This window comes from Mytilus californianus, unplaced genomic scaffold (genome assembly GCF_021869535.1).
Source record: "Mytilus californianus isolate M0D057914Y unplaced genomic scaffold, xbMytCali1.0.p SCAF_9, whole genome shotgun sequence".
NCBI lineage: Eukaryota > Metazoa > Mollusca > Bivalvia > Mytilida > Mytilidae > Mytilus > Mytilus californianus.
The window spans coordinates 97,315,482-97,387,570 of record NW_026262745.1 but is presented as its reverse complement, the minus strand read 5'-3'; the positions used below and the strand labels follow the sequence as shown (position 1 = coordinate 97,387,570).

At 31.7% G+C, this 72,089-nt stretch overlaps 2 long non-coding RNA genes across 3 annotated transcripts; both read left to right on the top strand.

Moving 5' to 3' along the window:
• Nucleotides 1-53,894: 53,894 nt before the first annotated feature.
• Nucleotides 53,895-55,307, top strand: LOC127714562 (uncharacterized). Its single transcript, XR_007987787.1, has 3 exons — nt 53,895-54,201; nt 54,659-54,843; nt 55,159-55,307. It is a non-coding gene; the product is annotated as an uncharacterized LOC127714562 (long non-coding RNA).
• A 2,101-nt stretch (nt 55,308-57,408) lies between these two features.
• Nucleotides 57,409-66,612, top strand: LOC127714560 (uncharacterized). 2 transcript variants are annotated; one of them, XR_007987785.1, is made up of 5 exons: nt 57,409-57,591; nt 58,391-58,514; nt 64,718-64,871; nt 65,251-65,358; nt 65,660-66,612. It is a non-coding gene; the product is annotated as an uncharacterized LOC127714560 (long non-coding RNA). The 2 variants fall into 2 exon arrangements; XR_007987786.1 differs by lacking the exon at nt 65,251-65,358.
• Nucleotides 66,613-72,089: the final 5,477 nt, after the last annotated feature.

Genomic DNA, 72,089 nt, shown 5'->3' with positions numbered 1-72,089 from the left:
TTTGTCATACTGCGAAATGACTTGGTTAACATCTAGTTTTAAAGGTTTATAAAACATGAATTACTTACCTGAATAAACTGAAATCAGACAAAGCATTATAGATAAAAATATGCTAAGCACACTTTTAAAACAGTTAGAAAACGCCTCTTAATTAAAAGAACTAACTTATAGTGATTCGTGTGTTGTCATAGAGTACTTTATATGTCCCACAGATAGGATATTACTCGCATCGTGCTAACAATAAATAACTCTATTATTGTGATTCGAAATTTCAACAATTGCAAAGACTATAACATAGGAAAATGATAACGCGCAAATGTAACATTGGGAATACCCCTCTGCAAAATACACGACGGCATGTTCTCATTTAAATAATATACAAAGACGACTTATGTAAATGGTTGAAACCAGAAGCGGACATATGATATCATTTTGTCATAGAAACAAAGACAAGAATAACGTTTCACGGAATTTCCTTCTAACTACAAAGAGCATTTTTACATTATTTTTCACTAGAATTTATGTTAATTGAGGTATTTTTACAAGCCTTTGGTGAGTTCATTATTATTATTGAATTTTTTTTCTTCTAAACATTGCAAAAACTAGAATTCATGACAAACGTAATGATTTTGTCTTCCCAACTGACATTCTCCATTTCTACAGCAGAAACACACTCTCTGCCCTATCGTATTGTGTTTACATATCAGTTAACACTATCGCTAATGCATATTGACACTTTACGGACTTCAATGACACGGGTGTGATACCATAAACAAAAATTGCTTGCAACAGAGTTCAACTTCAATATACACTACATAGGATTTACGATGACTATCATAAACAAGTTGATCACTACGATTTTTCGATGTCTGAACTAAATAGCGTCAATTTTTCGCCGACTTTAGTTGATTGCTCTGGGTACATGTCTCTCCTCGAGATATTATGATAGATACTTGTAATATTCACTCGAATCTTGTGTATGTTATGATAAACTCACTGTTATATAAAGTTGATTTTATGTAACATTAAAAGAACAAAACTTGACAAAACAGGCACGTGCCATAAACTAATATATATCGAAAATTATCATTGTCCATAATTATGAAAGAAGACTTGATTTAGACAATATGTGCTGATAAAAAAAGCAGAACTTATTTTTGTGTTTTATTTGAATATAGTTGCATGTAAGTTTCGAACATGTCATGCATAAATAGTCCTATTGTGTAATGCTGATAGTACAAAATGTATCAATATACTCTAAATAATTCATTAAACTCACCCAAAAGGTTCCTTACTACAAAACAGAGTCATATATTAAAATTATGTTGTAGAGACAGTTACAACTAAACAAACATATAGATTACACACCATGTAAGTATTGATGTACATGTAAGTAATTTTAGAGTAATTTCTCGCAATTTTAATTGGCTGATATTGTCCTAATAAATTTCAGTACAATTTTTTATTACGTCAATTGGAATTATCTCCCTTACACCATTGACCTAAAAAAAATATCTTTTTTTTAGTTGCTTTATAGCCCTAATATTTTTCATTTTTCACAGTTTTAGATCAAATATCTAAATATATTTGGTTGATATTGTTCTAATAATTGAACTTGAATATAAATGTGTAATATGAATAAATCTGGATAAATTCGTTACACAGTGTGCAATTGTCCTAATACGGAATTTATCGGGTCAATAACATTCATATCGAGTTTGGCTTCGCTTCACCCATTATGAATTTTATTGAACCGATAAATTCTCGTATTAGGACAATTACACACTGTGTAACTAATAATATTCATGCCACGATAAAAACTACACTACATTTATGACATGAATTCCTGTCGTTAGCAAGTTTTAACTATAATTTTGGTTAAAAATTAAGATTTTTATAATTGTCTATATGAACAAACATATGGCATTTAAAGGCGAGAGGCATTTTTCAAAAGGCGCTAAGTTAACGACTTTATTAAACTCCCTTAGCATACTGCTATATTATACATCATTCGACAGCTTTGTATCTGTTCTTTCTGTTTTACCCGATCGTCAATAATTTGTACGGTGCAATTTTATTTTTTCAAGGTTAAACGTCAATAATGAATAGTCGTAATTTTCGTAATAATTGAACTTTGCTGGTTGTTGTGTGATATATTTTCCCTCAAAAACATATCAACATAATGGAACATAATACCAGAATTCTGAATCAGTGCACTTTCTGATGTTCATTGCGCAATAGTTAAAAACAATTACAATTTAAAAAAAAATCTTCAAAAATGATAAAATTGAACTTATATCTAAATATTTGTTTATGTATCATTATTTATATGTCAAAAATATAATAAATGTATCGTTTACATGTATTTGTAAAAATACAATGCTTTGTAAACAGTTAATTTATAATATGACCATATCGGTGAAAATTAATGTCAACGCAGAAATGCCGACTACTTAGCTTGTGATACACTCGGGTCGGAAACCCCCACCAGCAATGTCATCGACCTAGTGATTGTAAATAAACTCATATATATCAGGCTTAAATTGTGTACGCAAGAAGTGCGTTTTGTCTTCAAAGGACACATTGGTGGCGATCGAATCAAAAAAGTTAAAATAGCCAAATAAAGTATGAAGTTGAAGAGCACTTCGGACCCGAAATTTCTTAACTGTATGTAACTGTAACATGTTATGTTTTACAAGAACATTGCGTAGTTTGATAAGGTGTCCTATTTATGACAGACAGAAAAAAAACATTTTCAGTGTATAGAATATAATAGTGTATACTTTTTTTTATTATTAATGCACGATGCAGTTCAAACAACCATAAAATCAATTTTTCTTTTGTGAATAAGAGAAATATTGGAAATTCAACTTTTCATTTATTTCCTTTCTAACTATGTAATTATCTATTTATCATGTTTATGTATTTAGTTGTTTTTTTTTTGTTTTTTTTTTTGTCTAGCTTAGTGTTTATATATAAAGTCCTATATTTCTTATAACGATAATCATGAAATATCCAACAAAAAAAGAAGAAATGACATAAAGAGTTTTTAATAGGCTGGTAACTCAACTATATTAAAATATTAGATTTTAACTTCCTAGATTCCCATTAAAGGTATGAAGCCCGCGTGTATTATTGCCTACACACATTTTACCTGCACACCTTTTTTTTTGCATTTTCTTATTTTGTTTCTTCATCCCCATATTGTCTAAATTTTTGTGTCATGCAAAACAGCTAAAAAGAAATCTTTTTGCAGATGGTTATATTTGGACACTAAATGATTATGTAATTTAGTTTTATGGTGATTAACAATTGAATCACAGACAATTATTTTGGTGTTCACTCATTTTTTTAATCATTTTCAATGAAAGTTTGGGGATATGCGCTATTAATTATAAACACGTCATTAATATGTTAAAGTGTGTTTGACAATTGACGAATAGTCTCTGTTCCTAAAGTTTTTAACATTTCTATACAGAATGTTATTATTTAAAAGACAGAATATGCAAAAGTGCTGATGTCTTATGAAATAAGAAATTGTCCGTCAATGACCTTTCATTGCGATTTGACAAAAACTACATCGTGCGACATTTTGACGACTGGGCAAAGAAGATAAAAATCATGTAACCTTTTGTATCGGTGTTTAAAATTGCTTAAACGAAAATTCTATCGTTTTTATTCTATTTTATTACGTATATCAAGTTTATTTTCATACGTATGTATAACTTTACTTACTCAGTAATATGTTCGTTCCTGTAAAGAAAGAACCAACTCTAAAGCCCAACAATACACATGTATAGCAATATTACTTCATGATACTTAAGAAATGTCCAATTTGCAAAATATATAACTAAGTAGTGTGTATACATAAGAAACAGTTTGCACTGTAAATTGTATATGTTATTCAGGTCTCAGGCAGGGTATATACTGTAACATTCCAGGCTTAGAGTTTATATTCCCTGAGCCTTCGAATGTCACAGTATATACCCTGTCTGAGACCTGAATTACACATATATTACGGATTACCCCTGTCTTAATGTTTTTTTCCAGTGCAGGTATTTGTTCAACATTCACATTGCAGCATGTTTGTTCATTACATGTTTATTGTTTTTTTAATATTTTGAGTAATCCATTTAAATGCACCTTTTTATCTTTACAATTGTTTTCCCGTTTAGAAAATGTTTTCAATAAGGTTTTTAGATTTCATGTTTTGTGTTAATATATGTGTGTAGCTTTGTTTTTTACAACACATATATTGAAAACCCCAACCTGATATGTTCCACATACGTTAAGGATTTTATAATTTGCTGTGAAAATAATTTTGTCGTGTATGTATTAATTTATTATTATAATATAACTCTTTACAACATTAAATTTAGATTTAAAGTGTAAATTGCGTGATTTTGTATTAACAATGTATAATTGACGAATGCACGTCATTATTTCCCTCTATCAGCCTCTGACATTCTTTAGTGTTCTGGATAGCTTTTGACTACGTCACATAGTAACAGATGTAATGACGAAGTTTTTGAGGTTCAAATTGGGAATAAAAACGTCGTATATACTCCGGCAGTTTTCTGAATATATGCTGACATCTCTGGATTGTTATCCAATCACATTTGTAATCCGTAATATAAAAGTATTGACGTATTGGAGGATCATAGTTGTACTTATCTTACCTCCTTTGTTATAGGAATATGATTGGTCAAAAGATTACAAGTGGTGATTATATATATTTGATATAGGGTGTCCTAAAAAATATGGGGTTAGTTACCATACAAGATTAGTTACTATATGGGGTTTGTAAGGAGTTTCTTTCCTTTTAAAACAAAAAAGATAGCACGTCCCTTTATAAAAACCACACGGTGTTCAGAAAAAATCTGAAAGGTTTCAACAGACGAAGACATTGATGATGAAAGATCGAAATAAATTCATAAAACACATTTAAAGCAAACAAGTTGTTATTGTTGGCAATAATGAGTTACTTCCCTTTCAAAACAAAAAAAAAGAAATCTAAAAGTTTCAACAGACGAAGAAAATGATGCATGTTACGATGAAGGTTTGAAATATTTTCATATAACAAATGTAAAGCTAACAAGTTGTTATCGTTGGCATTTGTTTTTTTTTATAGACCAATGGAAGTATGTTCTTAATACTGAGCATTGAAGACTTAATCACTTTGATAGGCCGCTAGTCTTCAGATGGGTGCGGTCCTAACCTGTACAAAAGTTAACTTTGAGCAGACTTGATGACTGATTTCCAAGTTAACTTGAGAAATTTTAAGCAGACAAGCAACTTCGTCGTTTGTAGACCAGACCTACGGTCTGCTTTTTTAGGACTGCTGCAGAACTATTAACAGGTCTGCTCCAGACCAGACCTGTGGACAAGTCTGCTTTTGACCAATCCTGAGGACAGGTCTGCCCCAGACCAGACCTGTGGACAGGTCTGCTCCTGACCAGATCTGTGGACAAGTCTGCTATTGACCAGACCCGAAGACAGGTCTGCTTATGACAGATTACCGTGTTTAAGACTTTTTATATCAGACCTGAGCTTTTAATATGTAAACAACAATCGAATTGTTCTTTTTTCCCAATATAGCAAATTTCTTTACTAGTTAGACTCTATAGATATTATACACATTAAAAAAAAATCTGTTTTTCATTTCATATTCTTATATACATTAAACAATGGCTATTAAATTACACACTTGTGATCACATACATCTATCATAAAAGAACGAACAGTTTTTATCTATTTTTTTAATTAGAAGGCGGAAAGAAAGGTTATCCAACGCATCGGCACAATATGTTTATATCATGGGATATCAACATCATTGTCGACGTTGCTTCGTTCCCCATTTTTACAATCTCTTCCTAAATTTAACTTTATGCATTACATGGATATTTCATCGTAATTCACCTTGTTTGCCTTGGATTTACGATTCTGTTTTCGACAAAATCTTCTTACGAAAATTGTACAGTGTCCGGATACATAACATGCATAAGGTGTTGTATAATTATGAACAATCTCGTCAAATTTCGTCAGATTTGTCTTTACCGATTATAAATGATGTATGGGGGTTAAACTTAAGACCTGAAAGTGGGACTTCAGAAGAATATACTCGTTGTGTACATGAATGAAATAGTTGTCACTGGGCGTTAATCTACAATCAAAATCAATCAACCAACATAATATACTAACAGTATACTTTTCCCAGAAGAGAACTTCTTCTTATTTTGATTATAAAGTACAAAATTAATGAAATCAGACATGTCAGTGATGGATGATGTGGTCAAATGGTTTTGTTATATACACAATCCTGAACTACTAACTTTAGTGACGGTTCAATATTATGAATACAGAGATGAAATGCTGACAATCTAAATTGAAGCGGAAAAGATTTTGCATTCATTGTTTTCCAATATTGCTTTCATTTGTATTATACAAGTCATCCTGACAAAAAAAAAACAACTTCTGATCTATAATGCAGCCATATAGATTTACATACTAAAGTGCAATTATGGTCAGTTTTTGTTGATACGGTCAAATAATTTTGCTATACCAGTCAACCTGAGGTATCAAAACTACTGTAATTTTGTTACGTATCAATATATCATGTATATTGAACAAATGGAGGACATGCTGGCACTCTAAATTTGTGCAGACAAAATTTTGTAGTCATTGTGTTCCAATATTGCTGTCATTTGTATTATACAATACATCCTTTCATAAAATTTTACTGAATTATTATGCGTCTATATAGATTTACATAATAAAGTGCAAATATGGTCAGTTTTGGTTGATACTGTCTAATAATTTTGCTATACAAGTCAGCCTGAGGTATCTAAACTACTGAAATTTTGTTACGTATCAATATTTTGAACAAAAGGAGGACATGGTGGCACTCTAAATTTATGCGGACAAAATTTTGTAGTTGTGTTCCAATATTGCTGTCATTTGTATTATACATTAAATCCTGAAATAAAAATATTGCTGATTTACTATGCGGCTATATAGATTTACAAAATAAAGTACAAATATGGTCAATTTTGGTTGATGCGGACAAATAATTCTGTTTTATAGGAGTCAGCCTGAGGTATCAAAACTACTGAAATTTTGTTGCGAGACAATATTTTGATTAAAAAGAGGAAATGCTGGCAATCTAAATTTATGCGGACAAAATTTTGTATTCACATTGTGTTCCAATATTGATGTCAATTGTTTTATACTATACATCCTGACATAAAATATTACTGAATTATTATGCGGCTATACAGATTTACATAATAAAGTGCAAATATGTCCAGTTTTGGTTGATATGGTCAAATAATTTTGCTATACGAATCAGCATGAGGAAACCAAAACTACTGAAATTTTGTTACGTATCAATATATTGAACAAAAGGTATAAAGTGCAAATATGGTTTATACGATTTAAAGAATTTGATATGTATTGGAATATAAATTCAATGCCCGTTAGCATTGAAACCAATATCGTTTTTAAATCTATAGAAAGGCAGATCACGGATACATTTTTATATAAACAACCAAAGTTTTATGCGTACTTTATTTACAAATACATGTATTTAATTGTGTTTATATCACGGAAGTATAAAACTGATTTTATTTTTCCATGTTTATACCAAGAAACAAAGAAATTAAAAACTATTTTTAAAAAATCGATGTAGAGAGGTCCTGGTTACAAGCTTACTTAGTATTGAAAAGACCAGCCAATAGTTAACTTGAGATCAGGTCTGGTTCGATTGGAGTTGTCAAAAACTTATGTTAATTTATAGCAGGACTGGTTTCGAAGTTAACTTATATCAGTAGCGGACTTGTTTCCAAGTTAACGTTTTCGGCAGACATAAGTCCGCTTTTCAAGTTAACTAGATTGTGGTCCTAGGACTGGTCAGAGCAGTCCTTAATCCTGTCACAGGTTAACTTTGACCAGTCCAAATGACTGGTTATCATGTAAACTTGCTGTACAGGTTAGGACTGCACCCATCTGTAAATACCACATGTGAAGATAGTCGGTAAGATAAATTCGTTACACGGTGTGCTAGTGACCTTATACGATATATATGGATTAGTAAATTCCTGATGGGGATTCGACCTTTGCTCTCACACCATATTGAATTTACTGACCCCATATATTTCGTATTAGGTTACTAACATACCATGTAACTTATATTATAACTGTAATTTGATCATGATATCTTTAATTTACTCATAACGAAATGTTAATACCGATCAATACTATAATCAAATACTGTATTACGATTTTAAATTAGTCAAATGACAAATAAGTGGACATAGGTCGTATCTAAACATAACGAGGTTTATAAAACAACACCACAGTAAAATTACGTTTATATCGTATGATAAGGTTTCCATCGTATCTCTATGTTATTTTCAAACTAAAGTATTCCTATTTATTACATACTCATTTGGGAAAAAAATATGGATTTGCAGCAATGTCAAATGTTAAAATATCTAATCGAATTGAAACGGTAATTCCCTTCCAAAGCCACATTTTTTTAAGCAAGCCAAAGATTGAAGTTTATTTCCTAGTTATGTAATTGTAATTTTCCAATAAAACAAATATTGAGAAATTGTACGTATACAAACATAATTAGTTACATTGCAGATAGAAAAAAAAAACACAGACAGTGACCGTTTACTTCCTTATAGTTTTAATTTTCAATAACCTTACTCTCCCCATACATGATTGCAAAATATAGGCTAACATAGAGAACAGACAAGTATGCACGTTACATGTTAATTTTTTCCAATTGTTGTACGCACAAACATCCCGAGCATATGAACCTGTATGTCTCTTTAACTTCTGATCTGTAACAGAGAAACATCAACACGTACTTATCGATAATTTAGTTTTAGATGCATGATTTTTTTATATAAATTGTTATTGGCTTTGAACTAGCTGTCAGTAACTGCGAGTAGTCTCAGATGTGAACTTAGTGTCTTTTTGTTGTTGGGATGTACAAGTACCCGTCCACGTCTATGTCACTCTATGTTTTTTTGTTATATGTATTCCTATTTGTATCCGTCTGATGAGTTAAGCCTTTTTCAAATTATCTTTATAGTTCGTTCTTATGTTGAACTGATACACAACTGTCCAAGGTTAGGAGGTTTGAGATCCCACTGACATTTTTAACCCCGCCGCATTCAGTATATATGTGCAAGTCAGGAGCATTTAATTCAGCGGTTCTCGCTTGTTGCTGTTTATTTTTCGGTACATTAATTAGTCCGTTATTTTTGTCGCTTGAACTATTTCACGTTTGTGATTTCGGGACTTTTATTAGCTGACTATGCGGTATGTGCTTTGCTTATTGTTGAAGACCGTACGTTGACGTATAGCTTTTAATTTATGTTTCATTTGGTCTCTTGTGGAGATTTGTCTCATTGGTAATCATAACACTTCTTTTTTATATTAGCTTCTTGTAAAAGTTGAAAAAGTTATTTAAGTCAATGAAAAGTATATGATTTTTTTATCTGAACAAAACAACAAAAACACGAATTTTCAGTATAATCAGTAACTCATATCAGATGCGTAGTTATTTAGGTGCTCAAATATGTGTACCAAGTTAGGAATATGACAGTTGTTTTCCGTTCGTTTGATATGTTTACCATCTTATAAAGAACTGTCCATGTTAAATTTCTCTTGGAACTCGGTATATTTTGATGTTTTACATTTTTCTTGTATATAAAGGACCAAATAAAGGCAACATTAGTATACCTTGTTCAATAATCATTAATGGATGAAGCGAAAACAAATCCGGGTCACAAACCAAAACCGAGGGAAACACATCAATTATAAGAGGACAACAATGGAACAACAGAAACACTGAACTGCTACAAAAATAAATGTCAAACATACATAGAAACGGACTAGTTGATAACAACTGCCATATTTCTGACTTGGTACAGGACAGTTTGTAAACCAAATTGTGGGTTGAACCTGGTTTCATGGCTAGCAAAACCTCCCGCTTATAGGGCACTGTTGAAACTACTTCGAACATAAAAACATTACGTGACAGTAATACAGTACAAATACACGCAAGAAAACTCAGGACAGATAAATACGTAAATACATAATACATTACAACATTTAAATCACATACTATCAACGGGATAAAAGAGATGTGGAGCATCGTCAATGAAAGATAACGTTGATCAACGGCAAACCAAAATACATATAAGTCAAAACAAAGCGGGCAACAATAGGTGGGGCCCGGTAGTCGAATGTTCAAAGAAGTTTTTCAACTGTATTTCTAGCCTGTTAAACCTCTGTTTGATTGCGATTCTAAATTAACTGCCAGTTTCTGCTGATTTTCGGTAACATTTACTGGGTCATCAACCTTCCTCCAACAATTGAAATCTCACCGCCAAGAAACAACTAATTAAGCTTGAATTTGCGTTTTTCACCAAAATTAATCAATCAATCATGCAATGGACATTGAGTAGATTTTGTATCAAGCTATACATTGCCCTTACTTTAAAGAAGTTGATCCTAAGATTGACAGATATTATCAAAGATGTGCCCATATATTGAAATGCAGCGGAAACAAAAAAAAATCTGTTTGAAAGTGAACTAATAATTTTATTAAATCTGGACCAGTAAATTAATAAAGCCTAAATAAAACGAACGTACTTTTAAATACGAGTCAAGACAATTTTATTATAAAAAAAAACAGTTAAAAAAATCTATTATAAAAAAAACTGTATAAAAAGAATGCTTACAATAATTAAAAAAAGCAATCTCAAAGTAATTTATCTGCTCACAATTTAAAACTTTACATTTATTTGTGTTAATTCTCTTTAATATTTTCTATAATACTACAAATGAGTTGTTGTATAATTGCCAAGGGGACGACTGTTAATCAGAGAACAACGGACGTGGATGTAAGCAACTATATATATATATATAATCGTTCAAGAATGTGAAATTGTTACCTGACACGTTTTGGGTTCTGATTCTTGAGTACCGCATATTCACCAGATCTGAAGCGAAGAAGAAGTACATATATATGATCAACTGGTTGATTAAACATAACAAATTTTACGCAAGTGTTCATATTAATCTTATGTCATGAATGTATACAATGCCTCCTTCCTTTGCAATTGTTTGCAATCATAGTTTCCGTTCCGATAAAATATGATACCCACTCTCTTATTCCAGTTCTTACCAAATATATCTTGAACTTTTAAGATCCCCACTAACTAACCATATATATATCTTTATTACATACTTAGTAGTGAATACAGATACATTGTATGTGTAATACAGTCATTGGCAAGCGTGCTGTATCAGCCACCCGTGATGATATCGATATCAGCACGGTTGCAAAGGCTTTATCAAACCCCTTATTTGTATGACGTCATGTCATTACGCCATAACGCTACTTTTTCAAAGATGAAAGATGTTGACGGTGGTGATGTAGCAAACTTTGAAATGTATACTGAAAAATGTGTACTGTCCATGAGTTGTTTAAAGTATATAATAAAGTGTATATGATATGGCTTTTTCAATATCACACACCGTATCAACCCTCAACCAATATAATCCTTCGAGCAGAGCTCTCATGATTATATTGGTGTCTCGGGTTGATACGGGTGTGATATTGAAAACGCCATATAATATTCTCTATTTATTTGTCGTGAAAGTTCAGTTCATGTTGCCCTATCTATATATGTAAGAGTTCATGATATGCATAAGAGACACACATACTTGTACCCTTGATTAAAGCAGTCTCGGCTACTTTTTTCCAGCTTTTCGCGGGATAAATGCAACAATTTGTTTTATAATGTAAGAGTCATGTATTTTTTCTTACAAATAAGCAAGGTTATTTATCAATTAGTATTTCTGATCTAGGGTTTTTACGATCCAAGGTGATGAATTTAAGGTTAAGAATATGAGACATAAGAAGACATATAATTATAGTTGCTAGATTAGAAGTGTCCAACAGTGTTTTAAAGTCATATGAAACGAGTGATTTGAAAAATAAAGTTAACCAAATTCTTGAACCAATGCATACATTTAATAAACTTAGTCATCTGTGCACGATTTTATCATTTTTTACGCATCCATTTCGTATAATCGTCGAAAAAATATTTCACTCGGTCAATAATATTGTGAAAATATGGCAGCTAATTAATGGTCGTATTTTGAAGCCGAAATTTACCGATTCACATTTCACCTTTGTAAACAATCAACAAATAAGCATGGATATTCAGGTAAGCACGTGCATAACATGTACAATAAGATATAGATTATTTCGATGACAGAGCGATGTTTTGTGTTTGTTGACTCTCTCTGCCAATTTTCCCCTTCGCACTTGCGTAATTGCGATCACCGAATTGTTAGGTGAAAGGTCACGCTGAGGTAACTGCATAAGAAAAACGTGTCGGCGAATTGTTGGCTGGAAGCACACAATTCAGAATTTCTTTTTAATTTGGACAAAAAAAATATATGTGCATAGTTTTATAATGAAAACTAGCGATCTAGATATAAAAAAACATATGGATCCTTATTTTTTTAATTTGGAGTTTCATATGACTTTGAGTTAGAACATTCAGTAATACATATAAAGTAGAACTGTACAAATCTCCTCTTATGTAGAACAGTTTGATATGACGTCGATAAGAACAGCTTTCTTGTCGTAATTTCCAACATAAGTTCTTGCGTTTAAGGAGATTATAGATATTGCGATATCGTCTTTGTTTTGTTTTCTTTTGCACAGTTTTGATATTGCAGTTGTAACTATTACATTTTCCCGTCCGTCTCGTCATAACCAATAGTTTCGATTTAAAAACACAAATAAATAAATAAAATGGTAACTTACCGATTTGAAAGCTTCTCAAATACGATTTCAATGTCTTTGCTGGATGGCCTTTTATGTCTGTATGACACAGACGTTTCAATGGGAACTTCCTTTATTACTATCCCATCAACATCTGTTTTCAATTGTTTATATTTTTGTAAAATTAGTACATCGCATTTGGTTTCAATATCCTGCATCTCCTCTCTCCATTTATTACACTTTTTTAAAACATCCTTGTATTTATCAGTAATGGAAGATGAATATTCTAATTCCTTGTCTTGTTTGCCCTTTACTCTCTTGATAAGAAGATTCATCTTTACATCAATCAATTCTTTCAAGTAATTTCCCTCTTCAATGATAGTTTTAATAACAGATTTTACTTCTTTCCCATATGCCTCAATTCCCGTTTTAATATTTCCTATGCTGATTTGGTAGTTCTTTACCTTTGAATCAATTTTTTTGTAGAAATCCATCTTAGATTTTTGGCAAAAATCGCTCAGATCTTTCATATGATGTTTGCTATGTTTTTGTACGGAACAAAATTTACATACCGGCGTGCTGCAATCTAGACAATAGAACAAGACAATGTCTTCGTGTTCTGTACAAAGGCTGTTTCCTTCTGAGCTAATGTTATGTCCGCTTACAAACATATGGTTTTTACTTATCTGTGCTCTTAAATGGGATATTTTACAGCCTCCGCAAAATAACTGATTGCACTGTTGTCAATTATATTCACCATGACCGCAAATACAGATTTCACAGGTTGATGCGACAGCTTGGGCCATTGTGTACGATGTTTATCACAAACAGTTATATTTTATCAGATGTGTTGACTCTGCCTATCGTAGTTCTAAAAATACAATTGGATCGCTGATAACAATTGTTGTGATAAAATTGACAAGAACAAAGGCACATATTACAGAAAATGTCAGATGGAATAAAACTAACATTTAGTTATTGTTTTCAAAATAAATTCAAATCACCTTTGACTATAATCATCAACTTTAAAATACTGTAAGGTAAGTGTTTTATCTATAACTAAACGAATAATTTAGGCGATGAAACATGAAATCTACGATGATTTGAAGCTTTTTTGAACTACAAGGTAAAGCCATTTTAAATGATCCGAATGAACAAATCATTTCAGAGTTAAATATCTAGATATCCAGCGTATGTCAAAAGTCCTACCGTGAAAAACGTAGTTTCGAGCTGTGTCTGGCACACATAAAAAAATGAATATTGGTTTATGTACGGGGGAGATCACATAAAATCAAGATACCACGAGAAAAATATAAACTTGAAGTAAGAAAATAACATTCCTTTAAAAAGAAAGGAAAACGGAAAAAAAATACTTTCATAGATGCATACAAAACACTGCAAAAACTATAGATGATGCTACAAGGTTATATGTATCTGCGATGATATATTATGTGTGAGCAATACAGTCTAATCCAGTTCAACGTTTCAAAATCATGTCTTGTATTGATATACACTCAAGTAATCAAACTTAAGTCTCGTCTCGTCACGGAGTAAGAACATTGACATTTACATGATTTATAATAAAATTGAGAATGGAAATGGGGAATGTGTCAAAGAGACAACAACCCGACCAAAGAGCAGACAACAGCCGAAGGCCACCAATGGGTCTTCAACGCAGCGAGAAAATCCCGCACCCGGAGGCGTGCTTCAGCTGGCCCTAAACAAAAATTTATACTAGTTCAGTGATAATGGACGTCATACTAAACTCCGAAATATATAAAAGAAACTAAAATTAAAAATCATACAAGACTAACAAAAGCCAGAGGCTCCGGACTTGGGACAGGCGCAAAATTGCGGCGGGGTTAAACATGTTTTTTGGAAATCTCAACCCTCCCCCTCTACCACTAGCCAATGTAGAAAAAAACAAACATAAAATAATACGCACAGTAAAACTCAGTTTAAAAGAAGTCCGAGTTCGATGTCAGAATAGACAACAAAAGAAACTAAACAAAATGACAATGATACATAAATTAACAAAGGACTACTAGCAGTTACTGACATGCCAGCTCCAGACCTCAATTAAACTGCTTGAAAGATTATGTCTTCATCATATGAATATCAAGCACAATCCCTCCTATTAGGGGTTTAGTGTTATACCATCATAAAATATATGAGAAACCTATTATTTTAGAACAATGAACGCTGTGAGCTGTTTGAAATTTGATCAACATATTAGTACTTTTCAAATTTTGAAAATGACAGAACTTCGCATATTTTACTGAGGATTTCGTATCTTACTTGATTTGACTGTCATGTGTAAAAAAAATCAGTGATTATGGAATCGCCAAAAAAAAAACTATCCTTAAAGCGATTTAATCTTATTCCATTTGCTTTCCTGATTTCTTATTCTATTGTAAGATAGTATTACATGTAATTATAATAAACTGACACACCTACCTGCAATTTCTGGATCAGGGCTATTTGGCTACGTTAATCCTGGATTTGTATTTCATATAATTGAATGCCGTAGTTCATTCTATTTAAAAATTATATGCATATATCGATGCCTTTTACATAGATATGTTGTCTAAATTGTTACGTTAAGAAAGTCATAGTTAAACACAACACGACATTAAGGTAACAAATAGGTTTCTTTGTGTAATCTACGTTTACAAGTATTGATTTCTAAATTTTTGTGTTGTCTCAATTAAAACGTTAAGAAAATCACAAAAAAAATTTAAACTAATTTTCCTATCATGAATTAATTGTTATATTTGATACATTTATCATAAACACGTGAGGGGCATCGGTGGCCGAGTGGTCTAATTAGTTACTACTGTAATCACTAGCCAGTCAACCCATGTTGTGAGTTCGAACCCCGCTCGTGCGGGTGCACTCGACTCCAATCCTAATTGACTAGGATTGTCAGTGTTCGTATCGAAGGTCGGTGGTTTTCTCCGGGCACTCCGGCTTCCTCCACCAATAAAAACTGGCGGTGCTTAAACATGGCGTTAAAACACCAAAAATCAAAATGAAATCAAATCATAAACACGTGACCTACCATACAATGTGAAACATCAATTATCAAATCAACCCTGATAAAGTTAAATACAGAAAAACACTGCTGACGCATGACAATAATAAGTTGTGTTTTCATTTTTTTATCATTTAAGCAATCAGTATGATGATATTTGCTGACGAAAAGTAAATGCGTATAAATCAGTATCATTTACAGTTCATATGATTGCAATGAGGCCAATGAATATAACTAAAAACACCTTATTTTCTATAATTAAGATTTCGGTAGATCATCGTGATATATAATAATTCAATTCAGTTAGTCTATTTAGGTTTGATTGTGTTTATTTTTTCTGTATTTTGTTTTTATTGTACCTTTTCGTTTTGCTATGTACTGTACTTTGTGTGTGTGTGTGTGTGTGTGTGTGTGTGTGTGTGTGTGTGTATGTGTGTGTGTGTGTGTGTGTGTGTGTGTGTGTGTGTGTGTGTGTGTGTGTGTGTGTGTGTGTGTGTGTGTGTGTGTGTGTGTGTGTGTGTGTGTGTGTGTGCGTATTTTTTATTTTGGTCACGGGTTTATAAAAACGCATGAATGATCGTTTCATGTTGTTGGTCGTTTGATGTCTTGGTTTGATCTTGGCAAATTATCAAGTTTTAAAGTACTTTTTTTATCATGAACTCTATATATAGTGTTTGAGTTTTAGTTCCCTAAGATCTATAAATAAGTATGGTTACGGATCTCGAACAGGACATAATGATTTTATGGAGAAAGTTGCATTGTGTCCTTTACTAGGTGCGTTAGGTGAACTGGATCCTTAATTTTGTGTTCATTACACACACACACACACACACACACACACACACACACACACACACACACACACATATATAAGTATTTATTAATAGACATTGAATTACTTTTGAAGTACCTACCTTTGAATTTAATGTTTAATTGTTATGCTTCTTTGATTAAAACCAGCATTGAGTATTAAACAAAATGAATATTTAAGAGGACACTAAATTCTTTCTAAAGTTTAAAAATCAAACATCGTGGTGAATAAAACACTTGCCATTCAAAATGTGTAACGAGTAATGAATACTTTTATGAAAAATATTCCAAAGAATAAAAAAAACACAATTATAGTTTCATGGAATAGGAGCCCTTTAGAAGGACAATCTTTGATAAGGGATGTTTTCACGGTCAGTATTTCACAGTTACATATTGTCTAGGACAGCATTACACAAAAACAAATATAGTAAATGATAGTATTCTACAGTAAAATATTGTCAAGGATAGTATTCTACCGTAAAATATTGTCAAGGTCAGTATTCCTCAGTAAAACATTGTCAAGGACAGTATTCTACAGTAAAATATTGTCAAGGTCAGTATTCTACAGTAAAATATTGTCAAGGTCAGTATTCTACAGTAAAATTTTGTTTTTCTTTATTTAAACAATTGTACTGACCACTTGTTGTGACAATGGGAACTACGAAAATTATTGGGTTTTTTCCCGCATGATGGAGGCCAAATATTTAAAAAGTAAATAAAACAAAAAAAACATGACTAAGAATCAATCAAAACTGAAAAGGAATACATTATTTGCTTCACAATGATTTTTATTCTTATCTACTGGATTTTTTATAAAATTAATAGCTGTAACTTAATAACAGTATCAAAGCATTTAGACTGGTAATACCATTGTGGAATATATATCTAATCAGAACAAATGCCTACAAGTACCAGTTATGAAATAAACATTTCCCTTAAAGAAGCACATGGCCAGTCCAGTTCATGCGATTCCATCAGTTTTGATGTGGATGTGTAATGCTACTTTCATGACACTCACCAATATGCAACATTTTCATTTGAGAAAAAATTAATTTAAATAGATAATTCAATTTTTTTAAAGGAAAAGCGGAAACTCAAGTGAATGTGAAGTCAGCCACACCTTGCCGAAGTCAGAACCTCATTTGGTACATGCTAATGATCATTGTGGACGGAATACTTAGACTCCTTGACCACCAAGGCCTGGCATTACAAATTATACTTTAAACTATTCCATTTTGAAATTACATAATTAGATACACGGTACAAAGTATCAATGCAAAGCTATGTATTATTTATCCATGCATGAATTTGAACGCATTAAAATAATTTTTTTGTGGGACTCGGATCGGATAATCTATTCAAACAGCGTGTGTGCATTAGCTAATCAATCTAATTCTGAAATAAATTCTACAGGGATAGTTCTTATATGCATACAAAATCTAATTATCAAGCCATAAAATTAAAACGTGGAGTAAATTTGCCATTTGATTAGGGACTTTCCGTTTTGAATTTTCCTCGGAGTTCAGTATTTTTGTGATTTTACTTTTTGTTCATGTTAAGCGTAACCCATAGCTGTTATTTAAAAAATGTCACGTCTTAATCAGCTATATATAAAAAAGAAGATGTGGTATGATTGTCAATGAGACAACTCTCCACAAGAAACCGAATGACACAGAAATTAACAACTGTATGTCACCGTACGGCCTTCAACAATGAGCAACTCCCATACCGCATAGTAAGCTATAAAAGGCCCCGAAATGACAAATGTAAAACAATTCAAACGAGAAAAACTAACGGCCTAATTTATATACAAAAAATGAACGAAAAACAAATATGTAAAACATCAACAAAGACAACCAACTGAATTACAGGCTCCTGATTTGGGACATGCACATACATACACAATGTGGCGGAGTTGAACATGTTAGCGGGATCCCAACCCTCCCCTATCCTGGGACAGTGGTATAACAGTTCAACATAAGAACAAACATAAAATTTAGTTGAAAAAGACTTAACTCATCAGATGGATACAATTAGAAATACATCTAACAAACACACAGAGTGGACGTGGCCGGTTACTTGTATATCACAACAATAAAAAGACACCAAGTACTGATCTGAGAATACTCGCAGTTACTGACAGCTAGTTCAAAGCCACTTACAACTAATAAAAAAAAATCATGCATCTAAGACTATGTTTGCTGTTTTACTTTTTACTAATAAATAAAATACAATTTCTGAATTATTCATATTAAAGATATTGACAACATTGATCATGTCGATATTAAAAAAAACGATTGTCATTATTGTTTTTCTTAACATTACTAAGGATATTTCAAATCGAATGTGGATCTTAAGAATGTTAAATGCTTTAACATTGCTGGGAATATTTTACTTTTCATTACAGATATAGGGAATGTAATATTTGCTTACATTAATAAGTACAGGTTACTTTTTATTGCAGATACAGAGAGTGTAAGATTATCTTATTACAACGGGTATATTACTTTTCATTGCCGATCCAGAGAGTGTAAGATTAGCAAACATTACAAAGGATATATTACTTTTCATTACAGATCCAGAGAGTGTAAGATTTGTAAAAGCACCGAATAAAGATATGGTATTGCAGCAATTTTTCTCGTTTGCAACCGGATTTGACGTACTTTAATTTGGTGGTATTTCACCTAAAGAAGACTTTTTAATTGAATAAACTGAATAGGATTTTTTTCCTTTGTAATACTGGTTATTTCAAGCATTACTGTCAAGTTTTGTCATAATAAGTTCAATTGTTTAAGTAAAATGTAAGACGACATCTACAGCGATTCGAGCAAAATGTCTTCGCAAAATATTAATATCAAGCCGCAACATAATAGAATAATGTGTGGACCAATAAATTATCAAAGATTTATCTCATCTGCCTACAAACAGTTGAGTATGATACAAACGATGACTCAAGGATGATAAATACTTCTAATGGACCTCTTTGTCTTCATTATAAGGTCTCATTTGGTCCATGTATAGCTCTCATTTCCTCAAAATTTCAACTTTTTATGCCAATAATTAAACATTTTGAGGTAACCTTCACTCATTTATGATAGAAATGTGATAGTAAATGAGTAATTGAAGTTTTCAAGCTGAATGAACTATCCATGTAAAGGTCTACCGATTCCAGTGAGGTTTCAACAAGTCCTTACGTAAAACTTAAATTTACGCCGCGTTCCAGAAAGGGACATAAAAAAGCTTCCCTTTTAGTGAATCTTTTGTTGCTACTGCTTCATACAAAATTTCATTTACTTATAACTATGCATTTATTAAAGTATTACTTAGGAAACAGTCTCCTAACATTCATGGTAGAGTCATATTTCAAAGCAATTTTCTCATAAATTGTTTTCATGAGACTTAATCCACTCAGTATATTTCATTTTTTGTAACATTTCACTTAAATAACATGAAGTTTTAACAAATGAGAGTACTCACAAGGTCAAAAGTGCATGTACAGCTTCCCCTATTAGGTGTAATACCACCATTGATTTTCCTCTATTAGTCTTTGTTTACATTGCACTTTTCCAAATTTTTTGCAGAATTTATTTTTGTTCCAAATAAGGAAATACTTGGCATGAGAAAATTTTTTCCTGTCCAGTACTTTAGACAATATTTCACATACGATTGCATGTAAGAAAATAACCATTACTGGACATTAACCAATCAAATTTTCACTTCCTTTTTATCTGTGTACAAGCTTTTGTAACCATGTAACCTCAAGTTTCTAAAATATTTTAAAGAAACACCAAATGAAAACAAAAAAGTAATGGTGCTTTGAACCACCCAAGATATATGTTGATGACACAGACATTTTTTTACTGCAATGAAATGTAGGATTAATTTCCTACATCTGTCAAATTCAAGTCAGAAAATCAATCTCGTTGAGATCACCATAGATTTATACGTAACAGTACTGTAAATATCCATTTGCAATTTCGAAAATATTTCCCCAAAACATTGTGGATTTATCACAATGCATTTGCGTGATTTAATCTCTAAAATATAATAGAGATATATATTCTAATTCCTTTTATTTGTGATAAATTAATACACTCTTTTATTCATTTATTAATAATTGAAATAATGGTACAAACAATTCATTGAATAAAAATTACACACGTTTTGACCCCGTATATATAATTGTAACACAAAATTAAAGTGACACTTTATTTACAGAAACAAACTCTTGGTGCAGTTCCTTACAAAAAAAAAAAAATACATGTATATAAATACTTTATAAATAAGTAATTACATTACATGTTTGTTTCATTATGATACGTTATTTTGATTGGTTAACAGCAATCTTGCGTCATTCTGAAATGAATCTGCATTTCAAAATGAAATGTAACATTCATGATTATACAAGCTTCCACAATAACATAATAACGTGCATAGGAAAATAAAAGAAAATTTGATAGAAATCGTGTTTTCATGATCGTAGCAAAAAAAAAATGTAATTATAAGTATTGAAATACTCTTTTAGTCATTTTATAGTGTTGTAAAAGCGTCGACAGTGCGCACATTTTAGAATGAAGAGCTTCCGCGCTTCATACAAACTGTACTTCAGTCAATAGTTGTGTATTTTCTATTTAACTTTGTTTCTATCACCACGAATTATACAATATTAATTACACAATTTCCATAACTATGTCTTATTCCATTAAAATACATTTTTGTACTATTATTGAAAAACAAATGTATAAACACAGTTCACCAGTCATGTGATATTCATTGACAATTCCTAGAATTATGCGTATATAATATATTACACAACACTATAGAAAAATAACATAAATCAGATTACTACCTGCTAACATTACACTATATTTGAAATAACTTGATTACTTTATACATGCGTGGTTTACCAGAAATTATAGCAGAACCAAAACATTGGAGAAAAAACAGCAATAACTTTTGGTAGAAATCATACGACGAGCACCAACACAGACATGATAGATTATAGGAATGTGGTTTTAAAATGGAGCTTACTACATTAGATCACAGTAAACACACATAACAATTTTGAAAAGGAATACAGCCTGAATTTTTTTTTCTAAATGCATTAACGACTTGGGAGAACATGTATACGTTCGATAGAAAACAGTCTTTGTACACACGTTTATGCTTTGATATGTCGGATGAAAAATCATTGAACTAGATTTGTACGACACAATATCTCTGTCTGCACATTTAGAATTAAAAAAAAAACCAATGCATTTACACCTTAACTAATGTTTAGGTCAAAACATTGTCACACTGTATTTATGTAGTAATAGGATCTTCATATATAAATTCTTTATGCAAATGTAACCTGGACACATTGTACCTATAGCAAAATACAACAACAAATCAAAACATTAACATGCATAACGCTGAAAAGCAAATGTATGTAAGCGTACTCTATAAAACCTTATAAAACCTTGCAACATATTTATAAATGTAAATTACTACACATCAGTACAATAGTGAAATCGGCAGTGTTTGTAATGAGTTGTACGAATTCAAACTTGCCAATTCTAAATTAATCTCCATTTTACTAGATATTACTCAACTGAAGTCTAATCACTAATTAACAACTAGTTTGTATTTGACCTTTACTTGACAACTTCTCAAACATTTCTGACAAAGGCCTAAACTAAACTACACTAAATTCTTAAGCATACTTGAATCAAAATATAAACCACTCCATATAAAGGTCCGATTCATATTCGACTCTAGTCTGAACTGTAGTACATAATATCTTTACAATCGAATAGATGTAAGTGAGTATTTTGTATATGAATGTGAAGTAATGTTTTGCTTCAGATTATGTTTTTTCAAATTTTATTTGATCCTGATTCGTAGTTAGCAATATGCAAATATCAAAATGATTAAAATTGAGAATGGAAATGGGAAATATGTCAAAGAGACAACCCGACCAGAGAGCAGATAACAGCCGTAGTTTATTTGACTTCTTTTTTTTAAGACACAATGTCATACCTTATTAACCGTTACTGGTATTGATTCTGTATACATCTTTGAAACCTTGAAAGTCAACCATTAATGCAAATAATTCGGTGTTGCGTCGTGAGTATACAGTGGTCATTTTAATACAAAATCCAAACAAAGCAACGAGGATATTGGACATAAAAATTATCTTGCAAAGGTTGTATATCTATGATGTGTGTATAAATAGTTTAATGGCAGCTGGATCCATATCATTGTCACATTAACCTGATTGAGCTGCACATCCAATTAACAAATCAGTATAGCAGGGGTCTGTTGTTCAACTTGTCGTTAGTGCTAACGAGTCGTTAAAATTTCTTAATCATTCGATTAAAATTAATCATATGATAAGTGTGTTGTTCAACTTCTCCTTTATTTTAACGAGTCGTTAAAAATGCTTAAACTGTTGTTAGAATTAACCCAGCTTATGCAGGTGCATTAAATTTTAAACATATGATTAAAACATCCAACATGGCTGCTGTACCAATGCAAAAAATTTACTTATGCTCGAAATATTAGACATTAAAGAGATATTTATAGCCGGGAAAAGGGATTTTAGCCGTGACCAGATATGCAAGAGATTAAGATTTGAAATAAACAATATATTTGCTAGGAGTTGAGTTAAAACATAAATTAGAAAGAGATTTGACAAGATAGGGCAAAGGATGGGACGCATTCATACAATGATCATCTGATAACAGACAGAAATTGCACATTTCCGCAGTTTTTCGTTTGTATTTTACCGCTCAGTGACAGTATTGATTGTAAAGACGGGCCACATCATTGTGCAGAATCATTCAATAAATTACGACGAACAGCTTTTGTAAATGATAATTGTTACCATAGCATTAATGTTCAGGCCATTAGTGATTTCCAAAGCAAGTCTTTGCTAATTTTCCCATTTATAAATATTTGCACATTCAGTAGCGCCCTTGACCTTACTGTTAACGCAGGTAAATTCGTCCCACAGATAGCTCGGACCTTACGATGTCTATCTTTACACGGAGATTTTAAACATCATATATATATTTTTCCCATTTAGTAACATATATGAGCTTGAAGAGAATCCAAATCAGGGGCGAATCCAGCTATTCTATGAGGTTCCAACCCAGAATAAAAGGGTTGTTCTAACCATATGTCCCCCCTTTCAAAAGCTTTGATTGTCAAATAAACCCCCCTCCTGGATCTGCCACTGCAAATATTTATCATGAAAATTTACTACCGTAAAAGTTTTATGTTATTAAGTATAAAGAGTCAATGAAATGTCTCATATTTCTCATCTGACACAATATACAAAAAAAAGGACATGTTATTAAAAAATTGGAATATCTCATTCACAAGTGTCAGACATATTTCAAATGAAGTATTATACCCTTGTTGGGAGAGGGGTAGGATTTCTATTACTAGTGCCGGTCTTAAAAAGAAAACACTTTCCAATAATTCAGATCACACAAAGTATGTTTGATTTTTTTACACTCAACTATGCTAGAATAAATTGCATTAATGTCATAAATAAAGAGCATGCAAATATCCCATAGAGCAAATTACACGGATGATTTATGTTGACCATTTGTTATATGGTCGTGTTCTTAATGACACGAACATGCAGGTCATCAATTATTTATTGAATGGAAACAAATCGTCATCTACCAATGGGTGCCGTAGGAGGTCCACCGGAGTTTTGAGCGAGGATTTCTTGGCATGTAACAAATAAAAAAATCAGGGTTAGAATCCATAGAACAGACAAGGTGCAGTAACAAATATGTCATGTATATGTTGAACACAGAGATGGTACCCCTGGCACCCTTTGTAAACACAAATCTTCTTTTTCTTCTATGTGCCTTCTGAATTTATGTTTTCAATTGTATTTTCACTTTCTATATTCGGTATTTATTCTAATGTAAGCCCAACGTGGTACAAATCACTCGATGCAGGAATTTATTATCTTTTTTTCTGAGACAAGTGCTTATGGTTTTCACAGGTAGCATTTTTATCTTATGAACTCTATATTTGAACGGTTTTTTTTTTTGTTTAATTCAATTAATCTTTATTGGTCGGTTGTAGCACAATCTCATCCAATGGTAAAAGAGATCATACAAAAGGGACCAAATAAATATCTGCTACTTGTATACAATCTTCTTGCATGTGCCTGTAATTCAGTGGTTGTCGGTTGTTGCTATATAACATTGTTTTATGTTCATTATTTTGAACATTATTAAGGCCTTTAGATTTCTCGTATGTATTGTTTTACTGTGACTTGTCATTTCTAGGCCTTTTATAGCTTATTCTTTGATGTGATGTTTGCTCTTTGTTGTAGGTCGTATGGTGACCTATATTAGTTAACTACTACATCATTTGGTCTCCGTTTGGGAGTTGTCTCATTGGCAATCATACTACACCTTCTTGTCTTTATATTTTACTATTATGCACCCCATCCCACGTGAATATCAAAGATATATTCTACTGTCGGATTGCTTTCTGTGATTTTCATTATTGTGTTTTTATTGGGGGAAAAACGGTTCGGACAGGGTATTGTCAATAAAAAAGGGGCGAAAGATACCAGAGGGACATTCAAACTCATAGATCGAAAATAAACTGACAATGCCATGGCTAAAAAGGAAAATACAAACAGACAAATAATAGTACACAAAACACAACATAGAAAACTAAAGACTAAACAACACGAACCCCACCAAAAACTTGGGATGATCTCAGGTGCTCACGAACAAGTCGTTATTTCAGTGTAAAAAAATCATTGAAAAGCTTCTTTAAATTAAACCACTGTGACGGACTGTGCATTATGCCATTTCACTTACAAAATTGAATATTTAAAATTGTCACATTGTATCTTCTTATGCCGCATGAACTACAATCGATCACAGTTCTGTAATATATCTACACCATCCGTAATAATTATCTTAAATGTTAACTTGGCATGCCATACTTGATGAAATGCGGACGTGAAAAAAGCACTCTTCACCTACAGGTCAACGGAGTTTTAATTCCAATAATTTCGTCATTTATAAAACAAAAGCGTATCTTTAGCATGTGCAGAAGGTTGTACTAAATTGACAACAGAAATTACAGGTTTTTGAAGAAATCATTATGATGTGGATATGAAAAAACAGACTTCAGATTAACATTGTCGCCGGACATCAAATTCCATGAAGAATATGGCCATGAAGGATGCATTTTTATTGAGGACCAAAGAAAATCACTGACATTGTTTCCGAGTTAGAACAGCCACATGTTGCATGATAAAACAATCTTGAACAATGATTGAAACTTTTTTTTTATAGAAACACAATTTCAAGGTACCCATTGAATGTGTGTTCATTTAACCACCTACATGACCTCATCATTTCAGATACCAAGATTTATGAACAAACAAATAAAAAACTCAGGCCCTAGTCATAATTTGAAACGAAACGCAAATGTTGATTATTACAAAATGTACCCTAAACCATTGTTATGGTAAAAAAAAAAAAACATTACTTTCTGCATTCACTGAAATTGTTTTCCATTTAGGCACATTTCATTTTGTACTGGAAACAAATCTAAAATATGAATATATTTCCATAAACAAATTGAACGTGTTATATGATATTTATTCAATCATTATTGGCACCCACAAACTGGTTAAAAGAAGAATGTTATAATTTAAAGCAGATTGGGAAGTGATATAGGCCCTGATTTACAATGCATTGTGGGAAACACTCGCTAATCCCTCAAAATTATTCATATAATTAAAAAGTAATACAGTGATTAATAGATACAATGATTAAAATAAGTTGAACAACAAAATTTAATCATTGTATTTACTAATCATGCGATTAACTTTTAACGACTCATTAAAATTAATCATATGATTAGTTTAATCACAAGTTGAACAACAGACCCAAGACCTATATGAAAATAGTCGTATGATATAAATCATGATAATGCAACTATGAGGTTAATTATATTAGTGGTTTTGATTTTGATAAAACATTTATAACACATTTAATCTCGGTGTGGCATATAAAAAGTTAGACATCTTTTCACGATCTATCAACTCTATAGTGCCGATTTAGCATATTAAAAAATCACACATAGCGTATTGTTATATGGGTTAATCGTTCAGCATTCCCTTTAAAACATTCATATACAGATATTTAAAATAAGCATAATAAATTGTGAAATATGGAAATGTATTGTTTACTATGAGAGGCTCCTGATTTTTAATTTTCGATTGCTTCGAGCTCCTTTATCCGTGGTGCCATATCTCTCTAACGTCGGTGGGACTTTTTATCTATTAAAATAATCATGATAATACAAGTACATATTATTTGATAAATGGCGTAACATACGTACGTTTAATTTAAAGAAATAGTCAAACAATGGAAGCAAAAAGCGCATGTTCAAATACATATATATATATATATATATATATATATATATATATGAAAAAGTTAAGTAGAATCCGTATGCTGGTAATATATATATATATATTACGGATTACAAATGTGTCGATGTTTGTGATTGGATAACAACACAGAGATGTCAGTATATATTAACGAAACTGCCGGGGTATATACGACGTTTTTATCCCTAATTCCACCCTCAAAAACGTCATTATAACACTGTTTACTATGAGCGGTAGTCAAAACCTATACACCACACTGATGAATGTCAGAGGCTCACAGTGGGACAATAATGACATGCATCAGTCAATAATACATGTTAATACAAAATCACGCAATTTACACTTTAAATACTTAAGTGTAATGTAAAAAATGTTATCATAAATTATTACATACACGATAAAATTATTTTCACAGCAAATTACAAAATCCGTCAGGTATGCCGAACATATAAGGTCGGGTTTTTCAATATATGTGTTGTAAAAAACAAAGCCACACATACAAACACAAAATATGAAATTTAAAAACTTTATTGAAAACATTTTCTTAACGGTAAAATATATTGTCAAGATAAAAAAAAAAGTTGCATTTAAATCGATTACTCAAAATATTAAGAAACGATAAACATGTAATAAATATACATGTTGCATCTTGAATGTTTTACAAATAGGCCTACCCGCACTGGAAAAAAACATTAAGAGAGGGGTAATCCGTAATATATGTGTAATTCAGGTCTCAGACACGGTATATACTGTGATATTTTAGGGCTCATATCTTCCATTCTTTTTATAAATTCCAAGCCGGAAAAGTCACAGTATATACCCTGTCTGAGACCTGAATAACATATAATATCTAGGTAATTTCGCTCGATGTGTTGACAAAAGTCTATAAATAAACTTGATGAATACATACTGAGATTTGAAGGATCGCAACACGATATTATATGAATTATTATAACTTCTGTTTTTATGTAAACATTCCAGCGAATTTATTGTCAAGTTGAAGTACATATCTTTGATTCTGGTAGCTTTAAAAGTTGGTTATAATAAAATACACTTAAATATATGTTTTACTCGTCAAACAAAGTTAATATGAACGACCTTTAAATATTTGTTTTCTAGTATCGTTCAGTTTAAGTAACATTTACAAAGAAAAAAAAAAAGAGAGAGAGAGAGAGAGAGAGTTCTTGTATGCTGTAGTCCAAAATTTGCTCTCTCCAGCAAACATTAGGTCATTATAATCTACTAACGTTGAAATATGTTATGTCCTGTAACAAAATGCCAATAAAAATATTTTACAATACATTGCCACATACACCAAATAAACTGAGTTCTGAGTTTTTAATTTGTTGCATTGTGCTATAAATTCATAAAAAAGTTGCTTATAATATAATCAGATCTCTACAAAATATCAAAAGAAAATACTGTTCTGTTTTTCCAGTTCAGATGTATATTCACTTACGAGATAAACATATATTGCCACTGTCAAAATAAGTGTGATCATATTTTCATAATATAAATACATTGTTACAGGAGCTACTGGTCTTTGTAAGTCTTGTATTGTTATTAATTTTAGTTCATTTATATATTTCGGTGTTTAGTATGACGTCCATTATCACTGAACTAGTACACATTTTTGTTTAGGGGCCAGCTGAAGCACGCCTCCAGGTGCGGGATTTTCTAGCTGTGTTAAAAACCCATTGGTGGCCTTCGGCTGTTTTCCGCTCTTTGGTCGGGTTGTTGTCTTTTAGAAACATTCCCCGTTTCCTTTCTCAATTTTATTTGCTAGTTATATAAAAACGCATCATGGGACATATATAACATTTTCGTTTTGTTGCACCTTATTGTTTAGCCTGTTGGTATGCTATTGTTAATGTTGTTTTTTGTTAGTCTCTTATAGTAATTCTAGTAGTAACATCGTCTTAAATCTAAAAAGTATCAACCTAAAACATTTGGTCACGCTAATAGCTATATTATTTTGTTTAGAAATTTCTCTTGGACATTTCGCATGTATTCAATGTAATACTGTTCCTGTACGTTATCATCAGTATGTTGTTTTTTGTGCTAGTCAATAACAAATACTGAGGACATCTTGAACATATTCAAATTGACTTCAATAGAATCAACGATGGGACATATTATCAATTGTGTGTATGCATGCAAAGTAATAGGTTTCCAATTCCAATTTCCATGCCTATTTCTTTTACAAAATGAGAAAATAATTTGTCAATCTTCGTGAATATTCAATTCTAATATCTCTCTATAAATAAAAAACAAAAAAATGTGTAAAACTAAATCACTTTGGCATTAACTTACACCATTTGATTCATGAATAACCTTAGCACTGTTTATCAGTATGTAAATATACCATTTAGGATAAGGGAAAATATTTTCAAATGTCCGGATTCAACCTTTTTTTTTCTGTGATAGTCAATAATAAATACTAAGCACATCTTGAACATGTCTAAAATGACTTCAATATAATCATCTTTGTGACACATTATCAATTTTGTGTATGCATATAAAGTAATAGGTATCCAATTCCAATTTCCATGCCTTTTTCTTTTACAAAATGAGATAATAATTTGTCAATTTTCATTAATATCCAATTCTAATATTTCTACATAAATAAAAAAAAAAAAAAAAAAAACAATGTGTAAAACTATATCACATTGGCATTAAAAATCTTTCTACTGTATATCAGTATGTAAATATACAATTTAGGATAAGGAAAAATATCATTCGTTGAAGAACGTTAGGATAAATTTTCATTTTCCCACAACATTTTCAAATGTCCTGATTTAATCTATCCTTAATAATATTGTTTTTTGAAAGATGACAATAGAACAGAGTTCTTAGATATATTTATATATGTTATATTGTTCCTTCATATCATTTTCACATTTATCAAAATACTTGAAAAATAGATATAAAATTAAACATTGAAAAGTCCAGGAAACAAATAAGAGAGACATCATGAAACTACATTTTCAATGTGTTGATTATTTGTACTTACTTGCAAGAGCAGCATGTATATCTGTACTATATTTCTAGCTTTGCATTTAACCTGAAATATGATCGTTCAGAGTTTACTCCTTTTTTTTTAACAAAATGCTAGGTATATGTGCATTGCGATATCAAAAGACATATATGACAATGATATACATATTATCGATGACAATACACATGTTTTGATATCTATATATAAACAACCATTTTTTTCCAATGAAGATTTTTTATCAATACATGATACTATATTGTTGTAAACAACGATTTCACTAATAAACATTTGGATTCTATTTTTTTTATAGTTGCAAGAAAAGTTCATATCGATAATAATAATAACTGACCGTTAAATAAATATAGATTATAACATGGAATTTTCCATATCAGACCCCTTATTAGCCCTAGGTCATGATATCAGCCCGAGAGCTGATATGAAAAATGATATGTTATGTTCTTTTTATCATATACTTCAGCAGAAGCCATACAGAGAAGAAAACTTTTTAAAACTTTATAAAATTCATTTATTGTATTATTGGTTTTGCATTTTTTAATAATATATTTTCCTGTTTCCTAATATTCGTTCTTTTATTCTACTTAGTTATTTTTCACTATAATGTACCACTGAGGTTTATTTTCCGTAATTTGCAGAGTGACGTCGAAATGCTTTGCGATAAAGTTAAAGAAGGGCATGCGTTAATAACCGAGAGCAGTTGATATAAACCAGAAACAGTTAATTTATATCGGTAGCAGTTGATAACGAATGTCATATCACATATAAGACGATTCTTCAAATTTGATGAACAAATATATGTACAAATTAGTTTTACCTCACTTTTCAATCATAAAACACTCAAACCCTTTTCTTTATATGATGGACTTAACCATTCTTTTTGGGACCCTGTTGGTCAAATTGCTCAAACCATTGAATTGTAGTGTTCTTGTTAAACATACGTGCAGTAGAGATGTCCTTCGGACGGGCGACATAAAAAATGTATATTCCTATATTTAACCGCTGTTATCAACAGGCTACTAGTCAGTACTCTGCTACCGACATTATTAGGTGTTTCTACTTTTCTGTGGAAAGACCTATTGTATTTGTTCTGATTATCATTTTTTTCTTCCATCAAATTTTGTTATCGCGTAAAATTTTTGTCTCCCAGTATGTCGCTAAGATATTTCTTATATAGTATCATACAGTTTATGCGCATTTTATTTTCACCCATTCTAAGCTGAACAATTTTCTTGTAAGAGTTATCTCCATATTCACTGTTAATCAAGTGTGTGAATCTCCTTCGTAACAGAAAAAGATATCGACAAAAATATACTAAATGAGAATACCACGATCTATTGATCATCAGAAGATTACCTCAGCATATGCTTATTTGTTTATGGTAGCCTGTGGCACAGGTTAACTGATATTTCGTGACGCTGTCTCCATTTTATCAAAATGAGTTAAAATCGAAGCGATTCGATGAAATTTTAAAGGAGTTATCTACCTTTACCAAATAAATTTGTCGGTATGTTTTTTTAACTCATAAACCGTTAACCGCATAACCCTGGAAAATTTTTATTTGAGGTCCCTAGGTCTTAACTTAGAAAATGAGGTCAAGGTCAAAGGTCAAGGTAAAGTTCTCAATTTTGACTTTTCCTTGTTTTTGCATTTCCTCAAACACTTTTAAAGATGTATATGAAACAACAAGTGCAAAATGTTTGCTTTATTGTAATGAAGATATGTTACATTTGGTCTGCAACAATCTAAAGGCATCTAATAGGAGTTAGTGCCCCTGAAATGTCCAATTATAAGGTAAATTGATTATTACTTCAACTTGGTTCATTAAAAAGCCATATGACCTTTTACAAAAGGTTGGATGATATATGACCTTGAAAAATGACAACCGGAAGTGACTTTGAGAAAACCGGAAGTAGCCATTTTTGCACTTTCTTTATGGAAAAGTACTCGGAATCGATATATTTGTAATTCTAATACATTAACTTATCACTGAAGACTAGAAATGACTTTCGATAAACCGGAAGTGGCCAATTATCTCATGGTTACAAGCAAAAGTATATTGAAATTATATATTTTTGGAATCAGTGTGACAGAAACTATTATATGAGACCGGAAGTGACATTTACTTCACGAAAGTAGATAAATATCTCCCTTATTTCACTCAGAAGTATATAGAAACCACTTATGTATCGCATTAGTATGAAGAAACTGATGATAAGATGCCAATTTTAACTTTGAGTAAACAAGAACTAGCTTCTTTTCAATAAATTTAAAAATTGCTGTGGAAAGACCTTCCATTGTTCTCTGAACAATTGGTTTTTAATTTATTATCTATATTTGTATGATGGTTTATTGAAACCCGATTAGTAGTCTCAATAGTGTGCATATATCATGTAGATTTACATAAACTTAAAAATACAACAGTATTTGTACAATGTTTTTTGTTCAACATAAAATGTAGTTAGACATGTCTTTCAAATATTCATAATTATACAGATTGTTTAAATTATTGTATTCACGCAGTAAAGATTGGTGCTGATTTAATAAACGGTGTTAAACCTTATTGCGGTTTCTCGAGCATTTTAAAGATTTAAATCAAGAATGAATTAAATGAGAATACCACGGACTATTGATCATCAGAAGATTACCTGAGCATATGCTTATTTGTTTATGGTAGCCTGTGGCACAGGTTAACTGATATTTCGTGACGCTGTCTCCATTTTATCAAAATGAGTTAAATGAGTAAATGTCAGATAAGAAGTTGTAGACGATTCCGTAAAAAAATAATACATTCGGGAGTTGTGCCAAACAATCAACAGCATTGCGAACTCTTCGTTATATCAACAGATATTTCCTCAGCATCTTGAGAACGTTACATCAGAACCCATACATAAGTTAAGGTCTCTAGTTATTCAACGGTTCTTAATCACTGATCTTTTTTTCATTCGTTATCAAAAATCGGTAATTTTTTTGTTTTTTGTTTACCATATTACATGTATAACGAAATATTTGAACGCTAAATCGAGTTTCGATTTTAGTTATCGTTCGGCGTTTCTGGGCTGCATTTTTCTTTTTATGTATTTTACCTCTTTATGTTTTATTAAAAATGAAGATATCACAATTATTACCTCTCAAGTTTTTCCAAGTAACTCTGTGCACTGATGTCCGTGTAAATCATAAAACAGTTCCTTAATACTGTATTACAGAATATTCTGGATTAATCTTGTAACTATTGTCAACAAAGTATAATGCAAAATTCATTAAAACGGTTTAAGAAATGTACAGAGATCTACTGATTTGAAGCAAAAATGATTCAAACTATTCAAAATGTATTAGAAAATAAAGGCAACAATAGTATACCGCTGTTCCAAAGTCATAAATCGATTGAGAGAAAACAAATCCGGATAACAAACTAAAACCGCGGGAAACACATCAAATATAGGAGGAAAACAACGAAACAACAGTACACTAAAGTGCAACAAATAAAAAACGACAATGTAACACACATTGAAACGAGTAATAAGATAACAACTGCCATTTTCCTGACTTGGTACAGGACATTTTAAGTAAAAATGGTGGGTTGAACCTGGTTTTGTGGCTAGCCAAACCTCGGGGTTTTATGGCAGTGTTAAATATAACACTAAAAGGACAACATTACATGACAGGCCTACATTACAAATAAATGCAAGAACATTCAGGACAGAGAAATACACAAATAAACAATCCAATAATACATTTCGACATGCTTATAGTTATCAAAGGTAACAGGCTTATCATTTAATACGCCAGACGCGCGTTTCATCTATTTAAGACTCATCAGTGACGCTCAGATCAAAATAATCAGAAAGCCAAACAAGTATAAAGTTAAAGAGCATTGATGACCCAAATTTCCAAAAAGGAGTGCCAAATACGGCTTAAGTTATCTATGCCTGGTATAAGAAAATCCTGAAAACATACTTTACAAATTTTTAAAATATATAGATGTATAATACCACCAAATCATAGTACCTCACATTCGGTTCTATACGAAAAAGGGCCGGGAAAAATATTCTCTGAAATTTGATAGTTGTAGGTAATACACCCTACATTTCATTGCAGTAAACAATTTCTAGGTCATAAACATTTATCTTGGGTATTTCAAAGAAACCAATATTTTTTTATTTGGGATTTCTATAGAATCTTTTGGAAACTTGAGGTTACATGGTTACTAAAGCTTGCACACAGGTAAACAAGTGGTGAACATTTAATTGGTAAACTTCCAGTGATGGTTATTTTCTTATATGCAAAAAGTAAAATCACAAAAATGCTGAACTCCGATGAAACTTCAAAACGGAAAGTCCCTAATCAAATGGCAAAATCAAATGATAAAAAACATCAAACGAATGGACAACAACTGTCATAATCCTGACTTAGTACAGGCATTTTCAAATGTAGAAAATGGTGGATTGAACCTGGTTTTATAGCGCTAAACAATGCCATGTTATGTGAATGCTGTCTATAGTACTGAACAGAATAAAACTTTACTGCTGTCAAGTATTTCTTTATTTGAAACAAAGAGAAAATCTGCACATTTTTTGGAAAAGTGAAAATTTAACAAAGACTAATAGAGGCAAAGCAAAGGCGGTATAACACCTAATATGGGACGCTGCATATGTACCTTTGACCTTGTGAGTACTCTCATTCATAAAAATATCTTGCTATTTAAGTGAAATATTACAAAAAAAAAAAGAAATATTCTGAGTGGATTAAGTCTCAAAAACACATTTTATGAGAAAACTGCCTTAAAATAGGACTCTACCATGAATATTAGTTGACGGAGCAAGCCATACTCAGTGTTTTGTCGAGCTTGTTCTCCTTAATTCTTATAATCTGCTATAATGGGACACTTTTTTCTAAGTAATACTTTAATAAACATATAGATATAAGTAAATGAAATTATTTTTAAAGCAGTAACAACAAATTATTCACTAAACATAATAAAAGAGAAGCTTTTTATGTCCATATTCACATTCACATTCAGTTTATTCAACAAAAAAGTTTTCGTTATGTGTAATATCACTAAATCATAGTACGTCACATCCGATTACATTCGAAAAGGGTCGAAAAAAATAATCCCTTGAATTTGATATTTGTAGGTATTATATCCTACATTTCATTGCGGAAAGCAATTTCTGGGTCACAAACATATATCTTCGGTATTTCAAAGAATCATTATTTTTTATTTGGGGTTTCTATAGTTTGGAAACGTGAGGTAACATGGTTAATAAATCTTGTACACAGGTAAAAAAGACGTTAAATTGGTATTTCTGCATTACTTATTTAGTAAAAATGAAAATATCACTATTATTACCTTGCACTTTGTTGGTTGTCAGTCTGTTTAATAATTGCTTTACTGTCCCTGAAAAATGATAAAACAGATCCTTAACACAGAATATTCTTGATTAAAGTTGTAATTCTTGTGAACCAACGTATTTAAAAAATCATTAAACTGAAGAACTGTACAGGTACAGCGTTGTGAAGTTCGAATCAGAGTTTATTAATCATTTATAAATGTATCAACAAATATTTATGAAAATATTAGATAATCTCGTTAGTGGTGAAGCAATGAATACTCAGTTTATGATTTCCTCGGGAAGTAGAGTTTCTCAAACAGCTGTTTAAAATAAGAAAACGACACTTACAAACATTGATGTTTCCGAAGAGATTGTTTGTGATACATTTCCCAGAAACGGTCAGAACAAAGCAAACAATTCCGCGGTAGTGTATGTCATTGCATTTGTCGAAAAGCTTCATGAAAAGACGGGACAATACATATAAAACCAAATAATAATCATTAATACATTACTAGTAGTTGTTGTCTTTCCATAAATTTGTCTGATTTGATAAAATACTAAATTCTTACTTTACGCTTTGTCTTTCTGTTTACCAAATTGTCTGTATATAAATCTACCTATATTTTTGTTTCATATTATACAATGTTTATGTTAGTTTCTGTTTATGAAATGCGAGACAAATAATGTGTACATCAACATTAGTGTCCTACACTTCTGCTCTACCCTTGACACAGTATTAAGATTTTTACCCCTTCTGATTGTTAGCAGTATAAATCAGAGACATGTTACAATGTTATTAAATACATATTGCATTTTTTATTTGTTGTTAGCCTTTAGTGCTTCTTAGAACTCATTGTTTATAAACAATATTTAATGTGTAATTGTAATATTTTTCCAACATAAAAAATGATAAAAAAAATCATCATGGTTAAAAAAAACACAAATATCATACTAGTATCCTTATGCACTATTCTAAATTTATCTTTTATAAATAGATAACTTACCGAAATTGTAACTCTCCGAAAAGTTTGTCTATTTCTGTATCTGAAGGATTTTTTGTGTCTGTATGATACTATGGGAGCATCGGGAATTTGCTTTAATACTATTTGGTCAACATCAGTTTTAAGTTGTTTCAGCTTTTTCAACAATAGAAAATCAGTCGTTGTTTCCATTGTCTTGATGTTCTTTTGCATTGTTTGACAGTTCTCTACAGCTTCCTTATATATTTCTCTATATGTTAATATATTTTGTATTCTCATCTGTTCCTCAACACGTACGAACTTGATCAGAGCCTCTACTTTCTTATCAATCAAATTCTTCCTGTAATTCCCCTCTTCAGTAATGGTCTTGATGACTGCTTTGACTTCCTCCAGGTAGGCTTAAGTTTCTTTTTCAATTTTGTTTAGGCTTAATTTGGTTGTTGTTATCTTTGCATCAATGTTCTTTGACAATTCAGATCTGAGTTGTACAGTTGACTTTGTAAGGTCTGTCATCAAATGGCGGCTGTGTTTCTCTACGGAGCAAATACTACACACAGGAGTATCACAATCCTGACAGTAGAATAAGAAACTTTCATTGTGTTCCGTACAAAGAACTGTTCCTTCCTGGTTAATATCTCGTCCGCTTACAAACGTGTGGTTTTTACAAGACATTGCACGTAAATGAGATAATTTACAGCTTACGGAAAATAACTGGCCACACTGCTGACAATAATGTTCACCTGGTCCGCCAGAACAGATTTTACAAGGTGATGCAGCAGCTTGTGCCATTTTTAATGTGTTTAGTGATCACTTACAGTTACCTTTATAGCTTATTCAGTTATCTGCAAAGTGCAGTTTGGAGAAGATTTTCCTGTCATAGAATACAACATATTTATTGAATACATGAAGAGAAGGAAAAGAAGTAATATATTTACGTATTTATATTTTCTGGTGTATTAAGCAATAAATGTTTACGGCAATTCTAGTAGTAAAATCTAATTCCTATTCTGCTTAAGCTCTGTTCAAAAAACATTCCTTAAGTATAGAAATAAGGATAACAGTTGAACACTAGTTTGTATTAAAGTGTGTCTACTTACAGTAGCACCTCAATGGTTGTGAAAATTTATAATGTTTAATCCGTATATAATATAAATTCCTTAATAGGCACTTGTTGATTCTAAATGATTATACTAATATTATCAGAGCATTTCATTATTTTCAACCGAACGAAGATCGGAGAACTAATTAAATGTCTTTACCTGTCTATATCCACTCAATAGATAAAAGATACGTTTTTAATTGTATTTTACGCATTGATGTGTTTAAATACCATTGTACTAAGAGAATACATATGTATATGCATTTATTTTGACTTAGTATACAATACATCATTGTCTAACACACTATCAAGTATAATAGGCTTTGTTTAATATAACGAACCTTAGATTTGTCAGACACAATGATTCACATTACAATAACACAAAATATCTCCTTCAAGTATGTGTTTACCTTGCGTATATTTTTTTTTTAATTGTGCATATAATGACGATTAAACTTAAAGACTATTAAATAACTTAAGAAAACGACCCAGACCATGTGAATATTTTTACCAAATCTATGGTTTGCATACCGGTTCCTGTAGATCAGGTACCCAAACATTGTATTGATCAAGTTAGGAATGAAGGGTTGTTGTAAATCTACCAAAAGTATGTGTACTTTTGAACGGTCTCAAACGGAAGTAATGTCTATGACTTAAAAGTCCGTCCTATGACAGCAATTACAGGCGCCTTTCTTTTCGTTTTCTTTCCAAAATAACCAAAACGAAACAATCATAAGCGAAGATGACAAATGCGACTATGCATGGTACCTTAATGACACAGAGACATGATGGTTAATTAGTCGTGGAAGGAAGAAAAGCGACACAAAACATGACATCTTTTTATTTAATAGTATAGACATGTGTCGAATCAAATAACTATAAACCATTATTCAACTACGCTACAATGATTCAATAAGTTCTCATTTTTGGTATACTAAAAAAGATTTCCTGGAAAGATCTCAAAATCTAAATGAAATATTGGATAATAGTGAAATCCGAAAAAAAAAAGTTGTCTTGTGCAAATGCAATGTACAATATACCTACAGATGTATATATTACAATAGACAAACATTCCCTTTAAAGTTGTTTTATAACACGAATTATCTTTATGATAAAATTCATATCTTTCAATTCTTAATCAGATTTCAACAAGGGAACCATGAAGATACATTGTCTATTCTGTCCTGTTCCCTGATGACATACAGATGAGTAAATTCAAGTGAGTCAAGTAAGTTAAACATGTTAAAGTAGGTCCAAATTAATAGATGTGTGACGGAAATTCTAACCTTATTCAGAATAATCGAGTACACAAACTGCAAAACAATCAGACTATCACTGGTTTGTAGTTAAAGAAAAGGGTAATGTCAGTCAAAAACGAATTCAAATTATTTTATTTTTTTGTAAATTTTGATATGAGCACTACATATGAACTACTTTAACATCCGGTATGTTTCTTGCGGCATTTATTAAATTGTATTTAACGTATAGCTTATTTCATTTCATTTCATTTTGTTTTGTTTTGAATTTATTTTTTGTTTAACTTTGAAATGAGGAAATACTTACTTGAGACATATACTGTGCTTGCATTTCCTAAAAAAAGATAAATACAAACCAAAAACACCCGTGAAAATATATTATAAAAATGTGTATTAGACCGTTGGTTTTTCGTTTGAATAGTTTTACACTAGTAATTTTTTGGGGCCCTTTATAGCTTGCTGTTCGGTGTGAGCCAATGCTCCGTGTTGAAGGCCGTACCTTGAACTATAATGGTTTATTTTTATAAAGTGTAACTTGGATGGCACTCATACCACATCTTCCTATATCTATGTGTATTGATGTGAAATAAGGATGTGCATTTATGCAGAAAAACATATAGATAGTGATGTAAAATGACTGCTATTGTACGGAAACACTTTACCTAAATTAAACAAACAAGCAAAGATAAAACTATAAAAAAAACGTAGATTATCGTTTCATCTTTGACTCCAGTAAGTGTTTTAATACTTATCGTTATGTGCTTTCAATGAGTCTCTTAACAACTATCAAATAACAAATCATTATGTTTTTGATAAAACATATGAATATAGTAGAATTTACCAAGTTTGAAGTGAAGTGTTAAAGATTCGTTGGCTGACAAATAATGTGCTATTGAATTTTCCACTCTTTATACTAAACTACCATTCAATCTTATCAAATAAAAGTGTTCTTATTAAATATCCTTAGATAAAAATGATTGCATTTTATTTTCGGTGCAACTAATATAAAGCCTTTTTTTTTTAAAGAAACAGGTAAATATGCTAGACATACTTACTGGAGGTGTGATGAGATAATAAGGCCCTACACATTCTCCTGACAAAAATAACAGAAATAAGAAAATGTCGTATATGTGTCAATAAGACAACTCTCCATCCGTGTCACACTGTGTTTAAAGTTACAATGATAAGTCAAACTACGGCCTAACAATCTGAACCTTGTCTTACACCGAACAACAAGCTACAAAGGTGCCAATAATACAAGCGTAAACAATTGAAACAGGAAAACCAACGGTCTAATTTATATAAACAACGAGAAACGAGAAACACATTTGAACCACGTCAGCAATGAAAATCACACAACAAAAAGTTCCTGACTTAGGACAGGTGCAAACAAATGCAGCGTTTTCGCAATTAAGTTTATCTGTATTATTAAGTTAAGGTTGAAGGTATTCCAATGGGCACCTGGTACGCCAATAGAATTGCATACTAGTTTCTATACTGTTACAGTTGTTGGTAAAATTTAGTTCAAAACCTTCGAAAGTCTATTTAACAAAGCACAACACAAAGATGTTTTCACACCCTATCAGACAACTGTAAACTGATGTAGGTTCTTTCGTCGAGCTCTAAAATTTATAAATAAGAACCCAAAAGAAAGACGAATGGGTAATTTGAACAAATTGATGCATATGTAAGCTTAAAAGCTAGGGATACATTCAAATGATTAATATGAAAAAAAAGGGACAACAAGAGAATACAAAAAAACTATCGTCTAAGGAACAAAAATGTATGGAAACTGTGTCTTTTATTTTGTGATTTAATCTAGTACGTGAAATTTGAGAAATTTATAAATTAAAAAAATGGACTTCAGGAGAAGTGTTGAAAACTTACAAACCGTAAGTCAAATCAGGACATACAATGGTGTTAATTTTGATGCATTAAAAGGCTAAGATAATCATGTCGATGTCCGTGGTATTAACTCGTTTGATAGTTTGAGTTTATTTTCCTGTTTATGTATATGCATGTGCATGTTTAGAACAAAACAACCTATTATTTCATATCAAATAACTGAATAAATCAAGTTGTACACAAAATAAAAAAGAAGATGTGGTATGATTGCCAATGAGACAACTCTCCACAAGAGACCAAATGACACAGAAATTAACAACTATAGGTCACCGTACGGCCTTCAATAATGAGCAAAGCCCATACCGCACAGTCAGCTATAAAAGGCCCCGAAATGACAATGCAAAACAATTCAAACGAGAAAACTAACGGCCTAATTTATGTACAAAAAATGAACGAAAAACAAATTGTAACACATAAACAAACGACAACCACTGAATTGCAGGCTCCTGACTTGGAACAGGCACATATATACAGAATGTGGCGGGGTTAAACATGTTAGCGGGACCCCAACCCTCCCCCTAACCTGGGACAGTGGTGTAACAGTACAACATAAGAACGAACTATAAAAATCAGTTGAAAGAGGCTTGACTCATCAGATGGATAAAAATACAAATACTACAATTACAAGTGGACGTGGCCGGGTACTTGTACATCCAAACAACAAAAAAACACTAAGTACAGACCTGAGAGTACTCGCAGTTACTGACAGCTAGTTCAAAGCCACTAACAACTTATAAAATAAATCATGCATCTAAGGCTAATTTATCAATCCGTACACATCCAACATCCAATGGATTTAGTGTGAAGACGTCATAAACAGTCAGAGAAAAACATGACCTTGTGCAATGCTAAGATACATGTATCGACAGATTGTAGATCCATGAATGTGTATATGTATATAACAATAATATTTAGTTTGCTTTTAATTTACTGATAACAAAATCAATATCAGTACCAATAAAACAATATTTAATGATCTAATTACAGTGTTGAATTGGTAACCTTTTAGAATAAGTTTATTTAAAGGATCGATAAGTTTACCAGGATCGTTTCTAAATTTCCGGGCACGGTAAACAATGTTGCCGTAAAAATGAGGATGTGCAATCCCGTTTGAAATAAGTTTTCTACAGGTAAAACCAAACTTCAAAACCAAATCTTTATATCTGTGGAAGAATTTAGTAAAGGTTTTAAGTAATTTGTGGTAACGAAATCCCTGGCTTAATAATTTACCAGTAATACATAGATTACGTTCGTTAAAATCAAATACGTCACAACAGATACATGCATAGCGAACGAGTTGTGAAATATTAACACCGTAAGATGGTGCTAAAGGAACATCACAAAATTAACAATAGGGAACGAAAAATCGTCCCTTTTGTCGTAAATTTTAGTGTGGAGTTTCCCGTGTAAAACCGAAATATCTAAAACTAGGACCGTTTACATTTGATTTATTTAAAGTAAGTTCCTTTGGGTAAATTTCGGCAGTATATTGAGCAAATTCTTGATTATTTTACGAAAAAAATATCATCAAGATAACGGTAAGTGTTGTTGAATTTATCAATTAAATGCAATTTAGACGGGTCTTTACTGAGTTTGGTCATAAACTGTGATTCATAACAGTACAAAAACAAGTCTGCTATTAGAGGGGCGCAATTAGTGCCCATAGGAATACCTACAACCTGTCGATAAACTTTGCTGCCAAAACGTACATAAATATTATCAAGGAGAAAATTAACAGCTTCAGTCATCTCATCACACCTCCAGTAAGTATATCTAGCATATTTACATTTCTCATTAGAGAAGAAGGCTTTAAATGAGTTGCAGCAAATATATTTGCATTCAGATATTTGCATTCATGCTAATATGCAGTAATGAGTAAACAAAATAAACATATATAAATATTACACTATTTGACAATCTATATTTGAATAACTTTTAAAATTGTTTAAATAATAATTACAAATCTTGTCACGATCAAGTGTTGTTGGACTAGCGGTGTAGCTTCGGTAGCAATTATCCTGTTATCACCCTCCAAAATCAAAACTTAACTTCATAGCATAAATGTTATCTTTTAAATTTCTATAAAACGAACAAATTATCTGCTCGGACATAATTTTGGACAGAAACGTCGAGAGTTGAAACTTGATTAAGAAATTAAAAATATAAATTATATTCCAAGTTAAGGTTCCACTAAAGTCAAAATATGGGACACTTCATAAACATCTAAACTTTGCCTGTATTTTTTAAACATATAAAGAATAAAGTCATAAACTATGGGAACATATGTTCATTTAAACATGCTTAACATATACATGATATACACATTGTGTCCATTGTTGATAAACTTGAAAGTATCATGTTGTGGCCAAACCGGTTTTTGGGGTGAACACTAAATTTTCTAAAAAAATCTGGAGGCCTGCGAGACGACTCAATTTGTTTAAATTTGGTATGGATGAACACTGTAACATGTCACATCCTTATGTTTCTTTGAAATATTTGTCCAATTTCTGTATTGTATCTTCGATATTCGTTCACCTAGATACATGAAATTAACTGAAACTCGAAAATCAATACATATTCTGATAAATCAACATTAGCTTGTACTGCATTAGATGTAACAGTATTCGTCCATACCAATTTTAAACAAATTAGGTCGTCTCGCAGGCCTCCAGATTTTTTTAGAAAATTTAGTGTTCACCCCAAAAACCGGTTTGGCCACAACATAATAATTTCAAGTTTATCAACAATTGACACAGTGTGTATATGTTTAGTATGTTTAAATGAGCATATCTTCCCATAGTTTATGCCTTTAATCATTATAGGTTGAAAAATACAGGCAAAGTTTAGATGTTTATGAAATGTCCTATATTTTGACTTTAGTGGAACTTTAAGGAAAACGCCTTACAGTTAAAGGCAACCATGTTTGTTTTATGCATTGCATAAACATGAATAGCGTTGGCACAAGACATATATTTAAATTTTACGATCACTCATTATTTTATCTATAGTTCTTGGAATTCACAAAAAACTTTTCTGTATAGGATACAATAACTAGTTACATCATTTGAGTGTAGACGGAAAAGCGTGTAGAGTTAATTCGAGGTGACACTTATTATTTTTAATCGAAAGACAAACATTGTATTGATATGGAAATGAACGTTTACGCGCATCATGATTATGCAGATGTAACCGAGATATAACTTTTCATCCGTATCTAAACAAGACCAAAATGGCTCTGGTCATTAAAAATGCCTCAGCTTTTTAAGCAGATGAAGACATCAGAAAACATGTTCATTCGTTTACGACATTTCACTAATACATAGTATATCTTTGATCTATAATCCTTTATCCGCATAATTAATAGTCGAAGAAACATGCTTATTAAACTAAAGATGCTCTGAAGTGTATATTATTAGCTTTTGGGTCATTGAAGTTTCATTAATATACTATCGTTGTCAAATAAAACAATAAATCATATAGACTGAAGTGTATCGCCAAGAATAATTTAACACTTCCGCCATTCAGTTCTTCTTAAAAAAAATCTTCACAATGTTTAAGCAATGAACAGAACTATAACTTTAATTCATACAATTTTCCATTTCTTTTTGGCTCCTTACTGCAAAATAAAATGATATACTTTTTTTGCTTTTTGAGAAGTCACACATCTTAAATTATTGTAGAAAAAGCGTTGTGTTCTTAATTAATATTACCGGAATAACGGTTCAATATTATTTTATAAGAAAATGTCACATCAAGATGTCTCTTCATTCTGAAGTCAATCCTCCGAATACATTTACAAAATAACTTATTTGAAACACACCAGTACATCAGTGGGGTTACAGAGTGTGTTATGTTATGTCCAAATACCACTACCATTCCAACAAAGGGGCATATGAGTATTTTTTGTTTACATATTATACATCATCAATGTCTTGTCGTTTTAATTTTGGTCTTGGTGTTGTCTCTTTTTCTTGGACTTTTTATTTTTAATGTCCGATTGTTTCGACCTCCCTGATAATCTGATACCTTATCTTTCTAACGATAGTGTGAGTTTTGCGTTATATTTTTACCTTTTGAAGTATTCTCAATTTTCAAAATGTTCTACTTTAAAAGAATTGAAAGATAAGGAAGGGACATGATAAAACATAGCACAGTTTTAGTCATTTCATTAACGTCAAACACATGTACATCAATAAAATTGAAAGAGAATGCTTGTTTCCAAAATGTCATCAACTATAATACTTAAAAAATAGATTTTTTAACAAAACGTTAAGCGTCATCGACTTGTTTTACCGAACATTTTGCTTTCTTTACCAGAATTATCTTTGTATTGTAAACAAATCAACTCCTGTTTTTAAAATACATAATAACTCCTCCACTCATAGAAAAACATGTCTAATATTAATGTAATAGAAATTACCTCCTGGACAACTATAGCAAGATAAATGACATTAATATAAAAAGCGTTCACACATAACCATTTGAAAGCCACGGAATTTATAAAAACGTGTAAATGTTAAAAACAAGACGACAACAAAAGAACTTTAAAAGAATAGCCAAAATGAGCTAAAAAACAAACTTTGCTATAAGATAGTATACACTATATTATATAAGATGTTAACTGAAATATACTAGCTTCCGATGATTGCAAATTAAAATCACATTAATGTATTGTGTACAAACGAGTCAAATGCTATTTGTCTGTTTCGTATATTTTAAGTGAAAGATCAAATTACATGTAACATTTATTAAGTGCAAACACTTACAACTTTGTTTCAGCAAAACAGTCGAATTGCTGTCTTTTTCATATAGATTTATTAAACGATAAAGAACATTTTTTTTTTATTTAAGCAAACACCTACACACAATTCAGTAATTTATGACATGTTTAAATAGAGTGTACACATGAATAAACGTTTTCTGTCTCAAAATAGGTTAATCCAGACACCCTTTATATATTTGTTTTCTTAAATTGTTCATTTTAATATAATAAACGTACGTTGATACCTGCTTATTCCTGTAACAAGAATCCAATAAACGTATCAAATAACAATGCAGTGCAAAATATTAAAAGAGTTTATTATTTTAGTGCAAATTCCAGACACAAGTATTTGTTAGCAATTCAGAGCTGGTTGAATTAAAATGACTTTACAAATTGATGATAATGCCTGTAATGGCAAAGTCTATCATTTCAATTTCACATTTACTAAAAGTTCTAGATTGTTTGCACCTGTCCTAAGTCAGGAATCTGATGTTCAGTAGTTGTCGTTTGTTGATGTGGTTCATAAGTATTTCTCGTTTCTCTTTTTTTATATAGATTAGATCGTTGGTTTTCCCGTTTGAATGGTTTTACACTAGTAATTTTTGGGGCCCTTTATATCTTGCTGTTCGGTGTGAGCCAAGGCTCCGTGTTGAAGACCGTACTTTGACCTATAATGGTTTACTTTTATAAATTTTTACTTGGATGGAGGCTGTCTCATTGGCACTCATACCACATCTTCTTGTATCTAGAAATGCCATTTTGGTAAATACACCTCATGCAATGATAAAACAACATTTTCAATGTCAGTTGTGACTACTTTAAGCTACCCACAACGACCACAGGCGTCTGTGCACCTCTTTTGCAATTCTGGTGGCCTGAAAGATGATTATTGATATGCAAAGTAATCCATATCTTTGAAACAAGGTATTTGCACACTGCAGCTAGGAAAAGACTTGTATATGACACATCCGTAATTTGTGAACAAAAACGTGAGAAAGATGAATAACGCATACGTTAATATAAAGTCAAGTTCCAGCACATTTTTGCTAATAATAAAAACTTGATGTTTGGGCCTTTATTAACCGACTATACGGTTTGGGCTTTTCTCATTGTTGAAGGCGTACGATTGCCTATAATTGTTAACATCCTTTTTTTAGAACTTTTTTGGATAGTTGTCATTTCGCAATCATACCACATTTCCTTATTTGTATTCAACGACTAGAAAGTCACTGATTTTTGACGAATCTCCAGCCATCCATTCGTTACCAACATATTGGTTTTCGTTTTTTCACAAGCTCTGATAACGATTTTTAATGACTGAATATTGGACTGCCAGTTTCGGTCTTCTATCTTGCATTGTTTTTGTGGTTTTGCGTTGTTTTGCTCTTTAACGGTCAATGAATGTTTTTAATATTTTGTTTATCATTTATATTCGATCTCGATAGTTAAATTGTGTTAATCTACTTACATGTACCTTGCCAAACAATAAATAAATATTATCACCTAATATTTTGTTGGTTTTCAGTGTTTTCCATTAACGCTTTACTGTCCCTTAACAAAACAAAAGAAATACTACAAAATAAGGTGAACTAATTTTGAATACATTATAGCATACATTTATTCTGAATCATTGAAATTGGATATTATAATCATGATAATGTACAGAAGACAAGTATTAGTAAGGCTCATTACTTATGATCCGAAATTCATTATGCCATTTGTCCACATTTTACAAAAGAGGTATTGACTGGCAGCTAAAGAAAGCTGAAGATGTATTCTTATTTAGAAATGTGAGGTCCTATATATTTATCATACCGCAAAAACTAAATTTCACATGAATTTAGAATAAAATATCTTAATAAAAAAAATAACAATGATGGCAATAGCTATATTGGTAAAGGAAGGAGTGGCTACACAACAGATAATAATTCGGTGACTGAAACATGTACAAGTCCAACATTAGCTGCTTAAATCAAGTACTAGAAAAATGCATATAATATTTGCAAAAATAGATACCTCCTTAGAATGTTCTTCATGATATTCACTCAAACCCAAATATTTCTTAGCAATGTTTGAACCTTTAATTCTTAAAAGTTTTACTTTGAAAAGGTCCAACATTTATTATAGAAACAATGTTACAAATATTTCCGTGGGAAAAAAGAAATGCCGAATACTGACAGACACGGAAATAAACGTCAAACTCAATACATACTAAAAACAGACCTTATACATGTTATAAGAGGAGACACCTTGACATTGAGGTGCACAATTTATATTTATTAATGAAGCAGAACAAATGGTGACGTGCCAATAGCGGTTGCTGCTTAAAAGTGTTACCTTTATATTAGGGCGACAATATTTAATTCTGTTCAAATACGAGTTTGACTATATATGTTGTATATATTGAATTTAAAGCTGCACTACCAGATGCTTAAATTAACTTTGTGTCATTCTTTCAAACTGAATGCTTGCAAATATGTTTGTTCATTAGCCAACCCGTCTGGTCCGTTGTGTAATTTATAAATAATGTAACTTTTGAATAAACTACTGTTCGACCTATGTCAGACAAAAAACCTTTGTTGTATCAAAATAAGTGTACGACATATATGTCTGAAACAATTTCGAGCAATCTTTCCTTCCCTGGTGACAGCAGTATCACTCATGAAAATATACCACTGTTATATAACAGCCATTGACTAACGTTCTTCGCATGTTTGTTTTTGCAGCTAGATATGCGTTTGTGTTATCAGATGTTCGTTGGTGTGTTATGTATCCTTTTTTGTGCACTGTTGTTTGTCTTTTGATCTTTTTTGTCATGGCGTTGGTGGTTTATTTTTTAATTATCAATTTGAATGTCCCTTTGATATCTCTTCCCTCTATTTGATCACTTGAAGGCAAAACTTTTAAATAATAGCGAAATCAACTTTTTAGAAAATGTTTCTCAAACAAATACAATTTCTAACACCATAATTATCCTATTCCTATGAACCGATAACTTACCGAAATTGCAACTCTCCGAATAGGTTATCTATTTATGTGCCTGAAGGCTTTTTGGTTCTGTATGACACAGAAGGCTTTTCACAAACTGGTTTTAAATCAATGTTGTCCACTTCAATTTTGAGTTGTTTCAGCTTTCGTAACAATAGTACATCTTCTAGTGCTTCCATTTCTTTGATGTTCTTTTTCCATTTTTGACAGTTTTCAAAAACTACACAATAAACTTTGGCTATTGCAGACACATATTTTTTAATGCTTTCTGTTCCTCATCCTGTACTAGCTTCAAAAAACTGTCTACCTTTTCATCAATCAATTTCTTCCAGTAATTGCCTTCGTCAGTAATGGTCTTTATGACCGCTTTGACATCCTGACAGTAAGCTTTTGTGTCTTTTTCAATTTTGCTTACGTTTTGCCTCGATGTTGTTACCTTCAATCAATATCCTTGGAAAGTTCAGATCTAAGTTTTACAGTTGATTTAGTAAGGTCTGTCTTCAAATGGCGACTGTGCTTCTCGACGGAGCAAATTCTACATACAGGAGTATCATAATCCTGACAGTAGAATAAGAAACTTTCCTTGTTTTTTTCTTCCTTGTTAATATCGCTTCCGCTTACAAAAGAGTGGTTCATACAAGACTTTGCACGTAAATGAGATAATTTACAGCTACCGCAAAATAACTGATCACACTGCTGGCAGTAGTTATCACCTGGTCAGCCAGTTCAGATTTCACAAGTCGATGCTGCAGCTTGTGCCATTTTGTTTGTTTCTTGTTATCACTGGCAACAACCTTTGGCTAGTACGTTTAGCTTTAATGAGTACTCTTGCCGCATAACTATAAATATGTAATAGAATTGATAGGAAAACTTAATGACAGATTTAATTAACATGGCTTTTGAAATTAATCAGTGTTTGTAAAACTTGATACTGCAAATACGTCAAATAATCTCTTTTAACCAATCTTCTAAACATAAGCAATAATATTGAATTAAAGATACTTTGTACAAACCAGTGAAATCTAACTCATAAAGAAGTTTTGTTGCATAACAATCTTCGTTGTAACACTAATCAATTGGTGTATATTTATGGAACGCCGTAAAGGTCTTATAGTGTAAATATTTAATGTGTTTTGTCTTTACGTTCAGTCATATCTCTTTTATGTTATGTGTAAGTGCCTTTATTTCCTGACATGTCTGTGGTATGTCAAATTAATCATTTGTTTTGTCAAACAATTGTATGATATGTCATTGCTATTCTTTGTTGTGTGCAATATGCATTACATTATGTTGTAACTTCTGTATATTCTGTGAATACCTCTACACTTTATGATCAACCACCTTTACGTTCTTTCACATTTCCTCTTTGTTGTGTCTATTCTTCTTTTGAGAAGGTCAGTTAATAATTGCGTCTTGTCTCAAATTGGATTGTTATGTTTTATGTTCTAAACGTTTTGTTTTGATACATATTTGTTCTATGAAAACGTCATGATATTATGTTTTAACGGCTTTATGTTGTGTTTATACATATGTATCTTCTGTGAAAAATATAATATATCATGGTATAGCTCATATGCGTTTTGCAAAACAATTGAATCACATTAGCTTGATCTTGATCTGATTCCGTAATCTATATATCAATTCATATTATTAAACATTATCAATAATGTTATTCTATATCAAATAAGACTAATTAGATTATTTAAATGTTCCATTACTGAATGACACATATATTGATCTCGGTTTGCTAAAGGTTATTTGCACGAATTAAATATATGAAAAATAAGAAAATGTGGTATGATTGCCAGTGAGACAAATCTTCATCAGAGATAAAAAAAAAAAAAGAAGTAAAATAAAAAAATACTGAACTCCGAGGAAAATTCAAAACGGAAAGTCCTAATAAAAAAATGGCAATTTTAAAATACAGTTTAACTTTGAAAATATAGGACCACAATTATTTTGCAACACAAATAATTGCATTAATCGTTCATAAAGTAATTTAATTCTTTTTTTCTTCTTTAAATAACCTTAAGTAGTCACGATAATCAAGCTAAAAAGTAAGTTTTTTCAATTGAATTGTTTCCTATTTTTTTTTTCTGTCGAAGCCATTTATAGCCAACTTTACGGTATGTGTTATTCTTATTGTTACTTTTTTAAAAAGTTTTATCAGTTTATCAAGGGGTCAGTATTTTCCTCTTCAATATTATATTATATTCCTGAAAAAAAAACCAATAACTGCTTTAGGAACGTATCTTCTGTATATGTTATTAAATGAGAAAGGAATATGTATGCTATACTTAAAGATGTTCCCCCTGACAAAAACTAATAACAAATTCCTGTTACTATGTATGTCGTCTATTGAAACTTAAAGGAAAAACCTAAAGTTTTCAAAACACTTCTTATTTCACGGTTTGGAACAGCTTGAAACATAAAACGACTTGATGGTCAATCATAATGTTGTTTTCAGGTTGATTGTACACAATATTATATTTAGAAATACATGAATATATATAAATGTTGTGAAAGCAAATACTTTTCTTCGAAATAAATCGAATTCAAAATTTCGATTTCAATTATTATGCTGCTTATCTCGGAAATCAATTGCCATGTGACATATCTTATATATTTTGTGGCATTAACGTTTATATTGTATCACTGTATACCTACACGTTTCTAAAGAATGGAATGTTTTTCGCCGTTACACAATGTTAACATTGCATCTATATAAAAAGGAGCAGATATGGGACTACGGTAATGGCATAGTTACCAAACAAAGAAATACCACAACCAATTTGTTGACAACAGTTACATAAATGTAGTCTGATATTTTTCTAGTTATTATTTAGGTCTTAAAGTTTGTATATATTTCCACTACAATGAACGATGCATTATTTTAATACAATGGAAAAGAATATGACAAACGTTCAGTTGAGTTCCGTCAAATTTAAACATCATCTGATGGAAAAAACCCAAATCACATACAATAAGAACGTTAAGCAACACGACGGGTGCCACATGTGGCGCAGGATCTGCTCACCTTGAGCATTCAGGATCCCCCCGAGGTTTTGTTGGGATTGGTTCGTCTTTTGTTTTCTATGTTTTGTTTTGTGTACTGTTGATCTTTTGTTTTAGCCATTGCATTGTCAGTTTATTTTCGTCTCATGAGTTTAAATATCACTCTGGTAACTTTCGCCTCTCCTTTGGACTTTTTGTTTCAATTAACAACAGATTATTTGGGAAGTGAAAAATTGATGTATTTTTTGTATATTTTGCCTCAATTTTACTTTTCTTTAATCCTAAAAAGAGGAGGTGAATAGTAGATATCACCTTTATAAGTTGGATCCAATGTAGACATATATTGTTTTCTGATCATCTAGTGGTACCTCTAGTACTCCTGTTTGGCAGTGATCCACAACGCATGTCATTCAACAAGATTATAGTCTATTGACAAATGTGATACAAAATTTCGATATTCTAACCTGATATCCACCCTAACAACTTCATCCGAATGACACAGCAAAAATATTCCTAATTAACAGTTCCCGTAACTGTTTTCTATTTTAGCTAAAGCTTTATTCTACGAAACAAAAGAATAATGTGACAAAGAAACCAAGTCATACTGCAATCGAAACACTTAAGTAGATGATTTTCATCTTTAAAAGAAACCGATACTAACTGCTGGTCGACGTAGGTACCATGAATAACTGAATCTTTTGTGTGATTTAGTTCTAGTTAAATTAAATGGAAACAATCATCTAATGATGATAATGTCAATTTCAAATTCTATTTTTTATATTTTTTTTTAAATCAAAGTCTTTCAAATCTTCAACTTTTTAGAATATATGCCCTCCAAATTGTTTTCAATCAGGCGTCACCTAGTAATTTCATATAGTCTGGCGTACAGCATTCTAATCATGCAATGCTTCTTCATTTCTTTCAGTTCAGTATATTTAAATTAGCGAAACCACGACCCGTTTCTTTTCCATGGTTGTGATATAACCCAATGCTACATATTATCGATTTTTATTTGTTATGGGCGTGCAAAAGGTGGAGCATGGTCTATATCCTTCATGAACACTTGTGATTTCCCTTTTTTTGTGTGCGAAATGCTTAGACATTAGCTGTATGAGTAGTGTTTTGTAAACATTTGTTGTTTCTTTTTGGTTATATAGGATTTATGATTGTGATTGTCTTCATTCCTTCTTTTTGTTTTACAGTAAATAAGAATCAAACTGAAACAATCCACCTTATTCGTATTTGTATATTTGTATAAAACAAATTGTCTGAATTAACGGCGATAAAACTCGGAAATCGCGATCGTTACTCTTTTTTGAGCTTCATTATCGCGAAGCAGTTTTACTACCCACCAATGGAAATAAACTGTTTCATAATTTGCATTCAAAGTAAAATTCATGATTGCGGGAAAGGCTATTGAAACACATGTTGTGTGAGCAAACCGAAAATACTTTACATAGTCCTATCTAGAAACGGAAATCATTGATGTTTAAGGCTTTTATAAACGGCACAGTTTGTAACAAATAACAACAGATCGGAGCAAATATTAAGAAACATTTGGTCTGTGTTTACCATTACATTAAGTACAGAAAATCTAAAATATAATATAACCGAAAAAGAGTAAAGCAAAATCAGGACAACGAATCAGACCGTTGTTTGAGACGGACAGATTCATGAATCTTAAATGTCATCTGAGCTTTATAAGAGCTTATTTCAATATTTCAACGCTAGTTAAGAATATCTGTAAAAAAAATTGTAAATAAAAAAAGTATAGCAACAATACCAAGGCAAATTTAAAAAAGGGGAAGTCCATTAAAACCGACAAAATTAATCACTTTTAATAAACGGAACAAGCGAAAACCAACTGCCATATTTCTGGCATGAAATATATAGTGTATCAATCTTTAACACACGCATTAAAGAAAACAAAATCAGCGCAAAACAAAGGTTTTATTCCTGTTCTTCATCTCAAAGTCACAATACGACTGTGTAATACAAAACACTACTACGTGTTTTAAATTCAAATTTCAAAATATGTGGTTTTACTTTCTTTTCTCATTGAAGAAGGATATGATGTGCATTTTCATTCTTTTATTTACTAAAAGTTTAATATCTATTAATAGCACTTCCTTTTCACGGTTATATGTTTTTCTACTACTGTTTGTGTAGGATATTATTACCTTTAATTTTAAACCTGTGCAGTGACGTGAAATCTATTTATAGCACTTTCTTTACACGTTTTATATGTTTTTCCTTTACTGTATGTCGATTATAATAAAAACTTTAATTTTAAACAAGTGCAGTGACGTTAACATCTATCTATATCAGTTCCTTTTCACGTTTATATGTTTTTTCAACTACTGTATGTGGATGATACTATTACCTTTAATTTTAAACCTGTGCAGTGACGTACTCATCTATTTATAGCACTTCCTTTACATGTTTTACATGTTTTACAACTAATGTTAACCGAGGACGTTATTATTCTTAATTTTAAACATGTCCAGTGACGTTTGAATTTATATATAGCACGCCCTTTACACCATGAACATGTTTTTAATGTTTCAGTAGTATACAATTTCGTTCAGCGGTGCTCCAGCGTTGGATAATTGTATTGTAATTATACGTAACTGACCGTAACAAAGATGTTGATGTGCTTTAGAAATGAGCAAAAACGAGGAAATATAAATATTGAAAAGCGAATAAAGAAGGACAAAAAGGACTTACAGGAAGAGGTCAGAGTTCTATTGTTAGGTAAGTTAAAACATTAAATTCAAATCAAGACATAGTGTTTTCTTATAGAAAGTGTTTAAGACAAACGCTAAACGCACTACATAAAAACCTGAAAATTGATCATTTGTTAGTTATTTATATATAAATGTATACGTAAAAAATCGGTTGTCGGTACTGGTATAGGTTGTAGATTGATAAAAATATAATACCCGCTGGGACGTAATGTCAGATCACTGTTGTCATCATGTAGTAATGATATCTGTATTGATTTACGAGGAATGGTCAACGGTTTTACATTTATATTTCAATTGATGTATAAATAAGTGCAACAACAGTTAACTGATTTACATATATAACATGCTATAAAACACAAATCATAAATGATTGCTTTTAAAACAATAGTTGCCTCGGACACTAAGACTTTTAAAAATGCAAATTAATACTGCTATGAATGAGATATATAATTTTAATTTTTGAGGGACAAATCAAAGTGGCAAAAGTACTCTTATACGACAGTTGAAGATTGTCCATGGAGTTGGTTTCTCTGAAGATGAGAAAAGAAGTTTTATTGTACCTATACATCATCAGATTGCTACGACAATTCAAAAGTTGATCTGTGCAATGGATTTGTTAAAAATAGATTACGAGAATCCTGAAAATGAGGTAAAGTCTTAGTAACTATTAACCTAATAGTTAGGTTTCTTTGTTCGTTAAAGTTTATTATTTATTTGTATCAATCATCTTGCATTAGTGTTCCGTTGTGTTGTCCCTGATAAAGAAAGGGGAGAGAGCAACTTTAAAGAATTCATAATGAAATGAAGAAAATCAATTTAATTTCTGTTCAATTTTCATATGCTGGATAGCTCATTCCCAAGACGATGGCTTAGAGATAAATTAATTACAAACGGTAATCCTAAATTAAATCATACTTTACTTATATGATAATGATTTGCCATGCTAGATTTCTTTTGTTGGAAGGAAAATGCCAGGAAGTTAATGCAAAAAGAATATTCGAACGTAAGAACATTTGCCAAAGAAGATATATATACAATAAAGAAATTATGGTCAGAACCAGGGTTGAGACAATGCTGCGAAGAAGGGAGAGAATACCAGTTATCAGATTCCCAGCGATAGTAAGTTATTCAGTGCTGTGGGTTATACTGGTTTTTTTTTGCTTGCAGATCAAAAACAATCTTATGATCGTTTGTTACAACGTGTTGAACATGTGTGCTTTTTTTTTATAATTTTGTATGGTGGTGTCTCTTTTTGTTGAAGTAAACTTGCTTGAACAGACAGGCGGAAGATGTCAAAGAGATATTCAAAATCATAGACAAACTGACAACGTCATAACAAAAACAATAAATGAGAAAAATACAAACCAGAGTATACAGAAATCGACATTGATTGACACAATACTATACATTATTAAAAAATCATCAAAGATACCGGGCTTCAATCCTAGGAGAAGAAAGACCAAAGTCTTTTTATTCAATATTTAAAAATTTTATAAGCAGTAAATTGACAGAAAATGAAAAAATGAATGAAAGTGCATGGCAACACAACAGTGCTGACAACTAAGCTTATGATACCCTTGGTGACGAAACGTCCACCAGCAGTGACATCAACCTAGTAGTTTTAATAACTTATAAAAATACCAGGCTTATTTTTGTTCTCACCAGTCGCTCGTTTAGTCTGCATACGACGCATCAGTGATGATCGAATCAAATACAAAGTTTAAGAATACAAAAAGCCGAAAAGTTCGAAAATTTTTGGCAAATACGGCTAAGGCAATCTATGTCGTGGGGTCACACTGGTTTCATTCTACCTTTTATTTACTCTTGTATTGTCTGGGATAGGTTTTACAAAATAAATAAATAACAACTCGTATTTCAAAATGGTCATTAATGCGACAACCGGTTATAGTATGACGCTATACTAAAACCATAATGCTTTTCGGTTAATCTCTAGTCTGACGAATTGAGATTTGAAATCAAATTGTTTTAGAATAATATGATCAATAATCAACCAATCAGTTTTGATTTTTTCTACGCTAGACAAAATACGCCGGCTGGGATGGATGGCATATCATCATGTTCAACGGTTACCATGCAATTTATACAACTTAAACTTATCACTGACCTTAAGATATAAATAACAAAAACAATAATTATCATGATAATAGTAATAATGATAATATCACTACTACTACTACTATTAATGATAATAATAATAACAACAACAACAACAACAACAACAACGATAATAATAATAATAATAATAATAATAATAATAATAAAAAAAAAATAATAATAACAACAACAACAACAACAACAACAACGACAACAACAACAACAATAATAATAATAATAATAATAATAATAATAATAATAATAACAATAATAGTTATAATAATAATAATGATATGGATACTATAAGTATTTGCTGTTTAACACATGACTAAATGATAAATTAATTGTTAGTATAGGACGCAAGTGTTAAGTGGAAGCCGAAATCCTTGAAGAGAACACAGTCGACAGGGATACTGGCAATCCTAGTCAGTTAATGATTTGAGTCGCACGCACCTTGTTGAAGCGGCGTTTAAAATCACCATTTCGATGTTAAAAGGCTATTAATATTCTTTAGATGAACTAATTAGATGACTCGGTCACCAAAGTCACGTTTAACGATGGATGTTAAACAACATTCTTTCAATCAAATTGAAGATATCAACCACTATATTTTATACTGCTGCCTAGGGATTCCTGTGTTTTATTGTATGTCCTTCTAATCAGCAGGTTGATTGCTCTTATCAAAGATGTAATCATAAAAATATGTAAAAATTCGATAAATAGTCTTGTAAAAATGTAATTATCACGCACAATAAAGGGAGAACATATTCGCACGAGCAATCAAATAGCATAAAGAGCATGGCAGACAGTGATATTTTAAAAGATTATCCATTGTAATGGAATGTCTGAATGATACTTCATAATATGAATGCAGCATTATAGAAGTCAGCAAATATTTATAATAAATCATAATCTTATTATATATGAAATATCGTAGTTTACAATTTTTCATATCATGGTTAATTTTAAGTATTCTGATCGGCTACTCTAAAGGCATTCACATGTTTTGGGCAATAGTAGAAAAAAATGACATTTAGATTTTTATAAAATACTTTTCATTCCGGTAACTTTCTGGATGTAATATACATTGTTGTTGTTGTGGTTAGTTTTACAACACGTGTGCAGACAATTGACAGTTACCATCTGATTTCAGCTTTGTGCATCATATCGACCGAGTAACAGAATCGAACTATCTACCCTCATTACATGATGTTTTGCATAGCACTGTTCATTTTTATGGGATAGCTGAGTATCTTTATCATATTGGTGATCTTTTACTCAGGTAAGTAGTAAAATGTTAATATTGTTATATCTAAATTGATAGACGATTCATTTGTTTGTTTTATAGTGATTGAGATTATAACATAATGTTGTCTGCTGTACCCCTATTTTTGACATTTTAAACTAGTATGTCTGTTTGTTTTGGTCGCACATTGTTGTCAATATAATGGAATTGTATGCGACTGTCGTACAAGTGAGAGGTTTAGCTAGCTTTAATACCAGGTTTATTTCACCATTTTCTACATAATAAAATGCCTATACCAAGTCAGGAATATGACAGTTGTTTTCCATTCGTTTGATGTGTTTGAGCTTTTGATTTTGCCAATTGTTAAGGGACTTTCCGTTTTGAATTTTCCTTGGCGTTCGGTATTTTTGTTGTTTTACTTTTTTCTTCAAAGACATTCGTCATTCACATATATACTTTAAATATACAATATTATCTGTACAACCTTGCGTACAATTCTGGAAGAATGACCAGCCACAAAACAGTATACCAATAAAAAAAGAAAAGAAAAGAATTAAAGAACAAATCTATAGAAAAATAGTGATCAATAGAAAAGAAGTCTCCCGAGGTCGAAGTACGATTCCCAACAATATACAGATATCGGTTTGTAAATAGAGTTTAAACAGTTATTAATATATAAAGCATAGACTATTTGTGATCTGCCATCGATATACTATTTTCCAACGACAACACTACATTCAGATATAACACAATCATCGTTTTGAAATGATATTAGGAGATACATATTTGAATATTATCATTGAGTTCTTATGTTATATATATTCAAATCTTATAGAATTATTGATATACGAGGCCCTAGGACAGAAAGACGTAAATGGATTCATTATTTTGAAAATATTCCAGCCCTGATGTTTATCGCTGCTCTAAGTGATTATGATCAAATTGAAATTTATAACACAGTAAGTAAGTGTAACATTTTGTTAACACTGAAAAACATTATTTTGTTAAATGTTGAGATACCATGCATTTAAGAATTACCCCCAATCACAATCTTTGACTAGTGTTTCTGCATGTGTCGTCTTTTTGTTAAATTATATGATAGATTTCCAGTAAAATTCGGAGTATGTGTTTTTGATTCGCTTACATATTACAATGAATATCAAAATTATGGTTGGGTCTCATCTTTTTCTTTTTTTTTTTTTTTTTGTCAAGTTGGTATCCTGAATACAAACATTCTATAATTGGTTATCCGTATTTTTGTGTATCAGGATTATTTTTTCACTTGCAAATATTGATGTACTATGACTTTGTGCAATGCGAAACAAGATTGTTATACACACGAAGTGCAGATTTAAAAGAAAATGTAACGTGTAATGAATTACGGGAAACTGATTTAACTTCATATTTCAAAATGCAACTCAAAATGTGTTGCCACTCATACGAGACTGCTGCATTCAATTACAAGACACCTTTTACTTGTAGCTTAGTCTTATATATCTCTGTCTTCTTTAGTAAAATACATAGATGTAGATGTAGCAAAAACAGTCAGGGGCATTACTTAAAAAAGTAACTTTCAAAATATCCTATTCAAGTTAAATTGAAAACGAGGCTGTTTGAATGCTATTTATATAAGTATTTTGTTTGTCAATACCATTTTTATAGGTGTCCAGTAATACAGATTTTACTAGTTTTGACAATTTTTCACAGACATCTGGTTACTTTTCCCATGAATTATAAACACTAGTCCTCCTCAAACACTAATTGCCTTTCTGACGCACTTACCTTTCATAACGACGCTTGTGGGTCTAAGAGTAGTCTCTTGGGATTATTAAAATATTTTTTCCATGAAATTCTTGAAGGTAGACAGATATAGATAGATAAAAACTTGTGATTTAATTAAGACTTGAAGTTATTTATAATTTGTAACCTAAAACAATTACATATGTTCCTTAAATAATGGTTATTACTAATTCTTTCAATGATGTATACAATAACATATACAAGTAATATAATTATTTTTGTCATTATTTTTAAAGTAACCTTTTATATATATATATATATATATATATATATATATAAGTGCCTATAAATAGCGGCACATGACATACAAATCTATGTGAGTGTGGATTAATCAGTACAGAGATTAATTCAATTACACAAATAAAATTATAGATTGCCTAACAATGTAATTTTAACACACTATTTAGTATGTAAATATAAGAATGTTTAAAATATTTACAAAATGATGAAAATAAACGCAATATTTCGCTAGACTAACTAGCTTTATCAAGCGTGCATCTATCCAGGTGAAATCGGATGTAGATGATAAGAAACTTTTGCAGCTCAGTGTATATGTTGCACTTGAATTTAGCTGCCTTGAAAATAATACATAATTTGGATGAAGTTCAAGATTTTTACAAAATTGGTAGTTGAAGTTAGCAACGTCCATTGGCCAATATTACAGGACGATGCTGTGTACTAAATTATTCTTTATCTTTCCTGTATCTTTTCTCATCTTTTTCGTTAAGACCATCAGGTTCAAAAGTGTGGAGTTGGTGGATCCAAAAATTTTCTCTTCTCCTTCTTGCCGTGGTGTCCCACTCGGTGTTGACTTCTATGATTTGGAAAGTAACATTATCAAAAGAATGTTTCGTTGAACGAAGATGTCTTGTGAGAGGACAGTTTTTGTTGGTTTTGTACCATGAACGATGGTTATTGAGCCGAATATTAAATTTGTCCATTGTTTCTCCCACATACTGAATGCCACAAGTGTCACATGTTAATATATAAATTGAGTTCTCCGTTTTACAGTTGGAATTTGAGTAGATGGTATAATTTTGTTTAGTAACGGAGCTGATGAAAGAACTGCTTGTATTGGCAGCTTTACAACACAAGCAGTTCCTTCATAAACAGACATTCGACCACATTGTTTGTAGCAACCGGGAGATGGAGTAGGCTGCTTTGCTAATACGGATGTCACTAATTTGTCACGGATGTTTTTAGGTCTTCTGAAGGCCATGACTGGTGGTGAGGAAAATACTTTTTTTAAGATTTGAATCATTTTTTATATTTTTTTAAATGCTTCTGAACAATGGAAGACACATTTTTAAAATCAGGATGGTAAGTGAGTACAAGGGGTGTTCTGTTAGCTGCTTTATTCTTATCTTTGTACTCTAGAAGTTCTTGGCGACTTGTTTTGTTTGCTCTTTTGAAAGCGCTATCAATGATGTTGTTATTGTATCCTCGAACAACTAGATGTTTACGTAGTTGTCCAAGTCTAGCATTTTGCGTATTTTCAGTAGAGCATATTCTCTTGATTCGCAATGCCTGGCTGAATGGGATGCCACGGAAGCAGTGTTTAGGATGGCAACTTTTAGGAGAAAGGAATTGATGTTTGTCCGTTTGTTTGGTATGAAGGTCCGTTATAATGGTTCCGTTCTTGATGTAACTCGTAAGGTCGAGGAAGTTTATTTGCTCCATAGATGATTCATATGTAAATTTTATTGAATGATGGAAAGAGTTACAGTGTCCTAGAAATTCATTAAGATGTTCTTGTGAATCTGTCCATTTGAAATCAATATCGTCAATGAATCGGAACCATGCTAAGGGCTGGTATGGAGCACTAGCCAAGAGGCGTTTTTCAAGTTGGCCCATAAATATGTTGGCATATGACGGGGCCATTTTTGTGCCCATACTAGTACCGTCTATCTGGAGATAATGTTTTTCATTGAAAGAGAAGTTGTTGTTCTCTAGCACTAGTTTCAGAAGTGTAACAAGGCACTCAGTTTCACTACGAGTGTTCCATACCTCTTCACACGCTGCTATTCCTTCGTCTTGTGGAATGTTGGTATATAAAGAAGACACGTCCATGGATGCAAGTATAGTATTGCTTGGTAGAGGATTGAGGCTTTCCATTTTCTTTAGATAATCAGTCGTATCTTGGATGTAAGAGGGTAGTTCTTTCACATGAGGTCTTAGATGATGGTCTACAAATTCTGATATCTTTTCAGTTGGATGACTATTTGCTGAAACAATTGGTCGACCTGGATTGCCCGTTTTATGTATTTTAGGCAACATATAGAATCTTCCGGCCTTTGCTTCGTTCTCAAGAGGTCGGAGATAATCAAAGGTGTCATTGTCTATATGCTTTTTGTCGAACATCTCTTGAAGGATGGTGTTGATCCTTCGAAAAGTACTTAATGTTGGATCTGTGGTTAATTGTTTATAAAAAATGGAGTTTGAAAGTTGGCGATTTCCCTCTTCTATGTAATCTGTTTTATTCATGACAACCACAGCGCCCCCTTTGTCGGCAGGTTTTATTACGATATCCTCTTGATCTTTTAACGCTTTCAAAGCAATGCTTTCTGACTTGGATAAATTATAATTTCTTGTATTTGTTATACAGGACTTTATATCAGACCTCACGTAGTTAATGAATGATTCCAAGTTATCATTTTTACTCTTAGGTGGTTTCCATGAACTTTTTTTCTTAAATTGTGGGATGGGCGTGACTTCTTCATTGGTGTCAGTATCTGAATCTGTTAATCCAGCTTCTTCAAGGTTTTTCTTGCCCCTATTGTAGAAAAAATCTTTCAAGCGTAAACGTCTAGCGAATTGGTCTAAGTCCTCGTCTAGCTGAAAGTTATTTACATTTGATGGGATAGGACAGAAGTTTAAACCTTTACTTAAAAGAGATTCTTCAGCACGTGTAAGTTCTTTAGATGACAAATTTACAACAATGCTTTCAGTTTTTTGTTTCCGTCTTTTGAATTTTCTCTTTTTAGGGACCTTATGGTTTGTTGTATTGATATCATTCATATCCTGATTTAAATAGACAGTGTGAATTTTATCTCTTTGAAATTTATTCCTTTGTTTTTCTTTATGTTTGGATAGTTCAATTTTTTCAATATCTGCGAGGCGACGTTTAATTATTGGTAAATCGTCACGTGAAATGTTACTATTGTTGATGATATCTGATATTTCATTTACAATTTGTTTGTAATTTGTGGTTGTAAAAGAAAGTAACAGTTGAAGTAGCTGGATTGAACAGTTAAACAAAATTTCATTCCAACGGCTCATGAATCTTTTGGATTTATGTCCCGGTGCCTGGGGACTCACTTTGATGTTTGAACCTTTTGGTACAGTTCTACTTTGAAAATATTTTCCAAATTTTGATAAATGATGTTTAGTTTGTAGTTTCTATTTAGTTAAAGATCTTAATTTCTTGAAATGCAGTGCGCTATCCATGTTGTAAAGATAGCGATAGATTTGAATGGACAGATTCACAAGAACATCTTAATGAATTTCTAGGACACTTTAACTCTTTCTATCATTCAATAAAATTTACATATGAATCATCTATGGAGACAATAAACTCCTCGACACTACGAGTTACATCAAGAACGGAACCATTATAACGGACCTTCATACCAAACAAACGGACAAACATCAATTCCTTTCTCTTAAAAGTTGCCATCCTAAACACTGCTTCCGTGGCATCCCATTCAGCCAGGCATTGCGAATCAAGAGAATATGCTCTACTGAAAATACGCAAAATGCTAGACTTGGACAACTACGTAAACATCTAGTTGTTCGAGGATACAATAACAACATCATTGATAGCGCTTTCAAAAGAGCAAACAAAACAAGTCGCCAAGAACTTCTAGAGTACAAAGATAAGAATAAAGCAGCTAACAGAACACCCCTTGTACTCACTTACCATCCTGATTTTAAAAATGTGTCTTCCATTGTTCAGAAGCATTGGAAAATTATAGAAAATGATTCAAATCTTAAAAAAGTATTTTCCTCACCACCAGTCCATGGCCTTCAGAAGACCTAAAAACATCCGTGACAAATTAGTGACATCCGTATTAGCAAAGCAGCCTACTCCATCTCCCGGTTGCTACAAACAATGTGGTCGAAGGAACTGCTTGTGTTGTAAAGCTGCTAATACAAGCAGTTCTTTCATCAGCTCCGTTACTAAACAAAATTATACCATCAACTCAAATTCCAACTGTAAAACGGAGAACTCAATTTATATATTAACATGTGACACTTGTGGCATTCAGTATGTAGGAGAAACAATGGACAAAATGGACATTTTTGGATCCACCAACTCCACACGTTAGAACCTGGTGGTCTTAACGAAAAAGATGAGAAAAGATACAGGAAAGATAAAGAATAATATAGTACACAGCATCGTCCTTTTTATCCTGTAATATTGGCCAATGGACGTTGCTAACTTCAACTACCAATTTTGTAAAAATCTTGATCTTCATCCAAATTATGTATTATTTTCAAGGCAGCTAAATTCAAGTGCAACATATACACTGAGCTGCAAAAGTTTCTTATCATCTACATCCGATTTCACCTGGATAGATGCACGCTTGATAAAGCTAGTTAGTCTAGCGAAATATTGCGTTTATTTTCATCATTTTGTAAATATTTTAAACATTCTTATATTTACATACTAAATAGTGTGTTAAAATTACATTGTTAGGCAATCTATATATATATATATTCCTCTCAATAAATAAATTCTTAATTTTATGTAATAACTCATAAAAACTACATTTGTCTATTGAAAATTAAAATAACTCTATTGAGTAATTAAATAATTTTTAAAAACAAAAATTACCTATATAAGTAACAAAAAAAAACATTGTTTAATTAACGCCCCTGACTGACTTAGTTGTTGCTTACTTACAAGCTTCAAAACCAACCACAAAACTGCCCATTGATGAGTTTGAGATATCACAAGTACAGTCATTTTGACTAGGTTGTTCGCTTTATAGTGCTTGATCCACTAATAACCTGCGTCAGGCATACTATCGATTTCAATAGTCGTGATTAATTACACACAAATTTATCATAGGACAGGATTTATTACCGAACATGATATGTGCCATTACGGACCAGTTTTAGTGAGGATTATGTTCAACATTTTTTTTATAACTTATGTATTGGTTTGACCATGATGTCGTTTGAACTTCTCATAATGACATTTGTTTGCCCTCCCCTGTTATTCTCATAGGGTTATTTCAGTTTTTAGAATATATAAAGTCAAAGGTCAAAGCCATTGCATTGCCTACCGTACCATTGTATTGGCAAGTTATGCAGAATGCTACTATGAATATCAAATTCGATTCTGTGTATATTTCAGAACCGTATGGATATAGCTAAATCCCTGTTTAAGACATGTATTAATAATCAATGGTTCAGGAACTGTGGAATAATGCTGCTTTTGAATAAATAAGATGTCTTAGAAGAAAAAATCCTGGTGTCCCATCTTGTGGATTACTTCCCTGAATTTAAAGGTGAGTTCTCGGTGATTGTATAGTAACTGAAAAGATTTCTCGTCAAGGTTTATCGACAGATTAAAAGTTTTATGGTGTTAACTAATATTCACTGTTTTTCAAACCAAAATATTTTAATGAGTGAAGTAATATTGATGTTATGAAAAATAGGAATATTAGTGCATCGAAATTAACCAACTATTAGTGCAAAGTCACAGAGCAACTATAAGACTTATGGCATAGCCATAAAGCAACTATTTGTGCATAACTATAAATAAACTGTTGGTACATAGCAATGAAACAGTTTTGAGGTCATAGCCATAAACAAACTATTAATGCATAGGCATGAACCAATTATTAGTTCAATAATTCGCAGTCGTTAACATTCCATTTTTTGTAGGACCAAGGAAGGATGCACAGGCAGCAAGACAGTTCATTTTGCAGATGTTTTTAGAATTAAATACTGACCCGGATCGGATCATCTATGAACATTTCACCTGTTTGTTCGGTAATTGAATGTCTATAACTAATTAATTTGTTGAATCATTACACTATATCAATTAATGAAATAAGGCAATCCCTGAATTTGTTTATTCGACATATATTTTTCTCCCAAACTACAGTAAGTTAAAAAAAAAATGTCCGATGCTGGTTCTTTTGAATAATGAAGTATATATTATCCCTTTAAACGGGATGTCCGAACCCAAATGTTTTTTTTTATTTTGTCAATTATAAGCCCATGAATATTTCATAAATTGATATATTTTACTGTAAAACTGGTGATGATATGGGTTTTTTTTTCATTACAGACACAGAGAATGTGAGATATATTCCTGTAGTTGTTAAAGATGTGATATTAGAGCGAAATTTGAAGACATACCAAGGAAAGTCCTGTTCTTGCTTTTGACTATTTCCATTGGAGATTAATGAGAGCTGTCAAGAACTATAACGTCAAACAGATATTGTCAGTAAAAACGTTCTTGCAACCTTGCTTAGTAAATGTCCGTGGCCAAATAAAAAAATGAGTTATTGAGGCGACATTAGTTTAACGATGCTCATATATGGGAAATATAATACAACAACAAAAACACATCGAGGAAACACATCCAAACGGAGGGAATCCAATGAACTCAAAGAGGAGCCAAACCGGTGCGTTGACAAGGTAAGCGTCTCCTGCTATGCATGCATCACCCGCCATGTGAATCATCACAAAGTCGTCAAACCGCAATCGGGAATAGGCCACACTCAATAGAATTAAGACCGCTAAACCTAGTTTGAAGTCGTCCATCCTTCTCTATATCGAGGAAAATATCAAGATATGAAGCAGACCTTCTACCTTCGATAGCATCCTTATTATCAATTTCGCTGTGCTATATGTGATGTAAGCACTATTTGAAATGATGGTTATTGGGTAACAGGACATCATTATGTCTGAATGTGAAATTAAGGAACTTTGCATGCTGCATTTTTTTTTCTTTTTTTTCTGTGAGAAGGTCTTGAATCAACTGTGCTTCATATGAGAACAAAAACAAATCGGGAAGTTGTGGTGCAGATTTAAATACCGACTGTCTGCTGAAACATAAATACTCCAAACTCAACAAATATGTTCAATTTGCCAATTAAAAAGTTTAGCATTTGATGATATGACCTTCGGTGTATTTGTTGTGGGAATCAGTGTGGTTATTCACAAGTAAGATTTTTCATGACACAAAACATAGAATTTATATTTGTGTATCCCATTTTGTAAAACAAAATGTTTTTAATGAGATGGCCATTTGAGCATGGGGAGTAGTTATGCAACACATTATTCTTAAACACCCATGAAAATAAATAATAAAAGAATAGCTAAAATTATATGCACTTTGTTATGAATAAGGTGTTAGAAATTCGGGTTCAACAATGAAATTAAAAAATGAAAAAAAAAATAAATAAACAGACATTCATGAAAGCGACAGAAACCTGATGACACAATAAAACAAAATACACATACTATAGAATTGAGAATGGAAACGGGAATGTGTCAGAGAGACAACAACTCGACGAAAGAGCAGAAAACAGCCCAAGGCCACCAATGGGTCTTCAATGCAGAGAGAATATCCCGCACTCGGAGACGGGCTTTACTTGGCACCTAAACAATATTGTTTGGCGAAATGAACGCCACACTTAACTCCGAAACATTTAAATAAGCCGAAATGAAAAAAACACACAAGACTAACAATGGCTAGAGGTTCCAGTCTTGAGACAGATGCATAACTGCGGCGGGGTTAAACTTGTTTTGTGAGATCTCAATCCTCCCCCTATAACTCTAGCTAATGTTGAATAAACAAACACACAGCAATAGCACAGTTAAACTCAGTTTAAAAGAAGTCCGAGTCCAATGTTAGAATAGTTAACAAAAGAAACTAAGAAAAATGACAATAATCAACATGAATTAACATAGGACTACTAGCAGTAACTGACACGTTAATTAAACTGATCGAAATATTATGTCTTCATCACATGCAAATTAAGTACAATCCATCCCGTTAGGGTTATGTATCATGTAATTATATATTATACAATAAGAACATAATCCGTAACATGCTAACAGCAGTGTTTAGAATAAACGTTTTTATTTTCGATGCAAAGACCATATGAGTGAATCAATATTAATTTCAAAAAAATGCTATCATTAATGACTTGACAACAGTATCGTAACTATATCTCTTCTGAGTAAGTCTGTTTATAGCTTTGGTTAGCTTTTGAGGCGAATAACGATATTTTTGTGTTTTGTAAAGAATATTACCATAAAAGATTGGATGTGGAATACCTGAACGTATCAGATGTCTTCACGTTGATTTAAATACAAAATCGAAAACAAACAACATATTAAATTATCCAGGAAAGAAATGTTTGAGTTCTCTATCATTTACTTAATGATATCTTATTTTGTCTATAATGTTGTTTTTGATTTCCTCTAGATCTGTTCATTCATTTCTAAAAGTTGTCATAAGAATAGTTACAGTATTTTTTTTGAAAATTTGGTCGATATTGCTCACAGCCTTCATTGGATTAGGCACATAGCCTATGTTATAATAAGAAAACAACTTGAGCAAAATTTATATTAATGTCCTCTTTAAGTATTTAGTCAAAAGAGGCAGAAATGTTGGTGAAATGAACTTGTATGTAAAGCAAAGCATTTTCTTTTGAATTTTGTGGCAAAGACTTCTGGGATCAAACCAAAATGGTCTATGTTACAAAAAATCAATAAATATCAAAAAAGATAAAACATTTTATTTGAAAATTATCTAAATTCAATCAGGAACCTGTTGTTCAGTTGTTGTCGTTTGTTGGTGTGGTTCATAAGTGGTTCTCATTCCTCGTTTTTTATATAGATTAGACCGTTAGTTTTCCTGTTTGAATTGTTTTACACTAGTCATTTTGGGGCCCTTTATAGCTTGTTGTTGGGTTTGAGCCAATACTCTGTGTTGTAGACAGTACTTTCCTTGATAATATTTATGTACGCATCGGCAACAAAGTTTATCGACAAGTTGTATGTATTCCTATGGGCATTATTATCGCCCCTTTAATAGCAGACTTGTTTTTGTACTGTTATGAATCACATTTTATGACCAAACTCAGTAAAGACCCGTCTAAATTGCATTTAATTGATAAATTCAACAACACTTACCGTTAACCTGATGATATTTTTTCGTTAAATAATCAAGAATTTTCTAAATATACTGCCGAAATTTACCCAAAGGAACTTACGTTATATAAATAAAATGTAAACAGTAATAACTGTCCTTTCCTAGGTTTAGATATTTTAGTTTTACATGGGAAACTCCACACTAAAATTTACGACAAAAGGGACGATTTTTCGTTCCCTATTGTCAATGTTTCTTTTTTGGATGGTGATGTTCCTTTGGCACCATCTTACGGTGTTTATAATTCACAACTCGTTCGCTATGCCCATGTCTATTGTGACGTTTTGGATTTTAATGAACGTAATCTATGTATTACTGGTAAATTGTTAAGTCTGTGAATTCGTTACCACAAATTACTTAAAACCTTTACTAAATTCTTCCATAGATATAAAGATTTGGTTTTGAAGTTTGGTTGTACCTGTAGAAACTTATTTCAAACGGGATAGCACATCCTCATTTTTACGGAGATGTTGTTTGCCGTGCCCGGAAATTTAGAAACGATCTTGGTAAACTTATCGATGCTTTAAATACACTTATTCTAAAAGGTTACCAATTCAAAACTGTAATTATATCTTTGAACGTAGTTTTTTATTGGTATTAATATTGATTTTGTTATCAGTAAATTAAAAGCAAACTTAATATTATTGTTATATACATATGCACATTTATGGATCCACAATCAGTCGGTACCTGTATCGTGGCATTGCACAATGTCATGTTTTTCTCTGACTATTGTGACTGTTAGTGTATGACGTCTTTACACGAAATCCATTGGATGTTGGATGTGTAATGATTGATAATTTAGTCTTAGATGCATGATTTTTTCTATTAGTTGTAATAGGCTTTGAACTAGCTGTCAGTAACTGCAAGTACTCTCAGATTTGTACTTAGTGTCTTTTTGTTGTTGGGATGTACAAGTACCCGGCCACGTCCACTCTATGTTTCTGTATATATATTTCTATTTGTATTCATCTGATGAGTTAAGCCTTTTTCAACTGAAATTTATAGTTCGTTGTTATGTTTACCGTAACACCACTGTCCAAGGTTAGGGGGAGGGTTTGGATCCCGCTGACATGTTTAGCCCCGCCACATTCTGTATGTATGTGCCTGTCCCAAGTCAGGAGCCTGTAATTCAGTGGTTGGCGTTTGTTGATGTGTTACATTTTTGTTTTTAGGTCATTTTTTTCTGTTCATAAATAAGGCCGTTTTCTCGTTTGAATTGTTTTACATTTGTCATTTCGGGACCTTTTATAGCTGAATATGCGGTATGGGCTTGGCTTATTGTTGAAGGCCGTACGGTGACCTATAGTTGATAATTTTTGTGTCATTTGGTCTCTTGTAAAGAGTTGTCTCATTGGCAATCTTACCACATCTTCCTTTTTATATTTGACCTATATTGTTAACTTTTTATACATTGTGACTTGGATGTAGAGTTGATGTAGATGTAGAGTTGTCTCATTGGCACTCATACCACATCTTTTTATTTATATATACAATGTTTTATATATGTTTGATACATCATTTTCGTATCAGCTGCTTATCAATTAAGGCATAGTTATGCACTTACACAACATCAAACATAACCAAGTTTTTCAATCGTGTAATAACTGCAGATTATTGAAATATTTGTTTTCAATAATATTTAACATGTTTAATACAATGTTCTACTACAACAAATATATTTTCAACGAATTCTTTTGTGCTTTTAATATTAGTTCAAATAGCTATCGAACAATATCTCGTATTTTAATATTCTAACTAACATTTTCAAAGGAAATATGATAATTAAAATTATGACGACATACTGATGGGGTCAAATCAACTAGCAAACACACAGCAATGTTACCTTATGGACATTTTGTTTGTGAAAGATGAAATACAACAGATAACAAATTGAATCAATAATAATGTTAAGCTTCTTTCTTAATGAATAAAAAACATATTTAGTTTTCAGGAAAAAATTATTAAACAATTTGGAAAAAACAAAAACAAAAAGTCTTAATTTAATCTGCATTTTCGTTTTAGAACGTTATGTCGAAGGAGTCATTATATTTCACTTCAATATCATTTTTTCCCTGAGTTCTGTACATCTTATAAGATCATAAACAATATATACGTTTTTTTTCTCTTTCATTAACGAATAACCAGTTCCTGTTATGTCGTCTATTTCAAATTATGAGAATGACCACAAGTATTCTAACACTTCTTATCATACATCTGAAATGTGAAGATAAAAATCGACAAATACGATGGCTGTTTCACATATGTTTTGACCCAATGTAGATATAAAACATCATCTAGTAAAAGAATGATGTACGCCACTGTACATTTTTAAAGTCCTGACTGCCACACCAACAACTTCATCTTGATGATGCAGCTTTGTCAGTCTTTGGTTTTCTATGTTGTGTTGTGTATATTGTTGTTTTTAACGTTTTGCGTTTAAACAACAGTTGCCTTAGCTGTTTTCTATATCAGCTTTAATCATGTACGGTAATACTGATGGGGATAAACTAGCTGTTAGATGTTCTACAAACAGAATGACTTTAAAGTCAATAAAAATGTCATACTGCCAGTGAAACACTTAAAAGGATATGTGTTTCATAATCTAATGAAAACATTATCGATACTAATTGCAGGTCAAAGTAGGAACCATAAATAACTGAATCCATGGAGTGATTTAGTTCTAGTTAAATGAAATATACTAACAATTTCTATTTCGAATTCTATTCGTTTTTTTTAATAGCATATCTTTAAAATCTTCAATCTAGATATTCAAATTACCCGGGTTTTTTTTTTTGAGTGTTCGAATAGCAAAGTCTTTAGCTTAATATGAAGTGTTTTGAAGTATTTTGTTGGTTTTTCAATCGGTAATCTTTTTAGCTACAGTGTTGTCTGTTTTCGTCGAGTTATGTTTGTGATTGCTTGTTGCCTCTTTTGTTTTTGCAATGAATAAGAATAAAAAAGAAACAAGATATCGTTTACACGTCCATCAAAACGTCAAATTGATTGAGTTTGATAAACCAAATACACCCCTAGTTTTTTGTCTTTTTTATTTTTCAACCATGGCGTTGTCTTAGAACTGAGAAACACCCGTCATCTATAAGAATAATTAGGACTATTTGTCAGAAAAGGCGTAAAGAAAAATATGATGTGCTACACATAATTGCAACACGCGCAATTGTTTTTCAATCATAAATTAAAGTGATATAGTGAAATAATAATTCGCTTTTAGCAGCCAATTAGGTTCAATTGTATAAAATTAGCTATCAAATATCGCTAATGATTTATTTACTTGCAGTGAATAATCGACCTCATTGCATCCGTATTCATGTGACCTTTAAATTAATCCCTTAGTTGGAGATGGGTTATTCATTTATTCAGCTATATAAAGGAAAAGAATGTCAACATTAAAAGTGAAACATGGATGAACCATTTGGTTGACTGATTCGATCCACAAACAAATCATTCTTATACAGGTAAAATCGATGATAAACATATTTTCTAACCTACATTATGAAATCAAACAAACCTGGAAAAATCCAATTGCACGTGA